This window comes from Rana temporaria, chromosome 9, assembly GCF_905171775.1.
Source record: "Rana temporaria chromosome 9, aRanTem1.1, whole genome shotgun sequence".
Lineage (NCBI taxonomy): Eukaryota > Metazoa > Chordata > Amphibia > Anura > Ranidae > Rana > Rana temporaria.
The window spans coordinates 85,742,544-85,814,632 of NC_053497.1; the positions used below are offsets into that span (position 1 = coordinate 85,742,544).

Here is a 72,089-nt window from a genome sequence, read left to right on the forward strand (position 1 = left end):
GACGATCTCTTTTGGAAGTGGAAGAAAGCAGATCACAACTGTCATTGGTGACAAATATCATTCAGATCAGCATCTTGCTGCCATGCGCTATGGAATATGTTGGCTCTATAGAAAAGTTGTAAAACTTCTAGCGTGCAGCATGTTTGAACGGATCCAAGTCAGTGTGTGATTGTGTTACTCCCACCCTGTGTGTGTGTGATTGTGTTACTCCCACCCTGTGTGTGTGTGATTGTGTTACTCTCAGCCTGTGTGTGTGATTGTGTTACTCTCACCCTGTGTGTGTGATTGTGTTACTCTCACCCTGTGTGTGTGATTGTGTTACTCTCACCCTGTGTGTGTGATTGTGTTACTCTCACCCTGTGTGTGTGATTGTGTTACTCTCACCCTGTGTGTGTGTGATTGTGTTACTCTCACCCTGTGTGTGTGATTGTGTTACTCTCACCCTGTGTGTGTGATTGTGTTACTCTCAGCCTGTGTGTGTGATTGTGTTACTCTCAGCCTGTGTGTGTGATTGTGTTACTCTCAGCCTGTGTGTGATTGTAGAGTGGATGTGATGAGCACAGGCTCATTATGAGTGTAAGATCCCCCCACAGACAGACCGATGCTTACTTACCACTCGCTCTCCTCTCCTTCCTGCCTTCCTCAGCTGACGTGCTTTAACTCCATGCAGAGTTTCCTCTCCAGCCCAATAAAGCCCTCCAGCCCCAGTCACCGCCCATGACTCCATGCAGCCAGGGAAGAGCTCAGCTACACGTCAGATTTTAATCGCTTGTGAGCATAAAATTTTAACCCTTTGTAAGCAACGGCCTTCAAATGCTCTGATTTTAGTGGAGGTTAAAGCTTGCATCTTCCAGAGTCCAAAAAGCCATCCTTCCTGTACATTTATTCAGATTTTTAAAAATGCAAAGATTCAAATGAAGTGAGCTTCTACTACTAGCCGGAAAATAATGGAGGTGTGTAAGAAAGGTCCCCTGTTTCGTCACATTTGGCTACCCATCACATTTGGCTACCCGCTGGAGTGCGCATGCGCGACGCCGCCATATGCGTTTCAACACTTTTACAAATGTGATGGGTAGCCGAATGTGGCGAAGAATATAGCTAGAGAATTTAGCTGAAAGGAATTTGTGAGCGTTTTAGTAATTGCTTTTCGATGAGAATTTAGCATTTGTAAAAGTGTTGGAACGCATATGGCGGCGGCGTGCATGCCCACTCCAGCGGGTAGCCAAATGTGATGGGTCGCCATATGTGACGAAACACCCCTACATATAAAGCCTGAAAGGACACACGACTTCTGAAGAGGATTGTGCTGCATGCTGTCACTGTCATGTGTGGAGGGCAGAGAAGACTATGGGGGGGATGAAAGGACTGCATGGAGGGTGAAGAGGAAACAAAGGTAGAAACTTGTGGAAAAGTGGTGGCAGCCAAAGGAGAAGGGCTCAGAGGCATAAGGTCACTTCCAGGAGTGTCGGATACCATCCTGTGTCTCCATCCTCCGACCCCTTTGTCACTACAGGACTCAATCATTATTATATTTATAAATACAGGTATTTATAAAGCGCCATCATTTTACGCAGCGCTTTACATATATATTGTACATTTACATCTGTACTTGCCATCAAGGAGCTTACAATCTAAGGCCCCTAACTCACATAAATACTAGGCAGTGGCAGCTGGTGCTCAATATTTGGGGGGGGGCAAACAAACTGAAAAAAAAAAAAACCATCAAACGCAGCCACTGTGCCCATCAAACGCAGCCACTGTACCCATACATTGCTGCCACTGTGCCATCACACGCAGCTACTGAACCCATCAATTGTTGCCAGTGTGCCCGTCAATTGTTGCCAGTGTGCCCATCAATTGCCGCTACTGTGCCCCATCAAGTGCTGCCAGTGTGCCCATCAATTGCCGCTCCTGTGCCCCATAAATTGCCGCTATTGTGCCCCATCAATTGCTGCCAGTGTGCCCATGAACTGCCGCTACTGTGCCCCATCAAATGCTGCCAGTGTGCATTGCCCCGGAGTCAGGACTTACCTGTCTCGCAACGGGTCACAGTGGTGTCCTCTGCGTCCATGCTCCTCGATGTCTCCGGTCCTCTCTATCAGGCATCCAATCACAGCTCCTGTTGTTTCAGCCAATCAGGTGACAGGTAACCAGACCCGAGCACTTGATTGGCTGAGAGGCAGGTCAGTGCTAGGGAAGCGATTTATTCGCTCGGTGCTCATTGCGCCCGCTGTTTACCATTTTGGAAGCCTATTAGAGCCTACAACTCGAATCAGGCGCTTCCAAAAAAAACGCTGCTGAATACGGGGCGGCAGCGGCGACCATAGATAGATTCATGCAATGCATGAATCTATCTATGGTGAGAGAGAGGTGACAGGAGAGAGGGGGTGGCGCTCCTGCGCCCTTTATGGATGCACCGCCACTGATACTAGGGCCAATTTAGACAGGAATAGTGGCGACTGGTGCTCACATTTTTATTTATTTTTTTAAACATCAATTGCAGCCTCACTGTGCCCATCAAATGCAGCCTCACTGTGCCACCAAACACAGTCACTGTGCCCATCAAATGCAGCCACTGTGCCACCAAATGCTGCCACTGTGCCACCAAATGCTGCCACTGTGACACCAAATGCTGCCACTGTGCCCATCAAATGCTGCCACTGTAACCATCAAATGCCGCTACTGTGCCTCATCAAATGCCACCATTGTGCCCATCAAATTCCACCACTGTGCCCATCAAATGCCACAACTGTGACCCCCCCGCCCTATCTCGTGGGGGGGTCAGGCAGCGGGTGACGGTGGTGAGCTGTGGGACCTTGCAATGGCAAGCTGTGTCCTCCATGCGTCTCCTCCCGATAGGAGTCCAATCGCAGCGTCTGTCCTTTTAGCCAATCAGGTAATGGGTATCATGGGTATTCATTCGCTTTTCTAACACACCTGGGTGGACTCCGAGCGCAATGCTTTGCGCTTCGGGTTCACCTTTTTTGAAGCCTATTAGAGCCTATGGCTCTAATCAGGTGCTTAAAAAATACAGCCCCACCACTAGAATTCAGCCGCCCGGCATCCGAAAAGGGGCCGGATGCCTGAATAGGGGGTGGCATGCGGGGGTGCTGGTGTATGCAGTACTGTATGTGGCCAGAGGTGCGGGGCGCTGGCGGCTCCCAGCACTTCCTGGAGCACTTGGAGATACTCGGAAACTGTCGGCACTTCCAGGTGCTCTGACGCATGTTACGCCTGCCCCACCCAGCTGGGGCACAAACATTCCTCAGAGATTTTTGTCCATATTGACATGATAGCATCACACAGTTACTGCAGATTTGTGCCAAGAAAATATCCCCCACACCATTTCACCACCACCACCAGTCTGAACAATTGATACAAGGCAGGATGGATCTGTGCTTTCATGTTGTTTACGCCAAATTCTGACCCTACCATCCTATTGTCACAGCTGAAATCGAGGCTCATCAGACCAGGCAACGTTTTTCCATTCTTCTATTGCCCAATTTTGGTGAGCCTGTGCGAATTGTAGCCTCAGTTTCCTGTTCTTAGCTGACAGGCATGGCACTTGGTGTGGTCTTCTGCTTCAAGGTTCAAAGTGTTGTGCATTAAGAGATGGTATTCTGCATACCTTTGTAACAACGAGTGCATATGTGAGTTACCATTGCCTTTCTATCATCTCTGCCCATTCTCCCCCTGACCTCCGACATTAACAAGGCATTTTTGTCCACACAACTGCCGCTTACTGGATAGTTTCTCATAGTTTACCATTCTGTGTAAACCCTAGAGATGATTGTGTGTGAAAATCCCATTAGATCAGCAGCTTATGTAATACTCAGACCACCGCGTCTGGCATCAACAACCATGCCACGTTCAAAGTCACTTAAAGGGGAGGTTCACCCTATAAAAAATTTCTAACACTACATCCAGCCCAGTTCTGCATATAAAATTACACTGACCTTTTTTTTTTTTTGCCGTAGATAGCGTTTAGCCTTAGAATTCACTGCGGCTTCCGGGTAGGGAATCCCGCGGGAGTGGGCGTTCCTATTGACATGCCAATTGATTGACATGCTAAACGACGGAGCACTAAGCGTGTCACGACTTCCCGAAGGAAGCTCGGGTCGGCTCGGCTCTATTCGGCACCTGCGCATCGGCGCCGAATAGAGCCGAGCCGACCCGAGCTTCTTTCGGGAAGTCGTGACGCGATGTGTGCGCTGTCGTTTAGCATGTCAATTAATTGGCATGTCAATAGGAACGCCCACTCCCGCGGGATTCCCTACCCGGAAGCCGCGGTGAATTCTAAGGCTAAACGCTATTTACGGCGAAAAAAAAAAAAGGACAGTGTAATTTTATTTGCAGAACTGGGCTGGATGTAGTGTTAGAAATTTTTTATAGGGTGAACCTCCCCTTTAAATGCCCGTTCTTCCCCATTCTAATGCTCGGTTTCAACTTCAGCAAGAGTTGCTGCCATGTTATTGACTGATTAGCAATTTGTGTTACCAAGCAACAGGTTTACCTATTATAGTGGCCGGTGAGTGTATATATAACTATATACATGTTTATAAATTATTAAAGTTTTAATAATGAAAACATGACTAATCATGCCAAAAAACTGTCTTTTATTTAAGGATATGAGGCCATTATTATAAGTGTTTGGCTCTTTTTTAAATCATGATAACAAATCACCCAAATGGCCTGGAATGTTTTGGTCTTGGTACAGACAGACACACAAGGTGACATACTGTACACAGGATACATGCAAACAGCTGCAGCTCCGGTCAGCCTGTTGTTGATTTGTACTGGCTTCCCAGTCCCAGCTGTTCACATACACCTGTGATCCTAGCTGTAGGAACCTTCTACCTGTACTCATGTGAATGTAGTCTAATGCTGCATACACACGATCGGTCAAACCGATGAGAACGGTCTGATGGACCGTTTTCATTGGACCAAACTGATCGTGTGTGGGCCCCATCGGTTATTTATCCATAGGTTAAAAAAAAGCAATCTTGTTTTAAACTTAAAGCGGTGGTTCACCCTATGAAACAAGTTTCTACCATTAAATCCAGCATACTAGCGTGGGCTACAGTATGCCTTTATTTATTTTTTTGGCGCCGTACTCACAGTTTAATCCCGTAGTGAAGTTTCAGACTCCCCGCGGGGAATGGGCGTTCCTATGCAGAGGGAAGATGATTGATGGCCGGCTATGGCGCGTCACTCTTCCCGAAAATAGCTGGAGTAGGTCTCGGCTCTTCACGGCGCTATTCGGCGCCTGCACACAGACTAGGAGCTGACTGCACAGGCGCCGTGAAGGGTCAAGTCCTATTCCGTCTATTTTCGGGAAGCGTGACGCGCCATAGCCGGCCGTCAATCATCATGGTAGGATGACTATAAAGGGATGGGTTGCTGTGCCGTATAGCCAATCCCATGAATAAACCGTGGTGACGAAACATGTCGGGGCATGGCTCTACGGCAACCATCTGTGATGCTTGACGTTTACCGGATGTGACGTATCGATACTGACAAGCGAGCGAGTGAGGGTGAGACTTAGGTGTTACACTACGAGTCCGCCGTGACCACAATACACTGCTGCAGAGTGCTAACAGGAGTTTGCCTTTTATGCTGATTGTGATTTGGAGCGATGTGAGTTTAATGGTTGAAGATTTTGTTTTACAATAAATTGCTTTAACGTTATCATACTATTGGAAGCACTTATTTTCATTTACATGTGGAGCAATCCTCTTCTGTTGTGCATGGTTGGATATGGAAAGTACTGTTAACTCTGGTGGGTTTAACAAGTGTTAATGCCGAGCATGAGAGTGCAAGGCATTTAAATTTGGTGAGTGTGTTTTCTTAAGTGGAGCAGAATCACTGTCACAAAATGGTGTGGTGACAGAAAATTTCTTTAAGATATTAACCATAGAATAATTATTAAAAAATGTTTCTTTATGTGTTTTCACACATCACTAGTCACATGGTGCTATTGTAACTGTTTGAATACATTGTTCTAGTAGTAGATTCACTATTACATTGTGACATTAGCGCCACTATTTTTTTCATTTAAAACACACATTTGTTGTCAGACAATTTTAAAGCATGTCTGCGGAAAATCCAACAACAATTGTGCGATGAAGCATACAAACAGTCGGATTTTTCAACAACAGCCTGTCATCACACTTTTGCCGTCGGATAATCCGATTGTGTGTACGGGCCTTCAGAGGCAAGCAATCCTGGTAATTTGTCCTGTTATTTGTTGTGGTGTGCCTAAAAAAAAGATAGAGTTCACGTGCAAATCCCACTATCAGGTATAGATAATTGGAATCATCTGTAGGGAAATGCCATTTCCCACTCGGCACTATAGAAAACTTCAAAAGCCTGTGCAGACATCTCAAAAAAAGTATTGCCTCATTCCTTTGCCATACCACATTTGTTAGAAATTGCAGAATTGTTATTTACATGCTGTGTTTTAGAATTATAGTGTATGAGTATACGAGCTTCATGACTCATTTAATGCAGTTTACTGTAGTTTGTTTCCATTATCACACTGGTTATATTACTTAAATTTGTCTGGCACACCTTTCACATTAAATATTTAATTAATCTAAATAAAATAGGTCACATTCAGAACTGTGTGTGTAATTCTGCTGTTCTTCCTACACAATTTGTTTCTACCTACTGAGTGTGTTAAATTGTATGAAATGTACTTGCAATCAATGCAAAAATATTATAAAATGAATAATTCTGTAAAATATTATTTTTATCTTAAAAAATTATATTTTGTAGGTGCTTTGTTTTTTCATTATTAAAATTGTTTATTTTTATTTAACACGTAATCAATAACAGCATATTACTTATGTTCATGATCTCAAAACAAACATCACATTAACATCCATTATCCCCCCCTCCCCTCTCAAACAAAAACAACCAAAAAAATGGGGGGGGCTTCCTCCCCCCTAATATACATTATACCATTTTGTAGGTGCGTTGAAGTGAATTTGGATATGACTTTTAAATTTGTACATGCTTGCTAGGCCATACTTCCTGCTTGTTTTCTGCCTAAAATATACAGTTTTGCAGCTTGACAAGGAATTCTGCATGGTACTGCAACCTATCTGCCTCTAATAGGCAATTGTTGAGGCTGATGCATAGACAGCAAGGCCGGGACAGGGGGGGGGCAAGGGGGAACCTGCCCTGGCGCATTGTTTAGGGGGCGCGTTGGGAGCGTCAGCACTTCCTTTATCTCCGTGACAGGACCAAAGCTGTTGGCTTCTGTCCCCCCCGCTAGCCCACCCACCACTTGCAAGGATTCTGTATTTTTGCATCTGCCTGAGTCTAGTCCTGGCATTTTCTCACGGCTTCTGTTCCCACCCACCCACCACCTATAGCACTTTCGTAGACTTTGTGCTACAGGTCTGATAGAATGTGGGCGGACCGGCAGGCGGGGACAGAAGCTGAAAGAAGATGTACAAAATGTCAGAGCTAGATTTGGGCACATGTAAGAATACCGAATCCTTACAAGTGGTAGGCGTGCTGGACGGCCGGCGGGTCAGGAGCTGACAGGAAATGCTGAGTCTAAACTCAAGCACATCTAAATACTGAGCAGTTCAGGTACAGTGTGATAGTGTGATTATGTTCTGCTGTTTTCCGCTAAGGATATGATCACTGTGGGTTTGATTGTTTCCATGTACTCAGAGGACTTTTCTTAATCGTTCCTAAAGTGACATTTATCTATTAGATGAATGTGGTTGGAGGTATAGTGCTTTATGCATTTTCATCAAGTGGCTGAGGACCTGAGCCAGCTGCTCCGGCACCCTCCACATACCCATGCAAACACAGCCATCGTACGGGTGTGCACTGTAGTATACCCTATATGAATAAGGCCTTTTGGTAATGAAAAAACTCCTACACATGTGCAGGACGGAGTGGCATCATCTCGGCTCAGCCAGTGAAAATGGCTGAAGATCAGTACCTGAGAGCCAACCAGCCAAAAAATTTCAGGAGCCAGCTGGCAGCTCCAGGAAATTGCAGCACTAGAGAGAAGGTGAGTATAGTTAGGTTTTAGGGATTCCTGCACGGTTAGTGGATACAGTTTATATTTTTCTAATCCATATGCTCCACATTACTCATGATGCTTGCACCGTGCATTAGGCTCTCATAATGTCATGATGTAGAGTGGAGTACCTGCAGGTTCTATTTAACCATACACCTTTAAGCCCTTCCCACTGTTGCAGTAATTTGGCCATGCCTACCACACTATGCACATCACATCATTACGTCACTCAATGTGCCCATGGTTGCCAAAGGTCTTTCACACACCTAGCAATGCCCATGCTGAGGGGAGTGACTGCAGAGTCACTCTCATTGGAAGAAGCAGGCACCTTGAAAACTGCTGGAGGAGGGATGTTGCTCTCTTTTCCCTCCAATAGCAGCCTACTGTGGACAGGAGAGAGAGGACTCCCACTGAGAACACACCCCAATCTCAGCATGGTGCCACTGGGGAGTGGCAGCAGACTGTCCATCTTCCTGTCTCTCCTTGTCATGTGACATATCACATGTCCCGAGAGGGAAAGACATAGAAGTGGACAGTGGACAATATATTTATTGAAATATTTTTCCAAAAAGGGACACAAATTTGTAGGCAAAGATGACATCAAGGATAAGGCCCACAACACAGGTGAAGCATATCAAAACATCAAGAACAATATAAAAAAAGGGGAATCCAAATAGTATACCACCAGTCATCTTTGACACAACAGGTTGCCATATAAAGTATAAGTTCGACACACAGATAACATTTCTTATAAATGCATACAACAATCCTACTCGGAAAACCCCACAGTGGGAAATAATAGAACCCATACTACTCCACCACCCACCAGCAGGCCAGTATGGGTCGTGAGTATATGAAGTGCTGTACAAAAAGTGTTAGTAAAATATCTGAATGAAAACGAAGTACAAGTAGAAAAAAGGTGGGATAGGAGACTAGGAATGGAAAAGGAAAAAGAAAGTGGATGAAAAGCTAGAATCAAAGCAAAGGAAGAACAGCCGTCTGAATGCCTGCCTCTGCTGCCCACACGCCTAAATCAGCTGGAAGTCAGAGATACTTAATCCAAGGATCCCAAACATGGTAAAACCTTGTGGTCCTATCTTTCAAGATACTGACCAGCTTCTTGTTGAGCATGATCCATGTCAGCTTACTTTTCATAATAGCCAGATATGGACAGTACTTTTCGATGGGTTAGATGTGTTGTGTCTCTATAACCATAAGACCAATAGCAGACACAATTTAGGTACCCTAAAGCTCTGTGGACTACCATCTACTCAAAAAATGTGAATGTTCAGCTAACTTTATCAGAAGCTACTAGTACAAATATGAACCCGCACACTACTTGCCCAAGTATCTCAAAGCAACCTTATCACCCATGCCTACCACTAGCACCATTTCACCCCCTACTAGGTTTAATCGTCTAGCTTCAATAATTCTTTCACAATTAAGGGAGCGAAATGCTTCAAAGGAAGCATTGGATTGGGTGTTTTCAATTTGGTTGGATCAATAAAGTTGCTTGCACAACTGACATATCCTGGAGGCAGCTGGCACCTGCAGCTGAGGTGGATACACTACCGGACCTGTAAATAGTATTGTGGGTTTGTCAGCTAATCAGAAGGCTTTTATTGCATTACATACTATAATTAAACAAACAAAAAAAAATTAGTAGTAGTTAGATTTTCAAAAACAAGCTTCACAGGAAGATTGGAATTCTGTATAGCTAGGAGTGGCCAAAAGTTACATGAATAAAACCAGCTATAAACTTTGGCTGTTCTAGAACGTATTACCAACACGTACAGCAACAGTGGTTCCTACCTTCCTCTAAAGCTGTTGAAGGGGCTGTCAATATCTTGCCATTTTCGCGCCACTGCCTATAAAATAGATTCTGGGATCATGCCTAACAGGGAGTCTATATGGTTCCTGGCAGCCCCCCATTAAAAAACTTTCTGGGTCAATACTAAATAAGAAGCCAGCTGCCAGCACCATGCATGAAGTCAGACTTTTAATTCACACATTTACCGCAGCCAGAAGAACTATATTGAAGGTCTAGAAAACCCCAATAATTATTTTTCTAGAGTTCAAGCACAATTCAGAGTTAAAGTGGTTGTACAGGCAGAAGATTTTTTTCCCTAATGCATTCTCGATAGCCATACAATGCCTGGCTTGGAATCAAGCCTACACGATTGCCCCCATAAAAAAGAAAAAAAAACTTTTACAATCACTTTAATCAACCCATGGTCTCTGAGAAAAGTATGGCTTTGCAAAATGGCTCCATGCAGAAATACTAGAAGACATAGGAGGCTTGGATGGCAAAATATCTTCCCCAATGTCTGACAGGGCCACCCTTCTAATGCAGCCACCTGGGACAAACCTAGGGATAGGGCTGATCGCCCTCTGTTTTTCTTTTCCTCCCTACACTAAAACACCCCCCTCCTTTTTTCTTTCTCTTCTTTCCCTTACCTTTGTTTTTTTACCTTATCCCCCTTTCTCTTTGCTTTTTCTTGAATCTTTGGGTCCCTGCTGGCCACCAGATTAGTGGGAGGCCATAGTAGAGGGTGGAATCTATAGGGAGCTGCATAGAGTATGGGGAAGTACCCCAGCCAATCCCCAGCAAGTAGAGATAGAGTGCTGAGGAGGCTGCTGATGACCCTCGAGGGGGGGAGGTGACCTCAGGCCTGGGGCTCGGTTGCTGGAGGAATCTACAACACATGGAGGAATCCTTTCCTGGATGCACGGGAGCAGGTGTGAGGACAATGGGAGAGAGTCAGTACGTCCAGGAGATCTCAAGGACAAGTCAGCCTGGTGGACTAGTGAGTGTGCAATCTGGTAAGGACTGTGGTGTCAGTCTGGGTGGACTGAGGAGAAGTAGCCAGGTGGGCTAGTGAAAGGGGCAGCTGCAGCCAGGTGCGCTGGCAGTGCGTGAAGAGATGGGGCTGTGATCAGTAGCCACTGGGATGTAAGCTGGACACTGGATTTTGTTACACAACCAAAGGGGCCTAAGGGTCCCTGCCTGTAAAGTGATTTTGCTTTAAAATCTGACTGTTGCCTTTTTTCCTATCAGTGTGCCAACTGGGATATCTGCAAGAGCGTGTGTTTGAGGAAGCAGAGGAGTGTATATAGACTGTGTATGGGAAAGTTGTCCCTGAAATTGTTCTAAAGTCAAGTGGGCATCCCATAATATCCCTACTCCCCATCCAAGTTTTATCCCCTCAGTAAAAGTACAAAAACAAGCAGTGGACTGTTTTCTGACCCTGGGAGCCCGTGAAAATGTAATGTGCCTGGCTGTACAGGGTGGGGATCCCATTTAATTTGAGGCTCCTACGTGGGGTGCACTACACTTACAGAGCCTTATGTCAAAACAAACTATGTGTGATGCAGGGATCTCTGCCGCTGAGCTATTGTATTCTGACAGGGGGTCTGAAGAGTGCTTGAATTGGCTAAAATCGCTGATCGAATAATGGTGTTCCAGCATGATCATTTGACAGAAACCAGTTCTTAGACTGGCTTCTGCTGAACAGTCAGCGATATGCACAGACCAAAAGTCAGCCAGTTCCTGTTGAAGCAGACAATTTTCATATACCCTGCTTCAAACACAAGGAGGTAAAAAAACTGTCAATGTTTCAACAGTAGAGGCACCTAGTTGGGTGTGTAATAGGATTGTGAATTGTCTAAGGATGGACCAGAGGCATAGTGAATGATGAATGTTGTAAAGCTTTATTTCACCAAAAAGAAGTGTTTTGTGGATCACATTCACCACTTCCTCAGTTTTGGGTGATGTACAAAAGTTTCTTTCTTCCTGGAAAATCAGTAAGAGTGACACAAGCATATTCTGGGGAAATCCAAAGCCAGGAAACAAGAAACTTTTGTATATCACCCTAAACAGTTTAGGGTGATATACAAAAGTTTCTTGTTTCCTGGCTTTGGATTTCCCCAGAATATGCTTGTGTCACTCTTACTGAAAACTGATTAAGTTTGAGGAGCTTATTAGTCTACTATCGCTCGTATTTTCAAGTCACAAGTTGAGGCAAGAATGCGCTTCCAAGATGGAGACTTTCAGTAGCTAGGCTCGCAGGAAACAGGGTGCCTTGGCGGGGCCTGCAGCTTATGCATATACTGTATTTGCAAACGTGTGCATCTAAACCCCTGTTCTTAACGCATATTGTTAGACAGGCCAATTCGGTTGTTCGCTGGCTGGTTGGTAGGTTTGAGCTTGGAAATCCCTTTATATTTGTTTGCTATACATTGCCATTGCAGTGCTCCTTGCTACAAAGACCACCACTTTTTTTGTAGAGGCAAGAACAACACCAGTATTACTTGAAGTGGTTGTAAACCTTAGACATTAGCTCTCAGAGCTCTTCTCACTGAGCTCCACAGAGCGTAACTTCAGGTCTCCACCCCCTTTTTCTGAACACGCAGACACGCTTTAAATATTCAGCACTTTAAACAGATGTAGAGAAGAGGAGACTGCAGATAGATACAACTTATGTAGCAAGATTTGTTTCATCATCACCTGAGGCCAGTCACTCTGGGTATATGTAAGGGTTTTTTACAACCACTTTGACTGCAGTATAGAAAAAAAAACAGGCCATGTAACCAACTGGGCTGTGCTATCTTACAAAACTGTGAAAAACTCATAGACAGCCATACAAATAGTTCACATGTGTATCATGTATTCAGTTGTTTGTCTGGAGTTCAGCGTTTAATAAACATAACAATAAATTGATTTTAAGCACTAAGTTGAAGATTATGGCATCACTAGAGCAGGAAAAAACATGAAGATAGAGCTACATTCCTGAACCCTATCCTCCTGCTAATGTGCATGTGTCTGTGCCCCTCTAGTAGCAGGTAACACTAGCCATTCCACAATGTTTGTTACCCATAGCATGCCTGAAAGAAGTACAGCTACACTCTTTATAGAAGTGCACTGGACGTTACCGAGGCATAGTAGGAGAGGCTATGATGACAGAGAGGGAACCCCTAGTGATATCATACGATGGGTATCTGAGAAGTGCCTCCCCTACTGTGTGTTGGCAGGTACATTTAGTTTGCCTGACACTAGATGCCTTTATGGTATGGTAAGGGAAAAGTTGTAATCAGGTGTTGGCTCCCCTTTTAGAGAATTCTATCCTGTAGTGATGGGTGTGGTTTTTGCCCATATAAATTCCGGTTGTGGGTTGGGTCCAAAGAGTCCAGGGTATGGGAACAAGACATCTCGGAGCTGTTAGAATGTAATTCCACTTAGAGCTGATACCAAGTGCCCTTTTAGGGCTGCATTCCCAGGCAAGGTGGTACATATTAAGTGAAGAAAAGCTGTAGTGGACCTGTCTCCCCTGACCTCATTCTGCAGTTTTGTAGCAGGGTGTGTAAGGCCTTGGGGGCCTGGACAGAGTCCTCATATACAAGTCATGGTGGAGGCCTGGGAATTGAGCCTGTCATCTGGGAATGTGCCCAGCTGGGGAAAGCTATAAAATATAATTGATTCTAGGACATCGTTTTATAAACTATCTTTGCATCCACCCTCCCAATGTAGGAGGTGCTTCAGCGCTCCGCTGACAACTGATAAGGACAGATACCACACCTAGTCCTAGCCAAAAGGCAGAGAAGAGACAGGGAAGACACCATCTCATAACTTGCTTCTGAGCATGCGCGGGTTTAAAACTTCGTTTTAGCCCACACACGATCATTTTTCACAACCCGAAAAACTACATATTTTAAAACAACGTTAAAAAATGCAGCATGTTCGGATTTTATTTTTTTAGTTTTTCAGAAACTGAAAACGATGTGCAGCCCACACACGATCATTTTAAATGACGTTTTTAAAAACGACGTTTTCTTTAATGCCGAAAAATGATCGTGTGTACGTGGCATCATACCTCACCCCAATTATACTCATGCAAACTTCCCACTTTTGCCTCCCAACATGTTTTGAGCTGAAGCAAAGACAGATAGTGCTAGGATCATGGAGTAAAAGATGCAATTAAAAAAAAAAATTGTTAAAGATATGCTGGAGATTATATGTAAAATACATAGAGCATACACATTATCCCAATTTGTCTGCAAAAGTGGAAATACACTTTAAATTTAAAAAGTAATATTTTTTAAGATAGTTTTTGATAGTTGCCCTTTATGTAAGAATGAAGGTACGGCATTTTGTCACATAATCTCAATTGATGTCAAATACTCAGCTCACCTGCTCAGGTATTAATGTCATGACAATGAGCCTGGAGACAGCAGTGGGTGTCAAGAGACCCAGATCTCAGGGATTACGCTAAACTCATCATGAAAACAAGGTTAGAGCTTGTCAAAAATAATCACCTACCTTTTAACATAACCTTTAACTGTTCAAATGAAAGAAGTCATACAACCTTTTTTTTTTATCAGACGGAAATTTATTGAACAAATTCAAGCATGCAGATTCCAGAAATGCTCACATTAAGTCAGACAACATTTATATTTCACAAAACGACGGTACATTTTGTAATGGTATATGGTAACTCAAACCAATTGTATTTAGTTCCTCAAACCCTGTCCAGGTGGCAATGTTGTGAAGGGAATTCTCCAGTGAGCACACAGCAACCAAATCTGATACAATCCCTTCTCCATTCTACTGAAGAAGTGTTTTTATTGTTCTTACGTCCCTGTCTGAGGGATAGGCATCGGCTAGAGGGATGGGCATCGGCTAGAGTGATAGTCTATTCATTAATTTCATATTCAGTTAGGCAGGCACTTGCACTACATAGTTGTTGGTAGGCCTTAAGGAGATTTTATAATCAGATAACATGTAACATACACTACATTGTCAAAGTATTGGGACACCTGTCTCACACATGAACGTTAATGGCATCCCAGTCTGTAGGGTTCAATATTGAGTTGGCCCACCCTTTGCAGCTATATCAGCTTCAACTCTTCTGGGAAGGCTGTCCACAAGGTTTAGGAGTGTGTCTATGGGAATGTTCGACCATTCTTCCAGAAGCTCATTTGTGAGGTCAGGCACTGATGTTGGACGAAATGGCCTGGCCCCCTCCACCCCAAACTCGCTCATCCATGTCTTTATGGACCGGGAGGGGGATTATGGTGTGGGGTTGTTTTTCAGGGGTTGGGCTTGGTCCCTTAGTTCTAGTGAAGGGAACTCTTAAGGCGTCAGCATACCAAGACATTTTGGACAATTTTATGTTCTCAACTTTGTGGGAACAGTTTGGTTATGGCCCCTTCCTGTTACAACATGCCAAAGCAAGGTCCATAAAGACATGGATTAGCAAGTTTGGGGTGGAGGAACAGCAGGGGAAAAAATTCCTTCCTGACCCCCCGAGAGGCATCCCCTCGGATTTTACCTGGATCAACTTTACTTATAAATTTTACATTACTTGTACATTTAGGAAAGTATCCAGACCTTTCTTAAAGCAATCTACTGCGCTGGCCAGAACCACCTCTGGAGGGAGTTTATTCCACATTTTCAAAGCTCTTACTGTGAAGAAACCTTTCCGTATTTGGAGATGAAATCTCTTTTCCTCTAGAACTGACTGGCCAGAGCCACGGGTGCCGCCACCAACGGCATGATCGCCATTAGTAACAGCACGCTCAGTGCGCCTGTGCGCCGTTGTCTACGGCGCATGCATGTCTTTTGGAAATATCTCCTAAACTGTGTAGGTTTAGGAGATATTTCTTGCACCTACAGGTAAGCCTTAATCTAGGCTTACCTGTAGGTCTAAGTGGTCTGTAAGAGGAAATGAAAGGGAGGTGGCTTGTTCTTGTGGCTCAGGGAGATGCAAGGACATTAAGGGAGATAGAGTGTGCATCTGGTTGCTGACATGGCCAGACCCCAGTACACCCTGATAAAAGGAACAACACTGCGCGTGTGGGTCACAGTGAAGGTGCCTTTACCAGTGTTTGGAGAAATTTTATCCTAAGTATTCCAACATCAGACTTGGGCCCCCAACATGCTGACCGGCGGGGACAGGGGTTAATATTGACTGCCAAACTGGTATTATTGTTCTGCTTCCTTTAGGCAGCTTTACCCCTAGCATAGTGTTTAGGGACTACTCTCTATTTCACTTATTTGCCAGCAATCATATTAATTATTTAATTGCCATTGTTTTACCTATTTGTTGAGCTATTATTACTGTTTATTTTCTTTAAAACTGTTGGAGTAGTGTATACATTATCAATAAATATTCCCCCTTCAGTCCAAGTGTGTCAGAGTGCATGATGCTGTACTGAAATTGCAAGACATTGGGGGTTATTTACGAAAGGCAAATTCACTTTGCACTGCAAGTGCACTTGAAAGTGCACTTAAAGTGCAGTCTCTGTAGATCTGAGGGGGACATGCAAGGAAAAAAAAAAACAAAATTTTAGTTTGCACATGATTGGATGATAAAATCAGTAGAGCTTCCCCTCATTTCAGATCTGCCTCTTAAGCCCTGTACACACGCTCGGTTTTCTCGGCGGTAAAAAGTCAGCTGAGAAAACCGAGGGGAAAGCCATGAACCCGGCAGGAAAACTGCCATGGAGCTTTGGCCGGGTATCCCGGCAGTGTGTATGCTCCATCGGCACTGCCTCGCAGTCTTTCCCATAGGTAAGTAGTAGATCTGGCGGGAAAAAACGCCGGGAATCCCGACGGGAAAATAGAGAGCAGGTTCTCCATTTTCCCGATGGGATTCCCGGCTGTTTTCCTGTTAGGAAAACTGCGAGGAAGCATACATACGTCTGGTTTTCCTGGCCAAAAGCTCTCCTGGCAGTTTTCCTGCCGGGAAAACCAGACGTGTGTACGAGGCTTTAGATTTACAGCGACTGCACTTCCAAGTGCACTTGTAGTGCAAAGTGGATTGTCCTTTCGTAAATAACCCCCATTGTGTTACCCCTGCTCAGTTGTTGTTTGCTAAACTACAAAGGGGTAGATTCAGGTAGAATCGTCTATCTTTGTGCCCGGCGTAACATATGTCAGATACGTTACGCCGCCGTAATTTAGGGCGCAAGTTCTGTATTCAGAAAGAATTTACGCCCTTAGTTACGGCGGCGTAACGTATCTGTGTCGGCGTAATCCCGCATAAATCAAATGTGGATGATGTGGGCGTGTTTTATGTATATTAACTGTGACCCCGCGTATTTGAAGTTTTTTACGAACGGCGCATGCGCCGTTCGTGACAAAATCCCAGTGCCCATGCTTGAAATCCTGCCGCAAATCGTCATTGCTTTCGACGTGAACGTAAATTACGTACATCCCTATTCGCGAACGACTTACGCAAACGACGTAAAATTTTCAAAACTCGACGCGGGAACAACGGCCATACTTAACATAGGATACGCCTCATATAGCAGGGGTAACTATACGCCGAAAAAAGCCTGACGTAAAAAAAATCCGCCGGCCGGATGTACGTTTCTGAATCGGCGTACCTAGCTCATTCCTCGCTTAACTATACGGAAGCGCCACCTAGCGGCCAGCGTAAATATGCAGCCTAAGATACGACGGTGTAAAACACTTACGCCGGTCGTATCTTAGGGAAATCTAGGCGTAACTGATTCTATGAATCAGACGCATAGATACGACCGGCCGGACTCAGAGATACGCCGGCGTATCTGGAGATACGCCGGTGTATCTCATCTCTGAATCTAGCCCATATTCTCTCCCCTCACCTCAGCTGCACAACATAGGGGGTTGTTTTGTAGTCCAAGAAAAGAACTGGGAGGACCGATCAGACTCCTTGAGATAACAGGAACAGGACAGCTCTAAATTTTAGGTTTACTCAACAAGTATTTTTTCAAACGTATCAAACAGATAAAACAAAATGCTTTCAATGGTGTATTTACCAGACTAAAATGGAGTGAATAAGAGAAGTTCATTATTTGGGTATACATATGCTTCAACAACTGTGATAGATGTCCTTGTAGCCTGGTTGCTACAATTTTTAAATGTTTCATTACCTATCTTTATATTTCTCAGAGCTAAAGACGATGTGCTTTGACCACGAAACGCGTCGGGAGGACTCCACTGCCGCCCCATTTGTATACAAGCGCTTTTAATTCTCCAGCCAAATGTAAGTTTGATAGCTGCAAATAAATAATTTGTATGTTTTAAAACGGGATCACGCTATAGGCCACTTTTCTTCTCTCATTTCTACATACCATTGACCTACTTTGAGACAACCAGCCTGGGGATCCTATTCTAAGTACAGCTCCCAGTTCCTTTCTATACACCAACCTTACAGAAGATATGATGATATGATGACCGGTTAATGTACGATTGTGCCACGGATCGTGTATGACATCAAGTCATTTTAAGCCTTATGTGACTTTCAGTGCCATATGTCATCTGAAGTGCTCTGGTAAGCCTGCATTGCTTATGGTGGTGGGATTATCACGTATTGGAGAAGTCACTTATTTCATCCATTCACTTATTCACTTGTTTGACTGTTTGGGATACATACAAACTTTTTCATTTTCAACAGTTGATCATATTAGCTTTGCCTTTTGTTATCAGCTAACATGCGCAACAGAATACGTTGCATCGCGTGCTACCAGCACATCACCTGTTCCTTTGGATAAGGGACTCATACATTATTTGATGCACATGTATTTACTATTATTATGTGTTTTATGTTTTCACTTTTATTGGTATTTAATTTTCATAACTGATTGTCATTCAAGCACTACACATTTATTTATTTTCTCAGAGCTAAAGTAGAATATCTTACAAGGGGAAATAAAATGTGAAAAATTGTACTTTGAACAGGTTGTAAAAGAAGTAAACCAGGTAGGCATTTGTTAACGGACCATCATCAGGGAGAGGGTTTGCCGATAGGCAATTAGATGCAGAGAAGGAGCCAGTGAGAGGGCTTCATAAACCCCCTGTGTTTTCATACGCTAATCTTAGCATCACATTCTGCAAAAGCAGGAAGCAGATGACAAATACTCTACCTGACTGTTTGTTCTCACAGATTAGCAGCACGCAGGTCAGACTCTGTATATCCCAGACCAAGAACCGGTAAGAAACACATTTTTATTCTATATCAGACAAGTCTTGCACATCACATAACGAAACCGCTTTTAATGCATTATCTGTTTAATTATACTAAAGGAGAATTATGACTTGGTAAATATAATTCCCTATTTCATCTTCTGAACAAAGGCACGTGAAACTAGTAAAAATTATAACGGGGTATTATGTTACTCATGTCCATCCATATGTTTTCCTTTTGTTGGCTTTAGTCAGTGGTTAGAGGTTCACTTGCTTTGAATTACATTACATTATTTGCTTATTGTTTTATAGGCTCACCTCTCAGCTTGTGACTTGTGTAATACGACATACGATTGTGGATGGCTTTTTTTTTTTTTTCGCACAAGAGGCATATTTATAAAGCAGTGATTTTCACTATTTCACCAAAGATTCACTGGTGGTGAATCAATTACTGTATTTTAATTCTGGAAGGTTCCCCTGCAGTGAATGTTTTGTGAATGTCAAATTGACTGCTTTATAACGTTGCCTGTGGGGCTGGGTTCACATATCTGCGGTGCGTTTTGCAGTCTGGTGTCCTGTGCGATTCAGGTGCAAATTTTTCCCTGAATTTGCACTTGAACCGGACCCAAAAACACACAAGACCCTTTTTAAAACCACACTGCAGCCACCCCAGACATGTGTGAACCGGCTCCATTGAAAGACGGTCACACTCACATGTTATGCGTATATGTATACCCAGCCTGATGCCCCGTACATACGACTGTTATTCATGCCATGAAAAAAAAACGGTGTTTTTCTCGATGTGATTTGCCGTGATTCCTCTAAAGCCTGCCTTGCATACACATGCAAAAAAAAATGCTCGAGCAAAGCGTGGTGACGTACAACACGTACGACGGCACTATAAAGGAAAAGTTCCATTGGAATGGTGCCACCCTTTGGGCTGCTTATGCTAATTTCCCGTCTCATAACTTGCTTCTGAGCATGCGCATCCCCCCATTAAAACGTACACACGACCGTTTTTCACGACGTGAAAAACGATGAGAAAAAATATAGCAGGTTCTAAAAAAATTTAGGCCATTTTTCTCGTCGAGAAAATTGCTCTGGAGCATGCAAACGACCGTTTTTCACGGCCAATTTTAAAAATGGCATTTTTCTCGTCATGAAAAACGGTCGTGTGTATGCGGCATTAGTCTTAAGTGCTGTTGCTTCTTCTATTGTGCTGTTGTATTCTTTCAGTGTACGTGTGTTTCTCTTCTTGTTTCATATGATACTGAGAGAACGATTTTGCATTGTGACAAATAAATAGAGGAGCAGGTGTTGAATTGTAACTTCTGCGATGTAGGATTTTCCATATGCCATGGCAGTGTTCAGCATCAATGGGCTTATTCCATAAAGCAGGCCAAAGACCCACTGTTAAATCTGATTATTTTCTGTGGACTACTACTCATTATAATTGCTCTTTACAGTACGTTACTGGATAAGAGTGGCCATAGATAGACAGGTATCTCCCCAGGCAGATAGGAAGATATTTAAATTTGTCACAAACAGACCAAATATTTTCTTACAATTGGAAGAAATTATCCAGGTCAATAAATACCACCTTAAGCGCATTTAAAGGGGTTGTAAAGGTTTGTTTTTTATTTTCTAAATGGGTTCCTTTAAGCTAGTGCATTGTTGGTTCACTTACCTTTTCCTTCCATTTCCCTTCTAAATGTTTTTTTTCTTTGTCTGAATTTCTCACTTCCTGTTTCTACTCAGTAAGCTTTCCACCATCATCTGAGCCGTTCTGGCTGGGGGTTAGTCAGCGTGCTCGCCCCCTCCCTTGGGACTACATCCCTGTGGGGAGACGCTGTGACTCCCCGCAGCAAAGTAGTCCCAAGGTAGGGGGAGAGCACGCTCACTAACCCCCACCCAGAAAGGCTTGGATGATGGGGGCAAGCTTACTGAGGAGAAACAGGAAGTGAGAAATTCAGACAAAGAAAAAAACATTCAAAAAGGGAAATTGAAGGAAAAGGTAAGTGAACCAACAATGCACTAGCTTAAAGGAACATACCGTATACCGCGCACTTTTTTGCCCTGAAATTCAGGGTAAAATCGTGGGTGCGTGATATACGCCGATACCCGCTTCCCGCGCCGAGTTTGAACTACTGCGCTGGCATATACCGAGCGCAGTACACTCGTGTATAGTCGGGCAGGCTCGGCTCCTCTCGCAGTCACGTCCTGGACGTACAGGACGCACAGGACGTGACCGCGAGAGGAGACGAGCCTGCCCGACTATACACGAGTGTACTGCGCTCGGTATATGCTGGCGCAGTAGTTCAAACTCACCGCGGGAAGCGGAGATCGAGCGGGGAGGACACCGCAGAAGGACGCCGGACCCGACGAGGACACCACCGAAGCCGCAGACGGACGCCGGACCCGACGAGGCCGCCGATGGACGTCGCGCAAGACACCAAAACTGTAAGTACTAAAATCTTTTTTTCACAGGAATGCGGGTCCACTTTAGGGGTGCGCGCTATACGCCGGAGCGCGCAATACCCCGATAAATACGGTATTTAGAAAATAAAAAACGAACCTTTACAACCCCTTTAAGGTTAGAATTTTAGAATGAGACCAAGGACAAAGCATAGTAACCAATGTTTCGCAAGTCAAGATTTATCTTTCACTGAGCTGACTTTAGATAAATTAAGTCTGATTGGTTGTTATGGCTAAGGGCACTTTGCTTACTACCATCACTCTTTGCACTGTTTTAATAAGCCCTTAGAATTAGTAGAAAGGCAATAACAGAAGATCCATAGTAAACGCTTACATCTTTGGTTGCTATATGGGGTATTGTACATCATTGGCATCTACAATATGTTGAAAAAAAGGCCAAAGGAAATGTAATAGACATAAATACTCGCTAATCTGTCAATCAGGTGACCTAAAATAGAATTGATATAATTTTTATTATTATTACTTTTATTAATATTATTATTCTCACTGAAATGCATACATTTTAGTGTAGTATTTTATTCTGTGATTTGGAATTACAATGAGATCAATGGCATTAAAAAGAAAGTGGTGCCAGATGTTGTGGCGAGCTCCTTGGAGACAAATGCAGTATAATTATCCATATTTATCCCCACCTGCACTGTCTCTGTTATTAACTGCTGCGCTTTGAGATATCACTTAATCCCCCATCACAAACTTGTTTACAATGTATTAAATTTATTTGTCGTGTTCTTCTAAAGCCTGGTGCACACAATGAGATTATCGGATGAATGGTCGTCCGTTATTTTTATTTTTTTTGCATGCTAGTCTCCATATTGGAAATGAAGAGGTTGCTAAAGTAAATTCTTGTACGACAGAATAAAAATTCAGAAGTGATGTAATGTGTTGTTTTGTATCTGTATCGTATTTTCAGACAAAAACTGTAATGATTAAACAAAAATCATACAATCTGGTATTGTGCGAGAACATTTTTCGTATTTGTCCCTCCGGATAATTTCGGATGAACTGTCATGATCGGCTCTAGAAAGGTGTGTACTAACGATCAGACTATCATACGATCGATGCGAAAGCGGCATTTTTTGTCAGATTTTTAAATTGTGTGTATGGTCTGATGGACCGTTTTCATCAGTCAAAACCGATCGTGTGTGGGCCCCATAGGTTATTTAACTATCAGTTAAAAAAAAGCCAACTTGCTTTAAATTTAACCAATGGATTAAATTTAACCAATGGATTCCTAACCAATGGGAAAAAAACAATCGTTAGTAGGCACGACCATCGGTTAAAAATCCACGCATGCTCAGAATCAAGTCGACACATGCTTGGAAGCATTGAACTTCGTTTTTTTCAGCACGTCGTTGTGTTTCACGTCACCGCGTTCTGACACGATCGTTTTTTTAACAATGGTGTGTAGGCGCGACTGACCATCAGTCAGCTTCATCGGTTAACCGATGAAAACGGTCCATCAGACCGTTCTCATCGGATGGACTGATCGTGTGTACGCGGCTTTAAAGGGGTTGTAAAGGTAAAAGCTGTTTCACCTTAATGCATTCTATGCATTAAGGTGAAAAAACTTCTGACTATACCGCCCCCCCCCCTGCCACCCGTTATACTTACCTGACCCCTCGAAAGTCCCATGCTCGGCCCCGACATCCTCTTCGCTGCTCAGCCTGGCCGTTGATTGGCTAGAGCGGATAGATTTAAAGCAGCGCAGCCATTGGCTGGTGCTGCTGTCAATCACATCCAATGACGCGGTGCGCCGAGGGGCGGGGTCGAGTGATACAGTGATCGGCTATGGCCACACGCTCTATCACGGGAGCGCGCCCGCAAGGACTCCACACAATGCGAGGGAGCTCGCATGAATGTGTGGAGTTATTGCGGGGAGGACCAGAGACAGCCGCAGAGGGACCCCAGAAGACGTGGATCGGGGCCACTCTGTGCAAAACAAACTGCACAGTGGAGGTAAGTATAACATGTTTTATTTAAAAAAAAATCTTTACAACCCCTTTAAGTCTTGAAATGGGACAGCTTTTCACACCACTGACAGTTGGTTACAAATAAAGGTGAAAAACATTAATTTGCAATTTGTAATGTATCACTTTGTGTATATGTTTGAGTATGTCAAATATAATACAAGAATCTAATGTAGGGATAAGTGAGCTGATCTCAGGTCTTGAACAATCAGTGATGTACTGCATGTGATCCATTATGATTCACTGACTGTTCACTAATTTGGAGACACAAGGTATTGGACAGTATCAGTCCACCTGTAATCTTTCTAGCATTCCACTATGGTTTCCAAAGAATATTGTCATTTAGCTTTGGATCAATATATTTTTAATGTCGTTGGTTACAGGCCTGGCAGCCCAAATGTTGCCTTTTAATAAATCCATAATGGGCCGTACACACGACCGAACATGTCTGCTGAAACTGGTCCGCGGACCAGTTTCAGCAGACATGTTCGGTCGTGTGTAGGCCCAAGCGGACAGGATTCCAGCATACATTTGCCCGCCGGGCCTTTTTCCAGCGGGCAAATATTTCTGGACTTGTTTTAAAACAGCCCGCTGGAATCCTGTCCGCTCGGACATGTTCGGTCGTCTGTACAGACCTACCGTACATGTCCGAGCGCCCGCCATCCCTCGCATGCGTCGAATGACTTCGACGCATGCATGGAAGCATTAAACTGGCAGGGCCGCCCACGTCGCCGCGCCATCGTCGCGGCGACGGCACGGCCACGCCCCGCGTATTGTTTACGCGCGGATTTCTGTATGATGGTGAGTACAGCCACCATACAGAAATCCCCAGGCAGACATGTACGGTGAAAACGGTCCGGCGGACCGGTTTCATCGTACATGTTTGGTCGTCTGTACACGGCCTAAGAGAAGCATAATTTCCCTTGTGAGTTATTACTGACAAAAGTGCCTTGAGCTGTCAGCACTGTAACTTGTTTATTTATGTTGTTTGCATTATTTTTTTTGTGGTTTATTAGGTTCTGTTTTGTTCTGGGGGCTATGTTGAATATAATTATTTTCTTGTAACTAAAACAATGTATCCTGGTTACAAAGGAAGAATCAATAGAGAAAATGTTACGCTGATCTCGTGTGTTTGTTCTTAGGTCATTTTAGAGCATGAGGATCACATAAATGATGGTTCAGGCTAGTTTGAAGTTCGCTTGTTTGTCATTAGGCTGAAGACACTCAAAGCCTTTATGGGGGTCATACTCATTTCAGTATCGTAATCTGATAATTGTGTAAATCAATCAGAACGATTGATTCAGCAAAAATCAAAGAGCCATAGCTTACTTTCCAATCAATTTAGGTTTCACGTAGATTTAGATTTGAGTCGATTGGCCAAGACAGAAAAGTTATGATGGTATCTTAACTATAGATTGGAATCTACTTTGCAACATTTACTTAAGCCATAGTGAAGAACTTAAAGCGGTTGTATAGTCCAATTTTTTTTTTTTCTGCCACCTGTAAGGCTAAAGGCATAATGAGTTAGTATGCACCGCATACTAGCTCATTATGAAATACTTACCTTAGAACAAGGCGTCAGTATCTCTGCCGGTCCACGCCGAGGGAGATGACATTTTCCCTCTGCGTGTCTTCCTGGTATCGCGGCTCCAGCTCTGTGAGGGGCTGGAGCCGCGATGTCGTCGCATACGCGCGGGAGACTTCTTTCTGGCAAGGTCCGCCGTCTGCCGGGCCTTCAGCCGAGAATCTCCCGTGCGCATGCGCCGCTGCAGTCAGCGGCGCATTGCAAGGGGAATATCTGCTAAACGGTAAAGGTATAGAAGATATTTTTTTTTACCTACAGCTAAGCCTTATTATAGGCTTACCTATAGGTAAAAGTAAAAAAAAAGACTATACAACCACTTTAAAGTGATACTAATGTCTCAGTTTTTTTCTTTAAAAAGAACAAACATGTTATACTTACCTGCTCTGTGTAATGGTTTTTCAGAAAGCAGCCCAGATCTTCCTCTTCTCGGGGTCGCTGCGCTGCCGTCTCAACCACGGAGGAGGGAGAGTACCGGACAGCCGAGACACATCGCTGGATGGAGATGGTGCTCAGGTAAATATTAGGGGGCTAAGCAGGACTGCTGCCAACAGAAGGTTTTTTATCCTAATGCATAGAATGCATTAGGATAAAAAAAACTTCTGACTTTACAACCACTTTAAGCTGTATGAATCTATCCTTAAAGAAGATAACTGTAGATATGTACTGTTGTACGCCTGCATCCCATTCTTCCTCAGTGAGGGTAGGGATATCAGCCAGCCAGAAATTGAATAGGAGGATATCTCTGTCTGTTTCACCACCCATGATGCAGAAATAAATTGGAGAATTTGCAGTCATGTTGCACAGATAAGTGGCACACATCATTTTAAGGATATACATGAAAACACTGGTGGTAGAACATTTGTTGGTTAAATGAGTTTGTCTGACAGCTCAGTCTATGGAATGACATACCAGTGATGGACCCAAATGCCCCGTACACACGATCGGATTTTCCGCCAGCAAAAGTCTGATGTGAGCTTTTGAATGGAAATTCCAACTGTGTGTATGCTCCATCAGACTTTTGCTGTTGGAATTTCTGTCAACAAAAGAATGAGAGATCAATTTTTCAGACGGAAAAAATTCCTATCGGAAATTCCAATCGTCTGTGGCAATTCCGACGCGCAAAATTCCGACGCATGCTCGGAAGCATTAAACTTAATTTTCTTGGCTCGTCGTAGTGTTGTATATCAGCGCTTTCTTGACGGTCAAATGTTCAGAGGACTTTTGTGTGACCGTGTGTATGCAAGCCAAGCTTGAGCGGAATTCCATCAGAAAAACCATCCAAAGTTTTTCCGACTGTAAATCCGATTGTGTGTACAGGGCATTAGTGAACAACTCAGGTTGCTACTAGTGCTCTGAATAGGCAGGACCAAGTTTCTAGTATGTGGCGTAGGCCTAGGCTGCTTCTATTGTGCCTTCTCTATGACCACAGTACAGTTTTATATATCTTAAATCATGTCAAATGCTCTAGTTGATGTAGAATGTTCATTTCCTAATATGTTCTCCTCAAATGGTGATATAAATGACAGTTTTCCCCCTGAAACCTTGGCATCCAAAATCCTGGTTTGTGTTGCCTTTCCACAAACACAGACCTTAATTCAGGCAGGTCCAGCTACAGCGAATATGTTGTTCCACATGTCCATGGGTTTGGAGCCTTTACGTGTACTTCTACAAGCTCATCAAGAAAATGTTTCTGGACTTCATTCAGAGGCAGACAACAGAAGTCTTAGTTCAGGTTTTGCCCCCTTTAGAGTTGTACAAGGTAATGTAGACATCTAAATGAGTGACTAAACAGGACAATAATCTACACTGAGTATGCAGAGTATTGATGATGATCGCTCTACAGGGAGATCTATCACCAAGAATGGAAGGTAAGAATTCAGCCTGTGGTAATGTTTCCTTCTAGGAACAACAGTGACTTATATCCTTGGTTTGGCCATAGCTTTATAGAGTAAAACAAATGGTAAACAATCACAGAGCTTTTCAGGTTCAATGGAAAATATCTGTTTGCAACCATACACACTTCCATAATTCAGGTTTATCATACAGTATGCTTTAAATCAGTACTTTGCTTATTTAGAGCAGCATGTAACCTGGGTCCAGTGGCACTATCACACAGGAGTCCGTAGCCCTGTGTAAGCTAGATGTTGGACTTGTATCTAACACAAGGCTTTCCTGGCTGTACAGGGCATGTGGGAGTGAAAGGCAGTGTGTGCTGCTGGGCAGGCAAGCATTACAAAATACACGTATTGCTTTGGCCTGCATGGGCCAATGTCACTTTACAGTGAAGCTTCTGAAGTCTTCAAGCTGTCCTCTGTACTCTTTTAATTTGTACAGTATAGTATGGTAGAGAAAGGGGAGTGACTCACATTCACATTCAAATTTCGACGCGGGAACGACGGCCATACTTAACATGGCAAATCTAACAATACGCCGCAAAATACCAGCTTTAACTATACGCCGGAAAAAGCCGACTACAGACGCCGTAAAAAATGCGCCGGCCGCTCGTACGTTCGTGGATTGACGGAAATAGCTCATTTGCATACCCGACGCGGAAAACAACGTGAAAGCCACCCAGCGGACGCCGAAGTATTGCATCTTAGATCCAAAAGGCGTACGAGGACATATACCTGTCGGATCTAACCCAGATGCCGTCGTATCTTGGTTTGAGGATTCAAACCAAAGATACGACACGGGTAATTTGAAAGTACGCCGGCGTATCAGTAGATACGCCGGCGTACTCTCACTGTGGATCTGGCCCTATATTTCTACATTCACACCACAAAGGTGTGAATGGGCCCCAAAGGTTAGGAATCAAATCTCCAATTTTTAATTATTCCCTTGATTATTGTCAATATAAATGTAAGTTAGATTAGATATATTTTGTTTTATAGGTTGTTTGCACAACACGATATAGCAGTGAGCAAATTACCGACTGCACAATGCAAATTCACAAGGGATTACTTACATTTCATTAGGGAAAGGTAGATGTAGGACTGGTAAGGAGGGAATGGGATTCGAAAAAAGGCTCTGTAGATGTTGTAATACAGGACACAGAAAGACAAATTAAAGACCATGCTGCTAATACTAGTGATACAGACATAGGTACATAAAATAAGGTACCAATAGACATGAGATAACAGTCACCCAATGCAGTATAAATACATTTTAGTGTGAAATGGACGTCAACATTTCTTCAAAGGCATTCTCATTATTCATATGACCGGGTTAAGGCGAATCTGTACTGTCCATATAAAATTTTAATTAAAAAAATAATTAAGTAATTTTATTTTACTGAACATACGATAAGCAGCATGTATTTACTTTCCACTTGTTCCTTGTTACCAACCTGGCCAAAGACGCAGTCTGTCTGGGTATTAGAGAACATGTGACACTGCCTTGCCTCCCCACAATACATCACTTGGTGCCCTAGTGACCAATCACCAGGAGGGGGGTGGCTGAATTTCTGCTTAAAAGTGGACATGTGACCTGGCTATAGATATTCAAATGTTTACATATTCCTAACAAACAATAAATTAACTTTAAAACAATCCCCTTTTGAAAAAAAAATATGATTTGCATAACTTTAGTGAAGATGAATTTCTGCATAGTGCCTGCAATTACAGAGGTCAGTGAGGAATGTTTTAATTATTCACTTCTTTTTAGGAATATGCAAGTATGTTGTCAACAAATTCATTTTGTGTCTGTCTTTTGTGGTCTCTAATAGCTAGATTTCCTCAAAGGCTATATTCAGTATTTTCATTGTGTTTGTTATAGTTGAATTGATAACAGGTAACCTTGAAGTGTTCACTGTAAAGCTAGCTTGTGTAGTCAGATTTAGTATGTCATGTCAGCAAATATTACCAACTACAACAGACATGGGCAAGCTGCGTCCCCAGGACCACATCCGGCCCTTTGGCTGTCCCTATCTGGCTCTTGATACCTCCACTGTTAGCATGCCTCTCTAAACCTGTCGGTTTCCTCACTGAGAAGCTGACAGGCTCAGAGAGGCACACTGACATATGTCTGTGTGGAGATCTGCAGGAACTGGAAGGAGAGAGCCTGAAGAGCTGATGGGAACAGTGGGGAGGCTTGGACATCTTGATGCTCTCCCACCTCTCTGATATCCAGCCATGTTCTTACTGTGTTAGTGCCTGCCAGCTGCAAGCCACAAGAGCAATGCACCTTGTTCTTCATTCCATGTCAGGATCTGCAGAAATACTTGCTGTGCAGATTTAGACTCTATCCTTCCAGTCACAGTGCTTTTCAGAGGGCATGTAACAGGCAGTGAGGAGGTGTTTTGGGCAGTTTTCTTGACGAGAAACCTGAAAGCCTCGTACACACGCTCGGTTTAGTCTGCAAAAAAAGCTCTGCCAGCAGTTTTCTTGCTAGTTCTTGCCGAGAAAACCGTGTGTGCATAGGCGTGCGCACAGGGTGTGCCGGGTGTGCCCGGGCACACCCTAATCACCCCATGTGCATTAGCATTATCCAGGAGCAGCACCAGGTGGGTGGTTGGGGTGCCAGTGACCAGTGTAAATGCCCCCAATATATTAAAGTCTGGGTTCAACTTTAGGAACACGTTACACCCGTATTTAGGGTGTACCGTAATATGCTCCCAATCAACTGTCTCCCACCACCAGAGCCCCCTTCCTGTGACAGCAGGTGGCGTACATGTGTGTTTGAATTTTGGGGTGCACGCTCTAATGCAATAGGCTACGCACACCTATGCGTGTGTGTGTGTACAAGGCTTTAAGCTAGTCTATGCATATGCTGTATACCTGTTATAAAGTTATTTATAAGTTACATATATGGGGCAATGGATCGAGGTGTATATTCCCAGCCTATGCCTGTATACAGGCATATTCATGCCTATTTTTTTAGGTTTTGCTGCAACCTGAAATAACAATGTTACTTGTTAAACTATCTGTTGCAGGGCCACAGAACACCATGACTGTTACTCCAGTCTATGATGACTCAGAAGTTGTTGAGTTATGTGCCACCTATCATCTCTATCTCAAACCAAAAGCAAAATTAATCATCTCAGTCAACCTCCCAGAAGAGACAGGCCAGTGTCGACCAGTATCACACTGGGATATTTTGGAACAGTTGAAAACGATGGTTGCACCAGACCATTTCACTTCTCTCAGGGTTGTCAAAAGCACAAAGGAGGTCATTCGACTGGAAGGTGAAACAGACACTAGACAAATGTGTCAGATTTTCTTAGAGAAAATGAATGGACAAACATTGCAAATAAACAATCTAAGTGACCTTGCAAAACTTGAGGTACACGAGGCTCCTCTAGAACATTCATCCATTGAAGAGACCAACGAACAAATGCTAGAAGAGGGAGAAGATGACGAAGACATCACAGACTATTCTACTGTGTCATCTTGTATACATCTGGAAGGACTACCTTGTAAATGGTTTTCTGAATTGAACACAAATATTGACAAGCCAAGTGAGACGATATTAAGAAGTGCTTTTGAAAGATATGGAAAAATAATCTATATTGATATACCTATGCTTGATCCATACAGAGAAGTGGATGTGGGGAGCCCAGTGAGTCCTGGCAGTCTACAAGCCTTTGATGCTTTTCTCCAATATGAGGACAAATCAAGTGTCATGAATGCTATGAGTTCACTACAAGGCATGAAACTCATGTATGCTGCTGAGGATGGGAAGTCTTTGGCATGTGATTTCAAGGTAAAATATATATACGTTGTATAAAGGTGATATGAATACATATAAAACCATGTTTTTTCAGCTGGAACACGACAGAACTCGGTTCCACCACCTCTGGCACAGGCCCTTTGCTCATCACTATCACTTATAAAAACAAAAGCATGGCTTCTTTGTTTACACGTGACAATGCACTTCTCCAGGAGGCTCCACACAGAGTGGACACGAGGTACTAGAACTAAAAGGACTAAATAGCCTCTTTGAGATAACACAGGAAGTCTGACTTAGGGCAGATCTGAAATTCTGGCAAGATCAATAGGATTTTTGCACTCATCAAACAGAACTAACAAAGTGCTTCCAATTATATTTTAACAGACCAAACAGGAGAAAATACAGTGGAACCTCGGATTGCGAGTAACGCGGTTAACAAGTGTTTTGCAATACAAGCACTGTATTTCTAAAAATCCTAACTCAGTTTGCGAGTGTTGCCCCACAAAACAAGCAGGATTCAGACCAAAGCAGTGTGCAGTACCGCTTTTGGTCTGAGGTGGGGGGGCGCCGGAAAGGCCCGAGGACAGTTTGTCTGACCTCGGCAAACCTTGGAAAGGCTAGTGAACTGAGTCTTGCAGAGGTTTGCCAAGGTCAGCCGAACTGTCCTCGGGCCTTTCCGGCCATTTCCGAGGCTCTCCGGCAGCCCCCCGCCTCTGGCCGCATGTGGTATTGCATGCCATTGAAGTCAATGGGGAACAAATAATTTTCATTTTCATTGACTTCAATGGGGAAACTCGCTTAAATATGTGAGTGCTATGGATTACGAGCATTCTCTTATAACGGATTATGCTCGTAATCCAAGGTTGCACTGTACAAGTAGTTGATTATTAGTGTTTACATAGAGATCATGTTATGGACACTACTGTATAATTCTATATAGAGCAGGATGTCGGTGTTTGTTGTCCTCTTTGTTTACTTTTATCCCCTTTTAATTCTATATAGAGCAGGATGTCTGTGTTTGTTGTCCTCTTTGTTTACTTTTATCCCCTTATAATTCTATATAGAACAGGATGTCTGTGTTTGTTGTCCTCTTTGTTTACTTTCATCCCCTTATAATTCCATATAGAGCAGAATGTCTGTGTCTGTTGTCCTCTTTGTTTACTTTCATCCCCTTATAATTCTATATAGAGCAGGATGTCTGTGTCTGTGGTCCTCTTTGTTTACTTTTATCCCCTTAAAAATTCTATATAGAGCAGGATGTCTGTGTCTGTTGTCCTCTTTGTTTACATGTATCCCTTATAATTCCATATAGAGCAGGACACAAATGCTGGACTCTGGAGCGTGCCCACAAGGTAACCCCCTTGGAAAAGCACTTCCCAGGGGTGTTATCTGATGCGGGGAGGGGCCCGAGACACCCGCCAAGGGACCCCAGAAGACAGCGTTCGGGGGCCACTGTGTGCAAAACGAACCACACAGTGGAGGTAAGTATGACATGTTTGTTATTTTTTATTTTTTTATTCAAACCTTTACAAACACTTTAAGCTGCCAGGTGCACATTGCCCCATGCCAGCACTGATCCCTGGCATTCAGGCAATGACAGCATCTAGTTCATTTTGGAAGCATCTACTGGAAAAGGTAACAGGGGGAAGATACCGTCTCCCTTTTTAGAAGTTTATCAGAGTTTGTAATCAAACCTTTCTTTATCTAGTCTAAAATATGACCATCTCAGTTTCTCCTTTTTTCACTGAATCAGGTATGTTTGGACACCACCAACCACTTTAGTGAGGAGGTAGTAAACAAAAGGGCTGCTGAGCGTCTTAAGCTGCAAGAGCTGGAGCTGGAGAGGAAGCAAGAGAAGGAAGAAGAAGAGAGGTATATACAGATAACATGATGCAAAACTCCCTGTAACAAGTTGATATCATTTTTTTTTTTTAAGGCCTCCTGCATAGGACATGTACAGTTATTCTGCCCCTGCCCCGCTGGCTGCTGCTTACGCACTGTTATTTACATCTCCCCCTGAAGATGCAGCAACAGCGCAGGTGAAGAATGACCTCAGTGTACAGTCATTCTGAAAGACTGATGGTGTGGGAATAACTGATTCAAAAGGAGATGTAAACATCAACAGTTGGTAGGCAGCGTGGGTGGTTGTGGGTGCAGAAATCAATGAGATTCCCCCACCTGCAGCCACACGCATAGGCAGGGGCGGACTGACAACTCATGGGGCCCCCGGGCAATAGAAGATTATGGGGCCCCCGGGCTTACAGATGGCCACCATGCCAGGAGGCAGTGCAGAGGCAGGGCAGTTAAAATATCTGGATTTTCACATCAAAAGCATGTCGGTTTTAGACATATCAGGGACAGATGTAAAAAAAACACAGATTTTTACATACTGTCTCTGGTTTTATTGAGCCTGGCAACCCTGATGGCATGGGGCCCTCGGGCAGTGCCCGAGAGCCCCAATGGTCAGTCCGCCCCTGCGCATAGGTGTGAACCTAGCCGTAGTCATTAAGAATGTTTGAAGGGTGAAATCATTCTGCACCTGCGCTGGGACTGCTACCTACATATTGATTGTGTTTACATCCCCCAGCCCTGAATTCACTGGACAAATGCAGCAGCACATTTGGAAATGTCCATTTATGCTGTACACATGTATACATTCACACAAATGTTGACATGCGTGCAGCATAAAATCCAATCTAAATTGGACTTTGGACATAAATGATGTTCTGTGAATGGGCCCATAGCATACAAAACTGCTCAGTTCAGATCAATATACATTACAGATCTGAACACAGCGTACTCTGTGCCCCTGTGTGCATAAGCCATCAAGTCCAAGCTATGTGTGTGTTTTTATGTCATATCCCTGTATGTTGTGGTTGTTCAGGTGCTTATCTTTTTTTTAAATCAGATCATTTTTATTGAAAAAAAAACACAAAAAACAAAAAACACCAGGTGCTTATCTAATAGTTTTTTTAAATGATCGATGCTCCCCACTGAAACCACTGCCTATGAAGGGAATTCCACATCCTAACCGCTCTTACAGTAAAGAACACAGTTTAAGGTTAAACTGCTTTTCTTCTAATTTTAGTAAACGGCCGCAAGTCTTATTAAATTCCCTTACGCGGAAACGTTTTATCCCTATTATGGGGTCACAGTACGGTATTTGTACATTGAAATCATATCCCCTCTCAAGTGTCTCTTCTCCAGAGAGAATAAGTTCAGTGCTCTTAACCTTTCCTCATAACTAATGTCCTTCAGACCCTTTATTAGTTTTGTTGCCCTTCTCTGGGCTCTCTCCAGTTCCAGCACATCCTTCCTAAAGACTGGTGCCCAGAACTGGACAGCATACTCCAGGTGCGGCCAGACCAGAGTCTTGTAGAGTGGGAAAATTATAGTTTTATCCCTGGAGTTAGCCCCCTTTTTAATGCATGTTTGCTTAAAATTCGGTTTGCTTTGCTTGCAGCAGCTTAGTATTGCATGCCATTGCTGAGCCTATCATCTATTAGGACCCCCAGGTCCTTCTCCATCCTAGATTCTCCCAGAGGTTCTCCCCCCAGTGAGTAGATTGCATTCATATTTTTGCCACCCAAATGCATTATTTTACATTTTTCCACATTAAACCTCATTTGCCATGTAGTTGTCCACCCCATTAATTTGTTCAGCTCTTCTTGCAAGGTTTCCACATCCTGCGGAGAAGTTATTGCCTTGCTTAGCATAGTATCGTCTGCAAATACAGAGATTGAACTGTTTATCCCATTCTCCAGGTCGTTTATGAATAAACTAAATAGGATTGGTCCCAGGACAGAACCCTGGGGGACCCCACTTTCCACCCCTGCCTATTCCGAGTACTCCCCATTTATCATCACCCTCTGAACTCGCCCCTGTAGCCAGTTTTCAATCCATGTACTCACCCTATGGTTCATGCCAACTGACCTTACTTTGTACAGTAAACGTTTATGGGGAACTGTATTAAGCGTATTTGCAAGATCCAGATACACCACATCTACAGGCCATTCTTTATCTAGATGGCAACTCACCTCCTCATAGAAGGTTAATAGATTGGTTTGGCAAGAACTATTCTACATGAATCCATGCTGATTACAGCTAACCCTTTATAGTTATTGTTTAATAACGCTGAATACTGGTATAATAGATATTAGCTATGAGTTTTGTATCTGTATGAAAACCCTAGTTTACACATAAGGAAAACACCCATTTGTATCTGAGGACTATGTAAATGAATTGTTGCTCAAAGCTTTTATGTAGTTTATTATGCGACCTTTAAAGTGGACTCATACTCAAATGCTAAATAGCTTGCTGGGATAAATATAGAATAGAAAAAGAACTAAAATACTTACCTTCCCTGGAGTATATACTATTCCAAGCACCTGTCAACAGGTTAGGCCATTTCTGCTGAAGGGCCAATCAACTACTTTAAACTTTTGATCCCACCCTTTAGCAGAGATCACTTAATTAAGTGGTTAGCCCCTTGATCACATGACCAAATTGGGAAGGTTCCTAAAATAGTACTTTCTTAAAAGAAAAAAAAAAGTGTTTCAGTTCTATATACCTTTCTTTTCTATCCCAACAAGACACATATCTTTATAACAGTTGATCATATATCTGTTTCAATACCTAAGATTAAATGTGCATGATCTTTCTATATAAAACTATTGCAATTATTGCTCCAATAATAGATACAATCTTAATAGTGTAAAATCTTATTGACAAATAACATCTATTCCCGATAATACAATTTTATCCTTGGTAATACACTACATGTGTAAAGGGGTTGTGTTCCTATTAAAACATTGGGCCTGATTTGGTATTTTGATGACACTTCCACTAAGCACTGATTTACTACTGACAAACTTTACATCAATATCTACCAATACAAAAACATCTGCTACAAAATTTGTTAAAGCGGAGGTCCACCCAATTTTTTATTTTTTAAAGTCAGCAGCAACAAATACTGCAGCTGCTGACTTTTAAAAAATGAACACTTACCTGTCCAGCGCGCCCGCGATGTCGGCAGCCCGAGGCCGAGCAATCACTCGTCTCTCGGCTGCCCCCACCGCCATCTTTGTTGAAGGAATCAGCAAGTGAAGCGTTGCGGCTTTACTGCTCGGTTCCATACTGCCCATACGCGAGTAACGCGCCATGTCCTCACTAGTCCTCGCTCTCTCATGGGACCAGTGTGTTTCCCAGGAGACAGCGGGGGGGAGTGGCGTGACTCCCACGGGAGTCTATGCCCAGAAGTGGGTGCAAATACCTGGGTTATACATGTATCTGCACCCCCCTCAACCCTGAAAGGTGCCAAATGTGACACCGGAGGGGGGAGGCTTCAGAAAAGCAGAAGTTCCATTTTTGGAATTCCGCTTTAATCTGGAGGATTTTTTAATTTTTTTTTACTTTTAGGTTGACACAGCTCTGCTTTTTGTACCTTTTGAAACTATAATTAGTGTTGTAAATTTAAATCAAATGAAAGCCATTACCTTAAATCTACAGAAAAAGAAAAATTGAGGAGAAAAAAGCCAGAGCCAGGAAAAGGAGAGCCAGGTTGAAGAGGAAACTTCAGAGACAGAAACGAGAACAGAAGGCTGCCGAGCAGAAAGAAGCTTGTCCTGAAGATGAAATTGAGGAGACACAAGAATGGGAAGATAGGAAACTAACACTTGCTCAGAGACGTCTTGAGTCAATCATGCTTCTCGCTGTTCTCCTGGATAAAGTGAATGTAAGTGTTTTCTAGAAAACTACATCTACAAGTAGTCCACACAGGTGTTTGCAACAGTTTAAACTGGCCATGTTTTTCATATTTTGTGGCTTCCTCCTCTTTCCTAAAATAAGTACACTTTTTGTGCAAGAAAATAGTTGTTTGTAAAGAGAATTGTAAAAATTCCATAATATATAGAAATATTTCGCGTTTACCCAAAGTGTATAATATTAATGGTGCTGCTACTTATTAGGTCTGAAAACACGACTAAATCAATTTGTAAAAAAAAATATACGTGTGCAACCTATTAGATACTCTATGATGTAAACCAATAAAAATGATCATACAGTACATATGAAAAATTCTCAAAAGTGAAAAGTCAACATATCAACATTTAGGGCCAGATTCATGTACCTGCGCTGCAGCGTAACGAAACTCATTTACGTTACACCGCCGCAACTTTTCAGCGCAAGTGCTTGATTCACAGAGCACTTGCCTGTAAACTTGCGGCGGCGTAACGTAAATCCGTCCGGCGCAAGCCCGCCTAATTCAAATGGGGCGTGTACCATTTAAATTAGGCGCGTTCCCGCGCCGAACGTTCTGCGCATGCTCCGTTAGGTAATTTCCCGCCGTGCTTTGCGCGAAATTACGGCGCCCCGACGTGTTTTTTGAACGGCGACGTGCGTTACGTACTTTCATATTCCCGGACGTCTTACGCAAAAAAAAAAAAATTAAATTCGACACGGGAACGACGGCCATACTTTAACATGGATGGTCTAATTTTACACCACCTAAATAGCACTCGTAACTTTACGACGGGAAAATCCGACTAGCGACGACGTAAGTGAATGCGACGAACGCGCGTACCTTCGTGGATCGATGTAAACAGCTAATTTGCATACCCGACGCGGAAAACAACGAGGACTCCACCCAGCGGGCCCAGAAGAATTACACCTACGATCCAAAGGCGTGCGAAGCCGTACGCCTGTCGGATCGAAGCCTAAAGCCGTCGTAACTTGTTTTGAGGATTCAAAACAACGCTACGATGCGGCAAATTTGAAAATACGCCAGAGTATCAGTAGATACGCCGGCGTATTTCGACTGTGAATCTGGCCCTTAGTCCTTAGTGAAAAAAAGGAGTTAAAAAAAGAAATTCCAATTGCTCTTGTAGATGAAAAGTGATTCACAAAAAGGTGCTTTCACCACATAAACAAACGCCTTTTACCAGAAGAGCTGGATCTCAAATTATAGAGAGCTAACTCGCTCACACAGGTTTCAGCCACCAGGGATATCGCACTCGTTAGGCTCCTATAAGGACACTCCCTCCTTTTAAGATAATTGCTCCACTTTATTACAATGTATCTCGTGTGTCCTCGGTGTCTATACAAAGCATACCGCTGTAGATTCTCTCAAGCATGGAGGATTATAGAAGGAAAAGGCTTCATAGTGCAGCTCGTTAAAAGCAACATTTATTTAAAAGTATCTTTGCACTTACATGTAACAAAATCGATCAGAAGCAAGAAAAAAATTGTGGCACACAGAAGGTTACCAGTTACAGGTCATTGATTTAAAGTAATGGGTTGAGTAAGAAAAAAAAAAGCATCCATATGATGCTATAATAAATATGAAGTGCGCCAACCCAAAATCCAATATATCCCACTCAGTGACCTAGTCCTGCTTTGAATTTTTTTCGATTTGCATAGTGTTTGATTTGTACTTAAGTACAAATCAAACACTATGCAAATCTAATTTTTTTTTTTTTATATAAAACGATTCACACTTTAGTCCTACCCTTTAGCAAAGATCACTTAATTGATCTCTACCAGGTGGGTTACTTGTCCCTATTCCTGATAAACTTGGGAGCCAGGGTCTTAAATAGGCTCTGCCTGACCCAACATGGCTGCCAGAGTCACATTCAATTGAATGGAAGCCATAGAGAAACTGAGTTCTTCTAGACTTCTTCTTCAAATGCAGTGCCGCTGCAGAAGAGCTATACCTGCAGTGAAGAAAGTAGACTGTACCTGCCTAAGGAATGGCTCCAGTTCTCATGCAGGAGCTAAAAGGTTGAGCCAGCTGTCAATCAGGCAGCTGGGTGGATCCTGACAATGTTGTCGGGATCCTTCCTGAACTTTTCATGACTCTACCTTGTCAGGTGATAGTGGACAATAGCCCACCAACAGCTGACCGTGGGTCACAGGAGAACATTCGCAAATGTAACCCAAAAGAGAAAGCTAGCCAAAAAATGTAGAGCATAAAAGATAATGGGTTAGCATCCCAGCAAGTCAATTAGTATTTTCAGAAGGCGCTCCTAACCCTTCACCACTCAAACAAAAAAAATGTGGCTATAAAAACGCTTGAAGTGTTATATGCGATAGCTAGGGGAACAGTGTTGGGTAATTGTATTGCTTTACTACTGTATTTAAGAAACGTACAACGTCACCTACTGTTTTATTTACATGAATGCCCTTAGAAAGATCAAGTCACTATGGTGGTTTTATTCTTTTTACCGCATTCATAATTTCATATTTACAAATGTAAATATTGCTTAGGTGTAGATTTTTTTTTTTTTTTTACATGAAATCAGTATCATTAGTTGTTTACATTTGTTTTTGGACCTCTCCAATTTCCATAGACAGCTCATGTAACCTTACAGTTACGGCCAGGTTACAGCTATCCATATCATACAAAAGTGATTTAATATTATGAGGAGCGATAGTGAAAGCAATTACCTGTGTGGATGGACTTTTATAGGCACAGGCCCAGATTCACAAAAGAGATACAACGGCATATCTCCTGATACGCCGTTGTATCTCTGTTTTAGGGTCTTCCTAACTATGCGACTGATTCATAGAATCAGTTACGCATAGTTAGCCCTAAGATCCGACAGGTGTAATTGAATTGCACTGTCGGATCTTAGGATGCAGTACCGCGGCCGCCGCTGGGGGCAGTTCGAGTCGTAAACCAGCGTCGGGTATGCAAATTAGGAGTTACGGCGATCCACGACGGTTTTTCGCGTTCGCTACGTCGCTGCTAGCCTAGTTTCCCGTCGCAAAGTTAGTCGTCGTTTTAGCTGCCCTAACTTTACACAGCACACGTATGTGCTGTATAAAGTATGGCCGTCGTTCCCGCGTCGAAATTTAAAAATGTTTTGTTCTTGCGTAAGACGTCCGGGAATACGAAAGTACGCTACGCACGTCGCCGTTAGAAAAAATGACGTCACTTCGCGCAAAGCACGGCGGGAATTTCAAAACGGAGCATGCGCAGTAGGTCCGGCGCGGGAGCGCGCCTAATTTAAATGGCACACGCCCCTTTGAATTACGCGGGCTTACGCCGGAGGCCGCTGGCGTAAGTTTTCATGCAAGTGCTTGGTGAATCAGGCACTTGCGATGAAAACTTGCGGCGGTGTAACGTATCTACGATACGTTACGCCGCCGCAGTTCTATGTGAATCTGGGCCACAGTACCTCAAAAAGTTAGTGATTTAATACCCAGGTACTAAATATAACACGGTCATTTTAATTGAGCTGTGCAGTAATGTCTTTAGTCAAAAAATTTGGACAAAAGGATAAAAGGTTTACTGATGAAAAAAAAAACATGTTATGCTTATGTGAATGGAACGTTATTTATTCAATGTAATTGTACTCTTACCTATGTCTTATGACATACGTGTCTGTCACCATTGTATTATACCTTAGCTAGGGTTGCCACCTCATCCCTTTAAACCCGAAGACATATTAATTACACAGGTTCTGTGGCTGATTACAGTGGTAATTAACCACTTCCCTACCACCCATTGTCATATGACGTCCTGGGTTTCCTGGCCGTCTGGGGGGCCGCGCACACGTGACCCGTGTGCATGCCCGGAGGCCGCGATGTCCGCCGGGCACCCGCGATTGCCCGCATTCACGGCAGGACTGTGGATCAGTGTGTGTAAACACACAGATTTACGGGCCTGTCAGGTGAGGAGACCGATGTGTGTTCCCAGTACAGAGGAACACAGATCGGTCTCCTCCCCCTACAGTTAGAATCACACATTAGGTAATAGATTTAACCCCTTTCAGCGCCCCCTAGAGTCACATTTATACAGTAATCAGTGCACTTTTATAGCACTAATCGCTGTATAAATGTGAATGGTCCCAAAAATGTGTCAAAATTGTCCGATAGGTCCGTCGCAATGTCACGGTCACAATAGAAATCGCAGAGGGAGCTGCGGTGGCTCAACGCTATTGGCACTGCGCTGACAAGCCATTCACCTCTGCAGCTAGGGGTTCGGATCCTGGTCTCGGCTACATGTGAATTGAGTTTGGTGGTCTCAGCCCGGCTCCGGGTGGGTGTGCTATACAAGGTAAGCCTGCGCTTAGTACGCCCACCCCCCTCCCACAAAAACCACCACACTTACACGCACTCTAAATTGGGTTAACATGCATGCACTTTGACCACACGGTCTCTAAAAAGAGAGGCGAAGGACTAACGGGGCTGGTTGAGCGGGCTAGATCCTCTCACTCCCTTATAGGGAGTCCCTCTGCCCTGTTGGGCTTCAAAGCAGAGCAGGTAGGGCGGGCTGTGTGGGAGGACCCCCTCACACACCCACCATTGCCCCCCGGGCAATAGACAATAGAAATCGCAGATCGCCGCGATTATTAGTAAAAAACTATCCCATATTTTGTAGATGCTATAACTTTTGCGCAAACCAATCAATATACGCTTATTGCGAAAAAAATGTAGAATACGTATGGACCTAAACTGAGGAAAAAAAAAAAAATTTTATAGATTATTTGGGGATATTTATTATAGCAAAAAGTCAAAAATATTGAATTTTTTTCAAAATTGTCGCTCTATTCTTGTTTATAGCGCAAAAAATAAAAACCGCAAGGGTGATCAAATACCATCAAAAGAAAGCTCTATTTGTGGGAAAAAAGGACCTCAATTTTGTTTGGGTGCCATGTCGCACGACGCGCAATTGTCAGTTAAATCGCCGAATTGCAAAAAGTGCTCTGGTAAGGAAGGGGGTAAATTCTTCCGAGGCTGAAGTGGTTTAACTCACTTGTTGCCTTATCTGCATTCAACTTACTGCAGAACCTTTGTTCAGGTTTAATGGGATGAGGTGGCAACTCTAACCTTAGCCCAGGTCCCAAAAGCTTTTTTGTATCTACAGATTTATAGATATGACATCACAACAGATTGTTAGACATGGCATCGCTGTATTAGCAATCAGCTAAGTCTCATCAGGAAAGTACTTGGAGTTGGAGCTTCAGACAGTAGAACCGTTATAATGGCATAAACAAAACTGACCAGCCATTTTAGACCATCAGACAACAGCAGAGAATTAGCATGTTTGAAACGCTGTGTCCTGGAGTGAATCTACTAGCAGTATTTATGTGATCTCTTTATGCAGCAGTTGGCCCCAGCTGCCACCAGAGGGTACTGTTGAGAGCTCTTTGTTAGTCTGAATAAGCAGCCCACTTTGGTCTCCTAACAGTGCCCACTAGTGGGAACTATGAGCAGCTGCTGCACAGGGAGACTAATATACACACTGACATTGATATAGAAGATTTTGCTAAAAGCACATGTATACTTTAATAGGCAGCACTAAAGACACTGTTAGATACTGCTAGCTACAAAAGAGCTTTGTCCTGGTCATACAATATAGTTATGAGGCAAACAAATGAATCAAACACCAACTTAGACAGTTGAAGGGGAACTAAGATAAGAAGCAAAGTATTGATTGAAAGGTATTGTGGAGATGCATAATAAGAAATCACAGGGCCCTAGCAACATTTTATAAGGAATATTGGGACCCCTATCGGTCACAAGTAGCCTATAATCCACTTCTATTACGTTAAAGGAACTATGCAGCTAGAAATGATATTTATTTATTTACAGGTATTCAAATAGTGCCAACAATGTAAGCAGTGCGTTACATACAGTGCCTTGAAAAAGTATTCAAACCCCTTTACATTTTCCACATTTTTGTCATGTGACAACCAAAAACATAAATGTATTTTATTTGGATTTTGTGTGAGACCAACACAAAGTGGCACATAATTGTGAAGTGGAAGGAAAATGATAAATGGTTTTCAACTTTTTTTTACAAATAAATATCTGAAATAGCTGAAGCTCTGTCAGATTGGATGGAGAGCATCTGTAAACGGAAATTTTCAAGTCTTGCCACCGATTTTTAATTGGATTTGGGTCTGGACTTTGACTGCATATGCTTTAACCAGTTGCCGACCAGCCTCTGCAGTTAGAGGAGAACACAGCCACAGTGAGTACACCAAGCACTACACTGGCACCAGTACATGTTGGCACATTGATCACCCCCTGACCAAGTGCAGTTTTCTGATTTTTCACTGATCACTGTACTGGCAAACATCCCAACCTGCAAAAACTAATTTCAGGGAGGTGATGCTTTCCCCCCGCACCGACCCCCCCCCCCCCAATGAAATGCAGCCTTAACAGTGACAATTAAATGCAGCCTATCGGTGTCCATCCACGCCATCTCATCAGTGTCTACCAGTGCAGCCCATCAATGTCCATCAGTGCAGCCTATCAGTGTCAATCAGTGTCCTTCAGTAACACCTCATCAGTGCCCACCAGTGTAGCCTGTCAGTATTAATCAGTGTCCTTCAGTGCCACCTCATCAGTGCCACCTCATCAGTGCCCATCAGTGCCACAGTGCCACCTCATTGGTGCCCACCAGTGCAGCTTATCAGTGTCCATCTTGGCCGCTCTGGTTACTCTGTATTCTGTCTGTGGCTGAGTACAGGCCCAGCCGGGAGATCGTCTGGCGCTCGCGGGTGTCTGTGAGCCTGCAGCCAAATTCTGGAGAGTCCCGTGAGACTTTGGATGTCGGTACTGGTGTCACATGTGACACTAAACAGTGTTAGAGCAGTTAGTGGTAGTTAGTGGTAGGCCCAGGTAGGGTTAGGGTATCCCCACATATAGTCCATAATAAAGGTTTAACCCCTTGATCATCCCCAGTTAACCCTTTCACTCCCTGTCACTGTGTCATTATTATAGTGTACAGATCTCTTTTTTGAACACTGTATTAGTGTCACAGGTAACATCAGTTAGGTGTTAGGGTCACACTAGCTGTACCTGTAAATTTTGTGGCCAAAATGTCCAAACAAAGGTACACCAGTGAAGAGGCCTACACAATACTGAGCATGACAGATTGGAGCCAAGGGGGAGCCTCACTGTCAGAATCGGGCTCAGTATACGAACCTGTAAAGAGAAGCGGCACCATGACAGATGGGGCTCTGACGACGGAGTAGTGGTCCCTGCTAAGGACAGGTTTACCCAACCCAGTTCTACTACTGCAACAACCGCATGGTTCTCGTATGCAGCAGAGAGCCAGTACTAGTGCCACTCAAGCTTCTGGTGAACTGGCAAGCACCAGTGGCCTAGTATGTCCTGGTCATAGACAAACCAGCACTGTAGTAACACTTAGTGATGTGGCGAGTTTCAAAAGTGCAGTTCAAGCTGGTGCAGTGGCTAGCACAATTAGCCACCAAGAATCCAAAGACAGGCTTGTAGAGCCTATAGTGCCCTTCCTAATGCGCTTGCAAATCCTGATTGGAAGCCCACTACTTCTGCAGCTTCAGGTGGAAACAGTGGATTTTACTTTCCTTGACTTTTATGAGCTGTTTTTGTGGACCAAAGCAATTTATATGCTGGTCAATTCATTGCCGCTAACCCAAATGTGACCCTTGCCAGAGAATTTGGCTGGAAACCTATAACGGTTTCCAAATTTAAGACCTTTCTGCGCCTATCCCTTCTCATGGACATTACTAAAAAGATTGAGCTGCGGTCATATTGGTCCACTGAACCAATTCACCATATGCCCGTGTGTTGCTGCCATGACCAGGAATCAATACGAGCAAATCTGCGGTTCATGCGATTCAACGACAATTAACTCTGTCATCCTCGGGGTGACCCTAAATATGATCGGCTCAACAAAATTTGGCCTTTTGTAAACACTTCAATCAAAAATTTGCAACCTTGTATACGCCCCAACAAGTTTTCTGCATTGATGAGTCCCTGATTAAGTTTTCTGTCCTTGCTATTAAATCGTTTCTCCCCAGCAAGCGTGCCAGATATGGGGTCAATATGTATAAGCTCTGTGATAGGGCCACAGGCTATGCATGTAGTTTCCAGATTTATGAGGGAAAAGACAGCAGCCTGGACCCCCGTGACTGCCCAGTCTACATAGGGAGCAGCGGTAAGATTGTTTGGGACTTGGTGTAACCCTTATTCGGAAAGGGGTACCACTTGTACGTGGACAATTATTGTGCAACTTTTTAGTCACCTTTTGATTCTAGAACTGGCACATATGTCACCGTGCAATCTAATTGCTGGGGCTTCCCCCAACGGCTTGTAGATTCCCGACTTAGACAGGGGGAGAGTATCTGCTTGAAGTGTAATAAATTGCTTGCAGTGAAGTGGAGGGACACACGGAATGTTTTTGTTCTGTCTTCCATTCACACAGACATGGCAGTCCAAATTACTAAGGCATTGGTGTTGTTGAGACGCCCCTCTGTGTCCACGAATACAACCTTAACATGGGAGAGGTGGACTTCAATGACCAGATGATAGGTCCTTACTTAACTGCCTGTAAGGCCAGATGCTGGTACAAAAAAAGTGTCTGTATACTTATTTCAAATGGCTCTGCTGAACGCTTATGTGGGATACAAAGCTTCAGGAAGAACTGGATCCCTTCTGTTTCCAGACGGTGCTGTGGCTCAACTTCCCAATCCACATGCAAGTGAGCCGGCTGCATGAGAGGCATTTTCCGGATGCCCTCCGTGGTACCCCAAAAATCACCCCAAATAAGATGTCATGTCTGTAGAAAACGTGTATATAGGCGTGACACTGCTATTATTTTCCCCCCTGTCCTGACCAACCTGGTCTCTGTATCGATGACTGTTTCCATCACTACCACCCACTAGTATTAGAATAGGGCAGAGCACGGCACAGTCCTAGAGCACACTTTCACACAGGGTCTTGAAAGATGTTAGATGACCATCGCATTTTGAGAGACCCGAACCTGGAACCTTTACAGTTACCAATAAAATTGTAAAAGAAAAAAAAAATGACAAATTAAAAAAAAATATATAAAATAAAAAAATCAAAAATAGTTGTTGTTTTATTGTTCTTCTCTCTCTATTGTTCTGCTCTGTTTTACTGTATTTTATGCTTAACTTTAATGTTTTATTGTTACTGTGTTTTATTGTGTTTGCTTTGTATGTCATTCTACTGTTATACAGTGTTACTGTATTTTATTGTTAACCATTATTTGCTTTGCAGGTACGCCATTCAGTTGCAGCAGGTATATTTATTTTGACAGCAACAGGGTTTGCTCTCACAATACATAAATCCATGACCCCAGTGCTGTAGGAGGTGATTTCACCACCACAGTTTAAAAAAGAGCATACCGTATTTGCCGGCGTATGAGACGACTCGGCATATAAGACGACCCCCTAATATTCTGCTGAAAACGGTGGTTTTGTGGTCTACTCACCGTATTAGACGACCCCCTTGTCTAATAATGTAGCCTGCTGGGATTGGCAGAGGTTATTACTCCAATCCGAGCAGGCTTAGCATGCTCTGTCATCAACAGAGTGCATCGGGATTGGCTGAGCTGCATATATACAGAATACATGCAGCCGTACAGAGCACCCGGTGGGCTGATATCGATCGAGCAGCTGCTTCACCCAGCGTATAAGACGACCCGCATTTTTTGGCTGTGTAATTCCGGTGTAAAAGGTTGTCTTATACGCCGGAAAATACGGTATATGCCGAAGCATGGGGGCAATGGTGGACATTAGGGGGTTCAGCATATATTTTTTATTTAATTTTATTGGCAGATATTTCTTCATCCACACCGATCAATGTGAATGGAGAAACCTGTTTTTTTCGCCCAGCCCATGGGCTAAATGGAAAAAAAGAACGGTGCATGTATGACCATCATTAGAAGAGGGTGGATGCAGGGTGGTATTCTAATGGTGGGTATACCACCGATCAATCAATGTGAATGAAGGAATCGGTTCTCTTTTTTCATTTTACCCACAGGCTGCATGAAAAAAAAAGAACATTACAATATATGCCCAACAGGGACCGGCGACGTACTGATATTGTGTCAATTTAATACTGTAAGGTGTCAACTAGTTTCATCCAATATTGAATGGAGATAAGGCTTTAGCAAGGTATGGGGACATGGACTGATGTAGTATGCACGACATGGGAGTTGTTGTCTCAATAGGTATGACATAGGGTTGGATGGCCATAAGCTCATGTTAAACTGTTATTAAGTATATTCCAGTATGAATGACAGTACCTATGACAGTTAAAGGGGGCGTCCAAACAGGGCAGCTCTAAAAACATATTATAACATAGTAATATAATGTCCTAATGTAAAAATTAAAGGAACAGTGTAAAAATATAACAAAAAGCAAAATGACTTTTAAAAAGAAATACATTTAAAAACACCTCTGTCCCCCCTGTGCTTGTGCGCAAAGGTGTACGCAAGTATCGGTCTCATGATGTAGAAAACAGCAATTGCACCATGCATGTGAGTAATCAACGCGAACGTCAGATCGAGGGCAGTAATTCCAGCAGTAGAACTGTATAAAGTGGTAACCTGTAAAGGCTTTTAAAGGCTTTTTAAAATGTATATAGTTTGTTACCGCTGCACGGGTGTGCGTAATTTTAAAGTACGGTTTAGGAGATATTCGCCATATATGCCGGCGCTGATATAATCGGTGCATGCGCACTGAAGAAAGGGCACGATCCGTGCCGTTTCTATAGTGCTTGTGCCGTGACCCTGTCGGCTTTTGCGTGCATGCGTGTGAGTGATGTCACGCCACTCTGGCCAATAGCAGAGCCAGAGTCCTCGACCCCGGAAGGAAGAGGGGTTGAAGATGGACGCAATTAGAGAGAGGGGACAGCGCTGACATTGTGGGATTCTTCTGCAGGTAAGTGGCACATAATGGGCTAGTATGCGATACATACTAGCCCATTATGCTTTTACTTTGCAGGGAACAAAGAGGAAGTAAAAGCCATCAGGGTTTACTTCCTCTTTAAAGCATGTCGAGTTTGCTATCTATGTACTCGGCATTAAGATCATGTTTCACTAAACATTTGGGCAATATAGTGTGTTTTTGTGAATTAAAATTCTAAAAAGAGTTTTCCCTGTTCGTCTTTCAGGACAGGTACTGTAGAGAGACACAGGCTCCTCCCCTCACAGGAAACACCGCCTTCCAATTAGGAATTTAAGCCTCATCCTCCCTCAGCTCCTCAGTTTATGGTGTTTCCTCCGGAGGGGAGACACCGCTTGGGGCCAAGGGCCAGACAGCTGGGGAAGCTGAGGCCAATATTCCTGAGAGGGGGGACCTGTTCTCCCTGGGCTCAGGGCTATTTTTTGGAACATGGCGTCCTGGCTGGCTGGGGAAGCTACTTACCCAGGACATCGCCGTGTAGCGTCCCGCGGACATTCCTGGGGTGGTTTTCAACGGAGGTCTGTTTTACTAAACGCACAGGGGTGGCGCTGCAGGCGGTGTGCACACTCCCTGTGAGAAATCACAGTCGGCCAGGAAGCTGGGCCGGACCGGATGACGAGTGACGTCAGTTCCGGGGGGGCGGGCACTTCCGCCGGATACGCGTCACTGGTCCCAGACGCTGCAGTGTGAAAAGGCCTGACACTGGGCTGGTGCGGCCTCTCTCTCTCTTCTCAGCCGTAGGGTCTGCGTTTTTGGAGGCAGTCGCGACCACATTCCTCAGCGAGATGTCAGAAGCAGAGGCTTCTCGTGCACCTCCGGACGACGACAGCACCAGCCACTCTAAGGTAAGGAGAACCCTGGGGTGGTGTTCCCTTATCATGTTACACAGCTTCACTGGTGATTTTGTTATTTTTTCTTCTCCTGGTGGTCGGGGAGTTTGTTTGTGTAGTGTGTCTAGAACCCTGGTGGTGGTTGGTCCTGGAACACTCCTGGTGGTTACCTGTGTTAAGCGCTGGGCTCTCTCTCTCTCATTTAGCCTCCACTTTTCTTCTGTGTTTTTCAGAAATCCACAGAAAAATCAGCCCACAGCAAGAAGAAATGCCCTTCCTGCAGATCTTCCCTTAGTGAGAATTGGAACAAAGCACTTTGCAGGAGATGTATTGAGGGGCTGGTTAAGGAAAGGGAGGCAGAGCAGGCATCTGAATTAGCAGCTTCTATGAAAGAGCTTTCTGGCACCTTTCAATCCTTTAAAGATATCTTTGCTAATTTTCAGTTGCCCCAAAGCAGCCCTTCTGTAGCGCAACAGTTAATTCCACCCAATCTGGAGGTTCTTCCCTCTGTGAGTAGAGAGAAACCTGCGGACATCAGAGAGGATGCTGAGGAGGAGCAAGATAGTGCCGCTTCTAGCTCCCAAGAGGAGTCAGATGGTGAGGGGATAGAGGCAGGGCCCTCAAAGGTCTCTCGCTACAAGCTTTCCCTTGAAGAGGTGGAAGAATTGTTGGAAACTATCCACACTACTTTAGGGATAGCTGAGGAGAAAAAGACACTGTCACTCCATGACCAGATGTACAGTGGCTTGGGAGAACAAAAAAGAAAGGTTTTCCCAGTCCATGAAGTTCTGGTCAATGCCATCAAAAAAGAGTGGCAGGATGCAGAAAGGAAACCTTTCTTCTCAAACTCTTTGAAGAGAAGATTTCCTTTTTCTGAAGAGGAGGCTTTAGTATGGAACAAATCCCCCAAACTGGATGCTGCCTTCTCGCAGGTATCCCGACATACGGACTTGGCGTTTGAGGACATGGGGGTCCTTTCAGACCCAATGGACAGGCGGATGGACTCACTATTAAAGAAGTCCTGGGATGCTTCCCAAGGGAACCTTAAGCCAGCTATGGCAGCAACGGTGGTGGCCCGTAATCTAGAGCATTGGCTCTCACAGATCAGGGCACATATTGAAGCCGGAACGCTAAAAGAGACTCTTTTCCAACTTTACTGAATGGCGTGCGGTATGTAGCGGACGCCTCAGCAGAGTCAATTCGCATGTCTGCCAGGTCTGCAGCTCTATCTAATTCTGCAAGAAGAGCTCTCTGGCTCAAGACATGGCAGGGGGATAGCGCCTCAAAGGTGAAGTTGTGCGGGATCCCCCTTACAGGAGATTTATTATTTGGGCCAGGCTTGGAGGCTGTCTTATATCGTACAGCCGATAAGAAAAAGGCTTTCCCCTTAAAGAAAAAATTTGGGGGACAAGCAAAGAAAAAATTCTGGACCCAAAAGAAGGTGGAAGTCTCAAAACCTGAGGGAAAGAAAACGTTTTGGGGACAAAAGGGTAAGGGCCGTGCCGGGGCGCTTTTTCGTGCTCCTGAACAGCCCCAAAAACCTCAATGACGGAGTCAAGGTGGGAGGAAGGTTGGGGGCCTTTCTCCCACAATGGGAGCTGATCACCAGCAACCAATTTGTGCTGGGGATCATAAGGAGAGGGTACAGACTAGAGTTCTCAAGTCCCCCCCCCATCCAGACTTTTAGTCACCAATTTACCACAGTGCAAAGAAAAATCTGTGGCCCTGCTCTCCTCTCTTCAGGAGTTGGAGGATCAGGATGTGGTGGTTCGGGTTCCATCGGAGGAAACGGGCAAGGGCTTCTACTCCCACATCTTCGTGGTCCGCAAGCCTTCCGGGAAATTCAGGCTTATACTGAATTTGAAACCTCTAAACACCTCGGTCACATACAAAAGGTTTCGGATGGATTCTATCTATTCCGTGAGGACGCTCCTCCTTCCGAACTGCTTCATGGCATCCATAGATCTAAAGGATGCCTACCTACACATCCCAATAGCAGAAAGCCATCAGAGGTTTCTCAGACTAGCCGTGAGGTCTAGAGAAGGGACGTTTCACCTACAGTTCAAAGCACTCCCCTTCGGGCTCTCCTCTTCCCCCCGCATATTCACCAAAGTGATGGTGGAGGTACTAGCTTTTCTACGTCTCAGGGGCATCCTGGTGGTGGCATACCTGGACGATCTGCTATTTTTTGCAGACTCCCCGATACAGTTGTCCCAGGACCTCCAGGTAGCAAAGGAGATTCTGGAAAACTTAGGTTGGCTACTCAATCTGGAAAAATCCAGCCTGATGCCCTCCCAAAGAGTCACTTTTCTGGGATATGTACTGGACTCAACCAGACAGATGACTTTTCTCCCAACAGAAAAAGTTCAGAAGGTGGACAATGTAATATCACTTCTTCAGAGCAGCGGCCAGCTTCCGATAAGGAAGGTCATGTCAGCTCTGGGGTTATTAACATCTTCTCTTCCTGCAGTGCAGTGGGCAGGTCTGCATTACCGACCCCTGCAACTGTTCATACTGAACATTTGGGATCACAAACCGGACTCATTGGATTCCCTGATATCCATACCGGTTCACATCAAGAGGTCCCTTTGGTGGTGGAGGAAGGGGGCGAACCTTTTACAGGGCCTGGATTGGATCTCCCCTATCTCCAGAACAGTGACAACAGATGCCAGTGGCTCCGGTTGGGGAGCACACCTGGACTCCCTTCTGACACAGGGTCGCTGGGCAAAAGAGGACTCACAAAAATCTTCGAATTGGAGAGAACTAAAGGCGATAGAGTTAGCCCTCAAAGCCTTTCAGAAGGAGCTGCAGGGACAGCATGTTCGAGTCAGGACAGACAATTCCTCCGCAGTAGCTTATGTCAACAAGCAGGGGGGCACCAGGAGCAAGTCCTTATGGGATCTGACAAAGTCTATTCTCATATGGGCAGAGGCCAATGTCTTGTCCCTCTCAGCCATACATCTGAAGGGAGAATTAAATCAGGTCGCAGACTTCCTCAGCAGGAAGAAACTGAGGGAGGGCGATTGGGTTCTGAATCAGGAAGTCTTCAGAGCGATCACTCAAAGATGGGGTCTCCCGGAGGTGGATTTATTCGCCTCAAAAGAAAATGCCAAGACTCGGCTCTTTTTTTCCCTAAACAGGTGGGATGGAGCTCTGGCGGTGGACGCTCTGGCCCAAACCTGGCAGTTCTCCAGGTGTTATGCTTTCCCCCCTCCGGTTCTAATACCAGCAGTCCTGAGGAAACTGCAGGGGGAGAACACAACACTGATTCTCATCGCACCTCATTGGCCCAGAAGACCATGGTTCTCTATCCTGAAAGGTTTATAGATAGAACCTCCTTGGATTCTACCAATCCAGGAGGATCTCCTTTCACATGGTCCAATCTGCTGCCTGCAGGTAGAGAGGTGGAATCTGGCAGCTTGGCTTCTGAGGAAGAGCTGCTGAGGGGCAAAGGGTTCTCAGAACGCCTGGTTGAAACACTCTTAAGCTGTAGAAAGAAGGAGACACAAGCCATTTACCAAAAAGTGTGGAAGCGGTTTAACATCTGGTGCGCAGAAAGCTCCTTCAGTATCAACAGCTCTGTGGCTGTTTTAGAATTTATACAAGCTGGGGCTGATAAAGGGCTGGCAATTAGCACGCTGAAAGGTCAAGTGTCAGCATTAAGTGTATTTTTTGAAAAACAACTAGCGTTTGACCCTTGGGTCTCTAGATTTTTCAAGGCTTTGAGTAGACGGAGACCTGTAAAAACCTCCAACTTCCCAGTTTGGGATCTCTCATTGGTTCTTCAGGCCTTTACAGTAGAACCATTTGAGCCTTTAGACAATTGTAGTTTAAAAGTGATCACTCTCAAAACAGTATTTTTAGTAGCGATCACTACTGCTAGGAGAGTGAGCGAACTCGAGGCCCTATCTATTAGGGCCCCCTTTTTTCAAGTTTTTCCGGATCGCATCATTTTTAAGACAGATCCGGCTTTTCTACCAAAGGTAGCTTCTAATTTTCACAGGAGTCAAGAAATAACATTGCCTTCTTTTTGTTCAAATCCTGTGAGGGAACAGGAACACAAGTTTCACAACCTAGACGTTAGGAGTTGTGTCCTACAATACTTGGATTACACGAGTCAGTTCAGGAAAGCTGATTCACTATTTGTTTTGTTTTCTGGGTCCAGGAAAGGGTCTAGGGCTTCTAGACGCACGATAGCCAGGTGGTTAAGGGCAGCCATTGTTCTAGCTTATTCTTCTAGGGGAGTAGAGCCTCCACAGGGTATCAGGGCTCATTCCACCAGGGCAGTAGCAACTTCCCAAGCAGAGTGTGCTGGTGCTTCCCCGGAGCAGATCTGCAAGGCTGCAACATGGTCTAGTTTTTCAACGTTTGTAAAACATTACAGACTGGACCTACTTTCAACCAAAGACCAAGCTTTTGGAGGCAAAGTACTGCAAGCAGTTGTCCCACCCTAGGGTAAGGTGCTCGCTTATCCTCTCTACAGTACCTGTCCTGAAAGACGAACAGGGAAAAACGGGGTTACTTACCGGTAACATCCCTTTTCCAGGAGTCTTTCAGGACAGCACTGGTACCCACCCTCTTTGTTGTAGGGGATATTATGGAAACTCATCAGACGAGGCCGTCAGGTAAGATGTAATTTTATACTTTTATGACGTGTTCTTGTGTCTCCCCAGCTGGCCGGAGGTACTCTGGAAAAAACTGAGGAGCTGAGGGAGGATGAGGCTTAAATTCCTAATTGGAAGGCGGTGTTTCCTGTGAGGGGAGGAGCCTGTGTCTCTCTACAGTACCTGTCCTGAAAGACTCCTGGAAAAGGGATGTTACCGGTAAGTAACCCCGTTTTTTTTTTTTCCAAAAAAATTACATTTTTGTGGTCAGCATTCACTGGATCAGGTGATTCGCTTAATTGGCAAACAAACATTCTCTGCTTCCCAACCCCTGAGCCAACAGTCAGAATGGGCTTTTGCTGCGAAAGGGAATATTCAGTGTTTTTCTTTTATTTATCATACTTTTATCCAAAACCCAAAAAGGTGCCTTGGAATGAAAATTCTAAATGTAATATATTCTTATTTTTGTGTCTCCAAAGGATTTGGTTCAAGTGAACAGACTTGAAGAGGAGCAAAATAACTGTGAAATAGAAGCAATTTTTAGTGACTTTTCTGTGTCCACATACTCAGAGAACAGCAAAGTGGTTTTTCTGCATGAGACTACAGAAGAAGAGAACAACCATCATGAAATAGAAATGGAAGATGAACAAGAGGTGGTGAAAATCAAAATACACACGGAAGATACAGAGGCGTATGGACAAAGACTACATTCACTCACTGATAGCAGTTGCCAGAAATGGAATTATGAAGAGGACTACCCACAACTAGAAGATGCACATGAATCTTATGATCCACCACAGTGCTTTTATGAACATCGTATTTTTAAACTATCACATTCTCAGCATGTCCATAGTATCAGATCTTCCAAAAAACAAAAGATTTATGAAACTGATGAATTTATTAACTATTTGTTAAATTATTACCGTTACCCTGAATATGCCAGAATGTTTCTAGAAACAAGTGAACGTTTGAATGAACCTATGTGCAAAAGAGTGGTCCTTTGGAAGGGGAACAGCTTTCAGATAAGATTACAGAATGTCAATGGCCATTTTGCAGAGATGAAGTCCATCCCAGAGTTAGATGAGGATACAGAAGATGACAATGGTAGAAGGGAGGAGTCCATGGAAAATTTACTAGAAAGTCCTATTTGTAGAAGAGATGCCAATGAACGTCGGAAGGATTTGATTGAAAATGAACATGAGGTTCTGATAAAAAAAGAAAAACCTCAGCAGGGAAAGAATTGTCGAAAGATGTATCAGAAAATATGGGATGATGATGAGGACAGCCAAAGCTTGGGATCAAATAGTGAACTGAGAAAGGTTTTGGAAGAAATAAGTAGTACTTCAGAGTACTTCAGTGAGGAATTAAGTGCAACCTCGAGTAAGAAATTAAAGCGAGCATCAAGGAAGCAAAGAAAACTTAAGCAAATGAAAAAGTTAAGACAATGCAGTGTTTCTGGGCAAAACCACATCTGCCATCATGAAGACCTGCTAGGTAAGTTATTACATTCTTACTGCCAGCGTTTCAAAAAGCATTCACAATATAAGTTACCAAAGGTCCGTAGAAGAAAACCGATCTTGCATCATCAATGTGACTCTGAAACAACCGAGTCTGATTCAGACACAGTGGTTGAGGTTCAGAGAACATTTAAAAGAAAAAGGCCAAAGAACAAGAATCGGGGTTCTTCTCTAGAAGAAAAGAAACATAAGAAGGAAATACACTCCAGTTCTGATAGCGAAAACAGTTTGGATTCTTATCACCAGCATAAGAAAAACATATGCCGTCATCAACACAATGGGAAACCAAAATGCAAGAAACAAGAGGCACCAGATTTAGATGAAAATTCAAAGAGGAATTGGGATTATTGCTTTATAGAAGATGTTTCTGACTCCTATGAACAAGAAGAGTCCTCATGGATTGGTGAAGAAACCCAAAGCAGTTACAGTCTGAATTCCAGTCTTCAAAAAGGGGAAAATGAGCAACTTGACATTTGTTCAAAGGGTTTACCTGCTAATTACTGGGACTGGGACCACCATTTCTACCCAGCTAGTAAGACTTAATGCATAGAAAATATACTTATAGCTGCATTCACGTAGGGCGGCGTATCTTTCAGCCGGCGTAGCGTATCGTATTTACGCTACGTCGCTGTAAGTCAGAGAGGCAAGTGCTGTATTCACAAAGCACTTGCCTCCTAAGTTACGGCAGCGTATCGTAAATGGGCCGGCGTAAGCGTGCCTAATTCAAATTGTGAAGAGGTGGGCGTGTTTTATGTAAATAAACCATGACCCCACGTCAATGATGTTTTTAACGAACGGCGTATGCGCCGTCCGTGGACATATCCCAGTGTGCATTGCTCCAAAGTACGCCGCAAGGACTTATTGGTTTCGACGTGAACGCAAATTACGTCCAGCCCCATTCACAGACGACTTACGCAAACGACGTAAACATTTCAAAATTCGACGCAGGAACGACGTCCATACTTAACATTGGCTAGGCCAGCTATTTGTTCGACTAACTTTACGCCTGAAAACGCCTTACGTAAATGGCGTATCTTTACTGCGCCGGGCAAGCGTACGTTCGTGAATAGGTGTATATTGCTGATTTACGCATTCTAGACGTAAATCAGAGTTCACGCCCCTAGCGGTCGGCCTAAATAGAAAGCTAAGATACGACGGCGCAAGCCGTCGTATCTTAGCTAGATTTAAGTGTATCTCATTTTGAGAATACACTTAAAGATACGACGGCTTAGATTCAGAGTTACGACGGCGTATCTACTGATACGCCGGCTTAACTCTTTCTGAATCTAGCTATTAAAGTGTATGTATAGGCAGAACTTTTTTTTTTTTAGCTTTTGAGAAAATGAAGGAGGGTTAAACTGGGTATGTATGGACCAAAAATCAACCAGTTCAGCAAGAACCAGCCAACTTTCAGTCCATGCGTACTACTCTCTGTTCAACAGAAGCCTGTCTAATGACTAGCTTCTGTCAAACAGCCATGCTGGAAAACCAGCATTCGATCAGTGATCGCAGCCAATGGTTGCAAGCAGTGATCTGTGTATTCCGGCCAGGGTAGGGGGAAGTCCTGCTGTCACAATACAATAGAGCAGCAGGTGGTATCCCTGCATCACACATTGTTCGTGTTGATGCAGGGACTAGTCAGTTTTTTTTTGTTCAACCTCCTGATTAAATGAAAAAAAAAAAAAACGGAACATGTATACCCTGCTTTAGACCCTCTGCGGAGTTTTGTTGGCCAGTCTGTGTCCAGAGATTCATCTGTCTTGGTGAACATTGTCACTGAAACAGAAAGTAAGTGAAAATACAGAATTTGTTGTTGTCAGTTGTCATAAGAGCAAGAGAGGAGGGTGAAGCTTCCAATGGGGACAAATGTTCTGGTGACAACTGTTTAAGATGGGAATTTCCTGCACTATAGGGAGAGATTTACTCTGATTTCCTGTTGTGTCTTAAGGAAAAGAGTAAAAGTAAATCTCTCCAGCAAGATACAGGCAGCAAAGAATAACCGGAAAGGGAAGGTTTAAACCTTCCCTTCTATATCATAAAAAACAGTTTTGGCTTTGCATACATTTTAATTATGATTGTGCATAGACCTTAAGGATATTTTCATTTAGTGCCTTTATTTGTGTGTTTTTGTACTAAACTATTTCTAACAATGTGAAAATAACAATAGGTTACTTGTGTATTATATTAATTTAGAAATTTGTAAATAATATTTATCTATTTGTATCACAGTACATATAAAAGTACTTTTCATCCATCCAAAGTTTGTTTGTTATATTTTTATGCTTAAAGTGGAGTTCCACCCTGAAAAAATGTTTTCCTCCAAAAAAAAAATGTTTTACTTACCCTAAATAGCTGTTGCTATGCGGAAGTCCCGAATCTGCCTCTTCATCCTCCGCGGTGGATTCTCTTCCTCCCCCTACACTCGGTTTCTTCTTGTGAATGGGGTGTGCTGCATTCTGGGAACTGTGTGTATCCCAGAAAGCAGCCGGCCCATTCACAAGGTGCCGCGCTGCTCGCACATGCGCAGTAGGAAACGGGCAGTGAAGCCGTACGGCTTCACTGCCTGTTTCTCTTACTGTTGATGGCGGCGCCTGGAGCTGCCAGGATCAGGGATCGGCCTCGGCGGGGGCCGACATCGCTGGCGACTAGGACAGGTAAGTGTCCTTATTAAAAGTCAGCAGCTACAGTGTTAGCAGCTGCTGACTTTTAATTATTATTTTTTTTTACCGGACCTCCGCTTTAAAGCATAACTAAACCTAAGAACAAAAATGCAATACATCACAGCTTACTAGTCTTTAAATGTGATGGTTGCATTTTTTTTTTGTTTCTTTCATTTTCACCTGACAATCCTGCTAGTAACACACTGTCCTACATAGGGTACCAATGCTCACTCACTGTACTGTATCTATGAAGGAGCAGCATTTTTACCCTAGGGCAGGACTACAGAACACCTCCTGTCCTCCTCTACTCCATAACATCAAATGGGTATAGAAAAGAATCACCCCTTTAAAATAATCACATATTGTTGCTTTGCAGCCTGAAATGAAGAAAGACACAGTTTTTGTTTTATCCAGCTGTATTTACTCAGTGCACCTTATAACATCCAACTGAAAGATATAACACCAACATGTCAGAAAAAATAAAAAATCAAAAGCAGAATCAAGCAGTTGGAAAAAAGGACCGCCCCCTCCTAAAAATGACTTGTAAACTCAATCAAGTGTAGCTAATCACCTTCTCAATGGCACACAAAGCCATTTGATTTCAACTGTGATTGGCTGTGGTCTTTTTTATTAGCCCAGCATGAAAATAACTTTCCTGGAGCATTTTAGTCTCTGATAGTGCAACTGAAGCAAAAAACACACAGGAGGGCGCGACCATCTCATGCATTACCAATATACATTTTTATTTAATCCACATTAGCAAATGGATACTCACATATGAACAAAAGTTAGTAAGCCAAACAAATCTGCTCCAGCTAGAACGCAATGGCGGTAAGTCCTGGAGACGCATTTTGGGGGTCATGCCCCTTTCCTCAGAGAGACAACTGAAGCAAACTATAAACTATGGGTGGTAAGGCATTGTCAAAAGATCTCCGGGATAAAGTTGTGGACAGGCACAAGTCAGGAGATGGATACAAAAACATTTTTCAAAGGCTTTATCAATGTCTAGAAGCACAGTGAAGTCTATTACTAAGAAGCTAAAGGTATTTGGTACAACACAGACCCTCCCTGGATCAGGATGTCACTCTAAACTGGATAAAATAGCCAGGAGGACACTGGTCAAAGAGGCTACCAAGAGGTCTACAGCAACTCGGAAGCAGTTGCAGGAATGTATGACAAAGAGTGGTCATTGTGTGCATGTGACAACAATATCACAAATTTTCCACAAATGTGACTTGTATGGGAGGGTTGCAAGAAACAAGCCACCCCTCAAGAAAGGCCACATGCAGTCACGACTGAGCTTTGCCAAAACGCACCTTGAAAATTCTGAGGCCACATGGGAAAAGGCCTTATAGCCAGATGAGACTAAAATTTAATTTTTTGGTCTCAACACCAGATGGTATGGCTGGTGGAAATCCAATACAGCTTACTATCCAAATAACACCATTCCTACAGTAAAGCATGGAGGTGGTAATATTATGTTATGGCGGCACAGTGGTGTAGTGGGTAGCACTCTCATCTAGAAGTAAAAAGGGTCGCTGTTTCGAATCCCGATCACGACACTACCTGCCTGGAGTTTGCATGTTCTCCCTGTGCCTGAATGGGTTTCCTCTGGATACTCGGGTTTCCTCCCACACTCCAAAGAAATGCTGGTAGGTTAATTGGCTTCTGTCTAAAATTGGCCCTAGTATATGAATGCGAGTTAGGGACCTTAGATTGTAAGCTCCTTGAGGGTAGGGACCGAAGTGAATGTACAATGTATATGTAAACCGCTGTGTAAATTGACAGCGCTATATAAGTACCTAAATAATAATAATGAGGGTGTTTGTGTGCAGCAGGAACAGGAGCATTTGTGAGGATAGAAGGAAAAATGGATGGGGCAAAATACCACCAAATTCTTGAGAAGAATCTGCTGCTCTCTGCCAGAAAGTTGTCAATGGGAAGAAGGTTCCAACATGAGAATGACCCAAAGCACACAGCAATAATGACCACACATTGGTTGAAGGAGAAAAAGGTGAATATCCTTACATGGCCTAGTTGGAGCCCAGACTTAAAAACCATCGAAGATCTGTGGAATGACTTATAGACTACAGTCCACAAATTGTCACCATGAAATTGAACTGAACTTGAGCAGTTCTGCAAAGAAGATTGGGCAAATGTTGCAAAGTCTTTTTTTTTTTTTTTTTTTCTTTTTTTTTTTTTTTTTTTTCTTTTTTTCACGTCAGACTCTGCTCACATATGGCCGAGAGGCTAGCTCACGGTTCGCCCGCCCTTAGCATCTCTCTTGCGGCTTCGCATCATTCGTGGGTTTTTGTTTATATTTTTTTTTTTTTTTTGTGTTTTTTTTTTTTTGATATTACTGATTTAACATTTTTAAACTGTTAAGTTGGTGTTTTCCCGCTTGACGAATCTAACTACATTAGCATATCGTTATTATTCCCCCCTTTTTTTTTTTTTTTTTCTTCCCCTTTTTTTCCCCCCCCCCCTTTTCCTCCCCCCTTCCCCCCCCCCCCCCCCCGGATCTGTGTGCCATGCAATCTTCTTTTATGGTTTTTCATCTTTCTGCTTCTGTCGTTCCCTGGACGAACTTTTCTGTGGATTTGAACACTTTCCACTTTTCCCAAACCATCCTGTTTCTGTCCTCTTCTCCTAACTCTCTGCAGGCAAGATACTCCATCTCTTCTATATATTCCACCCTTTCTATCCACTCTTTAATTGATGGCCTCTTTGGGTGTAACCAATTTTTGGGGATCAGAGCCTTAGCTGCGTTTAACAACACTGGGACCAGAGTTGTTCCATATTGTTTTTTTGTTTTTTCAGTTCCGTGAAACAAACAGGTCAGCGGGCTACATAGAATCGTCTCTCCTGTTATTTCTGCGATATATTTCAAGATTTCTTTCCAATATTCCTGCATTCTCGGGCAGTCCCACCATATATGTAGTGTTGTTCCTTTTTGTTTACAGTTTCTCCAACATAACTCTGAATTTCTAGGGTGGATCTTATTCATTCTTGATGGGGTCATGTGCCATCGTACCATACATTTATAATTTGCTTCTATAGTGGTGATGTCCGCGGCATGGTTATATACTGCACCTATCATTTGTGTTTTATCAATTTTTTTACCAATGTCGCTTTCCCATTTTTCTAAAAAGGGCAATGCTTCCTGGGTCTCGAGTTCTGTTAGTATCCCGTATACCTTTGATATACCGTGTATCAGGGGCTTGTCCATGCTGCATATTTTTTCTATTGGATATAGTGTCTTGTCTTCCCTAATTGGTTGTGGTAGTGTGCTCACAAAATGTTTTAACTGCATATACTCCCATTCACTCATGCTTTGTTCCCCTTCCCCTATTTTTATCTCTTGTCTAAGTTTAATTTTTCCCCGTGTAACAATATCTTTTAATTTTTTCTCCCCTAAGTGTTTTCCAAAACGTGTTCCGTTACCTGGTGGAAAAAAATTTGTGCCTGCTAATGGGATTAATGGAGAGTTATACTCCCATTTTTCCCGTCTCAATATTGTGTCCCATATCCTAAATACGTTCCTTGTTATGTTGTGTGTGTTCGTGCTAAGTTCCCTCATTTTCGGTGGTATCCATACATTTCTATTTAATAGTGTCCCACTTAATATTTCTTCCATACGTACCCATTTTTTTTGTGTATGTGCGTTTGTCCATTCTACCAACCTAGCTAAGTTTACAGCAAAATAATATCTTTTTATATCGGGGAGCCCCAACCCCCCTCCTTTTTTTTTCAAGCTCAACAATGAATAGCTTAATCTAGCCTTTTTACCTGCCCATAAATATTTCAAAATTACTGTTTTAATTACTTTAAAGAAGCTTTGCGGTATTTTTATTGGGAGCATTTGAAGTTTGTATGTTATCTTTGGTAATATCATCATTTTAAACGCATTAATCTTGCCTATCCAGGAGATATGTTTTTTTGCTAGGTTTTTCAGGTCATGGTTAATGTCATTGATTAAGGGGACAAAGTTGGCCGAATAGAGTTTTTCAACTTTAGATGTAATTTTTATACCCAAGTACGTTATAGCTTCTTTCTCCCATGTAAATGGATACTCTTTCTGTAGTTCTTCTGCTTCTTTTTTTTTCTATCCCCAGATTCAAGATTACCGTTTTTATCGGGTTTATTTTAAAATTTGAAAGTTCTCCATATCTTTTTATTTCCTTTATAACATTAGGGAGAGATACTCTAGGTTTGGTCAAATATAGGAGTATGTCATCCGCATACGCCGCCACCTTGTGTTCTTCATCTCCCACTCTCACCCCTCCTATCCCCGGGTTTTCCCGGATTTTTGCTAACAACGGTTCCAGAGCTATTACATATAGGAGAGGTGAGAGCGGGCACCCCTGTCTGGTTCCGTTTTCCATGTTGAACACAGATGACACACTCCCGTTGACCTTCACCCTTGCCGTCGGGTGGCTGTACAGGTTCTTTACCCATTTCATGAACCTTGGGCCCATGCCTATTTTTTGTAAGGTTTCCATCATAAACCCCCAGTCGACTCTGTCAAATGCTTTTTCGGCATCTAAGGACATGAGTACGACTGGGGGTTTCTTTTTTGGGTCTTGTTGTAACAGTAACAGGGTCCTTATACTATTGTCTCTTCCTTCTCTGCCTGCTACAAAGCCCGCCTGATCTGAGTTTATTAATTGCGGCATTAAACTTTTTATCCTGGTTGCTAATATTTTCGCGTATACTTTCAGGTCTGCGTTTAACAGTGCTATTGGACGATAGGAGGAACACAACGTTCCATCTTTTCCCGTTTTAGGGATAATAGAGATATTTGCCAAAAGAGATTCTTTTCTTATTTCTTCTTCCTCTCCTATTTTGTTAAAATAGTTACATATCTCTGGAACCAGGAGTTCGCTAAATGTTTTATAATATTTGATCGGCAAGCCATCAGGGCCTGGACTTTTCCCGCACGGGGTTTCCCTGAAGGCTCTATGTACCTCTTCTTGAGTTATTGGGGCCTCTAGGGATTCAATGTCATTTTGAGAAATTTGAGGTAATTTCACTTCTTCTAAGTATTCCCTGATTTTCCTTTTTCTCATCTTTTCTTGCTCTTGTGTTTCCTTAGTTCTTATTGAATATAGTGAGCTATAAAAAGTCCGAAAGGATTCCGCTATTTCAGACGTCTTATATTTCATAAGGCCGTCTTGATTCTTTATTTTTTCGATGTAGTTTTTTTTTTTTTTTTCCCTGGATATTTTGGCTAAATGTTTCCCTGGTTTGTTCCCCCATTTATATCTCTCCTTTCTAACATTTTTGAATATGTCTCTTGTTTCAACCTTCATCAGATCTCTAAGCTGGGTCCTCTTTACAATAATTTCATGATATATTTCATTTTCTCCTCGTTCTTTATGCATTTGCTCCAGTTCAAATAGCTCAGTTGTTAATTTTTTCATGTTTAATTTCCTTATCTTTTTTTTCCCTGCTCCTATTGAGATTAATTTCCCTCTGATGTATGCCTTATGGGCCTCCCAAACGGTAGCTACCCTTACTTCAGGTGTGTTGTTAAGGGTGAAATATTGATCCAATTCCGTTCTCACTATGTTGTTTACCTCTATATCCTCTATAAGTTCTTCATTCAGGTTCCATGATCCTTTTCTTTGCTCTATTTCTTTGAATCTAATTTCCGCTATAACAGGAGCGTGATCTGAGATTGTAGATACCCCTATCGAAGTATCTACTACCTCTTCCAATAACTCATGGTCTACCAATATATAGTCCAGTCTTGAGTATGTTCCGTGTACGGAGGAATAGTAAGTGTAGTCTCTTTTATTTGGATATGTAATCCTCCAGGGATCTATTAAACAGTAGCTATGCATTTTTTTTCTTAATATTCTAAGCTGTTTAATATTTCGCCTCTGAGCCCCAGATGTACTGTCCAGTTCATAGTCCATTGAGAGATTGAAATCTCCTGCTAGTATTACATGTCCTAATTTAAAGTCCATTAAGGCATTCAAAATCCCCCTCAGATATTTATGCGGTTGGCTGTTTGGGCAGTAAATATTTGCTAACGTGTATTTTTTCCCTTGGAGTACTCCTTTTAGAAACAAATAACGACCTTCCGGGTCTACTTTCCTATCTTCCACTGTAAAGGAGATATTCTTCCCTATTCCTATGGCGACCCCTTTTGCTCTCTTCTTTGGGGAGTCCCCGTAGTACCAACTAGGAACTGCCCGAGAATACAATCTGACATTAGAGTCCAGCGTTATGTGTGTCTCTTGCAGGAAAACTATTTCAGCGGAATGCCTTTCAACTTCTCTTAGTACCATATGTCTTTTTTCGGGGCAACTGAGACCTCTTACGTTATATGTTAAGAACTTTATGTTTGTCATATTTTTTTTTTTTTTTTTTTCCCTCTGTCTTGGGTATGTATGTTCTTTCCTACTGCATGACACACAGATCTGAATCCCTTTCCCCCCCTCTCTAATCTTCCCCTCTCCCTTCCCACCCGATCTCCTCCCCCCCCTCCCTTCTCCCTCCCCCCCCTCCCTTCCAATTGTACCTTGCCCCCTTGTTCTTCTTTTGGGGCTTTCTCCTCCCCTCCCCCCCCCCATTCGATCCCTGACCTTCTGGTCATTTTTAGAGCTTTTTCTATTTGGCGCTCCTGGCGCTCTTTTGCTCCTCAGGCTGAGGTGGAGTTCTATTTTAGCCCGGTCTCCTGTCCCCCTATACTAGGGAACTGGTGAAGAAGCACTCTCTGGGTCTCCCCTCTCCCCGGTCCGACTCCGATAGCTTACTATGTTGACCCTCCCCATTTCCCCCCCCCCACAGCCCCCCCTCCCACAATTCCCCTCCTCCCCGGCCGATCAACGCTAATAATTTCTTGGTATTGGGATGCCTAAACTATGACAAAATTCTGGTATTTCCTCCAAAAACCTCAGTCTTGCCGAAACACCATTTTTTCTGCCTATTAGGCACGCTGGAAATCCCCAATTATACTGAATATTATGCTCCTGCAGGACACCTAGCAATGGTTTTAAACTTCTTCTTCGTTTTAACGTCTCTTGTGACAAATCTTGATAAATTTGAATATTATGTTGATCGTATCCTAACGGCGACTTCCCTCTCAGTTTTCTCCATAGCTGGTTTTTCTCTTCCCAACTTTCAAAACGCACAATAATGTCCCTTGGGTAATCCTGTGCTCTCTCCCTAGGACGTCTTATTCTGTGTGCTCGATCTATTCTGAGTGGGGAAGTTGTTTCTCTCTCTAAAATTGGATTGCAGATTTTTCTTATTATTTCTGGGAGGTCCTCGGCTTGTGTCGTTTCTGGAACACCGCGTATTCTTATATTCTTTCTTCTATCTCTGTTCTCTTGATCTTCTAATTTGTACGCCTGTTCTCGTTGGTTTATTTTTAATGCTTTTATTTCATCCTCTAGTTTTTTAAATGAGATTACATTATGGTCAACTTTTTTCTCCACTTCCTCCACTCTTTCCAATATATGCCCCATGTTTTTCTCCATTTTTTCCATTTGCGTTTTGAGTGATCTTTCTAACGCAGCGAACATGCCTTCCATCTCCCTTTTTGTTGGCAAAAGTGTCATATCCTGCGTTTCTTCCTTATTACCCTGTTCGAGGTCTGTTTCTTTGTCTGTTTCTCTATCTTGGTCTGTTCTAATCTCTGAGAGTGACTCTGAGAGTATTTCTGAGTCTGCCAAGGTATTCGCAGGCCCTTTTTTCTTATCTTTTTTCTTTTCTTTTTCTGCTTGGCCTCCTCTACCGATTGGTGGTTTTTCTATGTGCTGATTATCTCCGTTTGTCCCATGGATCACAAATTTACACATCGGGCCTGGGCTTTGACTTAAGCGGGGGACCTTTGGGATTGCCCCACCTTTCACTGTTTTTCCCCTTGTGGTCATCCTCACACCTGAGTTGTAACTGCGTCACTTTAGAGAGATTCTATGGGAAGACCGTTTGAACTTGTGGTTGGTGTCTACTGCACAAGACAGTTCCCTTTGATGTTTCTTATATCTTAATTTATAGTTGTTATAGTATTTCTAATCTTTAGCTTGACTTGGAGCTATTAGGAGCACCCAACTCGTATACTGGCCCCCCCTCTTGTCGGTCTCCAGCGCCCGTATACCTCAAGGACCTCCTTCTACGGGTTTTCAGGGCTCTATGGTCTGTTTACTTGCACTGTGTACTACGCTTTTACAGTTATATCTGCAAGGGATTTTTAAACACGTTTTCTGCCGACTCGCCTATGTATTGTGAATACTGAGGTATAACGTGGAAAGAGTACAATATATGTTGCGTATAGCACCAAACAGTGCCTTTTGATGTTTCATTTATCACAGTTTAGGGTTGCTATAATTTTTCCGCTCTTTGTCTTTGGCCTTGGATAAGGGTATTCGGAGCCACAAGCAAGTGTACTGGCCCCCCTCTTCTCTGCGATTTTGGTGCCCGTCTATTGAATATGGTGCGCCCAAAGAGAAAAAAAAAAAAAAAAAAAAAAAAAAAAAAAAAGTTCCGTATGTCTCGTTTTGCAAAAAAAAAAAAAAAAAAAAAAAAAAAAAAAAGTTTTTCACTGTGTTTTTTAATTAACCCCCATGAGAAGAGGGAAAGTATTAAGAGGGAACCACCGGGGAGACTATAAAGTTACCGACATCTTTACAGACACTTCAAATGACAGTGTTGCACGCATGTCCCTTATGAGCATTATTTCATGCTTTCATGTCAGTCCCATCCATTTGTCAATCTCCTCAGAAAGAGGTATCCAATTCGTGTATTTCTTTTTCTTAGTTCATATTTAAAAGGACATTTGTACTCACCACTTTGCTGGATGAAGTGTGCTCATAGAATGTACTCACCAGTCCAATAGTTGTCTGACTAGGAAGTGCTTACAAGCTGCTGCAGTGAGTTTCCAGGTTGTTTCTGTACCTACTTTTATGGCTTTGGCTTTGGCATTTGATGATGGGGCCAGTGCCTCACTTCGCTGGGCTGCAAGCTATGGGGCCACTGGGCCACCTGATACTGCGTGACTGCGTGACGTCCCCTCCCCCCAGGCCCCCTCCCGAAGCCGCACGGCACACCTCCGCAGCTCATCCACCCGCCCGCTCCAGAGAACCAGGCAGACCAGGCAGACCAGGGAGACGCAGCACCGGCCGACACAATGCAGCACCGCCGCACCGCCAGCCAGCCTGCAAGCCAGGGAAACCAGGGGAGCCGCCCAGCCCACACAACAGCTCGCCCGCCAGGTTAGCAGTTCGGGGAGACCCGTGCAAGTCCGTTTCGGCCGACCGGCCGGGAGCTACAATCCGATGAGGGGGAGGAGGAAGGGAGGGGGGGGGGGACTCTTCAGTGGAGGGAGCGGGGGATCCAGCTCACGCTCATATCGACATCAGTTCGGAGCAGGACCGGAGAGCAGGCATCCCGTCTAGCTACTCCTCCACACTGACCGCGCCATCTCTAGACTCCTCCCTCTAGTTGCTCCATGTTGCAAAGTCTTGATGTGCAAAGTTAGTAGAGACATATCCCAATAGACTGAAGGCTGTAAGGGTCGTCCGACAAAATACTGACACGGGGGGGGGGACCCTTTTCCAACTTAGTGATTCTGTTTTTCATTTTTTTTCTGACATGTTGGTGTTATATATTTCACTTGGATGTTATGAATACAGCTGGTTAAAAAAAAAATGGGTCTGCTTTCATTTCAGCCTGCAAAACAACAAAATGTGATTATTTTAAAGGGGGTGATTCTTTTCTATATCCACTGTAGAAGGAAGGGGTTCTGTAGTCAATATTTGCTGCTTCTAATGTGAAGTTTAGGAGATATCATAGGTAACTACAGGTAAGCCCTAATATAGGCTTACCTGTAGCATAATGTTCTAAAGAAGGGTAACTACTTTAAGTACCCATTGTGTGCTGTCCCTCGTATTGGTGAGGGTGAATAAGGGAGAGTATGTGCAAGTTGCTAGGATTCTAATAAAGATTTTTAGGTCCACGTTTAAAAGGAGAATTGGCCTGTTTACAGGTCTCTACCCTTCTTTGGGATAACCATTAACTGTGCTTGTAAGGTGTGGTGGGAGCCTCTGCACTCCAATTGCTACTGGTCTGTCATGGATATGCAATAAAGTCTGGCAACATACCTGTCTCCATGTGTTCATTAGAGGCCTGACCCTCTTTATGGCTGTCTTTTATCACCTTCCTCCCTGTATGGCTCCACCCCAGGAAGCCTATATTAACCACTGCATTGCTAGTCTGCTTTGCTGTTCAACATTTGTAGCTTGTTCCTGTCTGCAGTGTGCTACGTTTACCTTCCTGTGTACCGTCCTTGGCTCGTCTCTGACTTCTCCTGTTTGCCTGTTTCCCTGACCCTTGGCCTGTTCCTTGATTACCCTTGTCTGCCTGTTGCCCCGACCTTGGCTTACCCATCACTATCGCTTGTCCTGGTTGCTGCTTCCCCTCTCTTCCTGCGGAGCGTGACCTTGGGGACCCCAGGGGTCGCGACATGGATCCAGCTGCGGCGAAGGCATCCTCACCACCAGAGGCTCTGGTGAACACATAGCTGGGTCTTAGACTCTGCGGAATCTTGGGCTCACGCTTCCTCTCTGATCGCAGCAGTTGGCCATAGGGTTCACTACCCTGTGGTGCATCCCTGACCCCAACGGGGTGCACTTGTCACCTGGCCACAGGTGACCTGACATGGTCTCTGAGCCTGACCCCTGACAATGACGCCACTCCTTCACCTTGATTCTTGTCTCAGGACAGATATCAAAGAGAGGAAAAATAGCTCCATAGTGCACTAGCACATTAAAACAGAACCCCAAATCCCAGTGGTACTGCACTCACATTTGGTCAGTTGCACAATCACCATAAATAAAAGCTCTTACATAATATTACAGTTAAAGACTCATCAGACAAAAGGACTTGTTATAAAATCCAAGTGAAAGGAGCATTCCCCATAGGACAGTTCACACAATCTGGATTTCAGCAGCTGTTATTCTTTATCTATATGAGGGAACTCCTCGCTCTCTGAACTAGGTTCCCTGTTTTCTATTTATTTTTAATATCTGTCCTGAGCCATGGATCAAGGTGAAGAAGAAGTGGAGTGGGAACTTGATATAAAGTTCTTCCTGGTCATAAGGAAGTGGTGTACTTCCTATCTAAGCCCCGGGGAAAGCACTATTTGACCTACATATATATAACGGATAAATATATTCTGATAAGCCTCCATTGGGTTTTTGAAGATTCACAGACGTCACTATTGAACTCTCACTTTATATATGTTTATTCTAATTTTAAAGGAATAATTCTGTATATCAAGTATTTCACAATATTTTTGCACACAATGGGAGATATACGATTGTATATAGGAGCTAGTGCTAATATACGATTTGTTATTTAAAAAGCACTGGGGTGTGTATTTTATTTGCAGCTGGCAAAGTATTATTCACTGGGAGTTTATTTTTTGTGGGTATATACTGTACAGTGCGGTTTTGGGATAGAGTACTGCAGCAGAGTATTATTGACTGCTAGATCCACAATAGGCATACAGCCAGTAAAGTTTTGCCCTCAAACCTCTAATTGTTTCTGATCAATAATTCATTAAACCAGTCAATGGCAGAATGCAAGCCAGCTAACAAGCATTTTCAGATAGCAGATAAAAAAAAAGGGAAATGCAATTCTTCTTACAATCCAATCTAACAGTATGTATGCATGGTTGCTGTTGTAAGCTCTTTATTAAACCCTCTGTTGGTGTCACAGCTATCTACCAATCTCTACACAGCAGCTGTGAAAACTCAGACTAGAAATCAAGACTTTTGAAGGTAAGTTGGATCTCATACAATCTGCTTTCATACAATGACATTGTCCTTCTTTACCTAATTGTCTGGGACTGTTGTTTTTTTTGGCTGAGGCTAGCCAATGGGAAAAGGGGAAACAAAGGAAGGGAAAAGAAAAGTAAGGTGTATTTTTACACAGAGTTTTCACAGCTGCTATCTACAGACTGATAGGCTATGACAGAAAAAGCTTGCTGCCTAAATCAGCTGGTACCGTTTGATAGAAGAACAAAAGGAATGGCATGGTTTACTTTAAGTTGTGTCTGTAATTCTATTTTTTGGCCATTTTGTTTTGACAGAAGAGTAGGAATCTCTAATCCATCCGTCCATAGCGAATTAAAAAATGAGGAACAAAATTAGTAAGCAGAGACAGCCCGAGAAAAATCTGCTTTAAAAATCCTTTTATATTGAGTCCCAATGTTTATACGTTTATAGCAATATATATTATTATTACAGTATATTAGTAATATATATTATCTGTAAAAAATATTGCAATAGATATTAGGAAATGCCTGTTGTAATTATATATATGTAAATATATATATATATATATATATATATATATCTGACCTTGCTTCCATACCTTGAACAGCGGATTATATGCAAAATTCCATGCCCATAAAATACAAACACACGATTAACAAGTTTATTCAAACATTGGTCCTAAGTACGAGATCTTTTTATGTGGAACAGAACAGGGCTTTATACAAGATCCAAGCTGAGAAAGAAGGCACCTGATAATGAACTCCAACACGTGGTATACATTTGTACAGATCTCGGTTGGTTCACCCCTTTTTAAATCTCTAGGTTTTCTTGGTTTATCGTAGATTTTACAGACTGCCTCATGATAGCTATAGCAGGATTTGTGGAAATGATTAATCAAACAAGGAATGTTGACATTTATGTAATATCAAATCCTCTCAACTAATGTCCAATAGAATAAAAAAAAAACGAATGACTAGAATTAAACAAGCTATGTTCTGAGCGGCTATTGAACCAGCATCTGCCTCTCTAGTGGCCGACTGCACAGATGATACATTATTCAAAAGAAATTACCAATCTTCTCCCATTTGCATTTTAAGAACAAGGGGAGTCTAAGTTCAAGTCTTTTGGAGAACATAAAGGCAAATACACTCTTGAAATACATATATGTGAACGGTTTGAGCTGGCAAAGGATGAGAAATGTTGCTTAGTTACGTTGGCCATACACTTGCAGATTTTCAAATAAATGTTAATTTGAAAATTTGTATGAAAATTCTGAGTATGCCTGATGACTTGACAAACATACTTCAAAATGTGGTTTTCTTTTAATATTTGAATGGCCTTTCTTGAGTGAAAACCATAGTCACACATAGAAATTTGTTTGCTCAAGAAAGGTTTTAGATCCTGCTCTTTCGAAATTTCTCATCACTGCAGAGGAAAATGAACATCAATTTGACCCTCACTAATGTTAGGAAAATGGAACAAAAAATTCTAACAAATTTCTACTAGTGTATGGCCAGCTTAAGTTGTGAATTCACAGACCTCTTCTATGCTTCATCGTCAAGCATGTGACACTTATTTTCCAGTTCAGATTTGCAGCTGTGTCTCCTACCTGCATACTAAACAGACGTCAACTTTAACACCCTGCTGATTTATTTTCCAATGAGCAGGCAGATAAAAAAATAAAATAAAAAAATACATATGTGTTTCTCTGTTAACTGTGCATTTAACCATTTTCTGGGGCACCACTGTAAAGGAAACCTACTCTGGGAGAAATATGTTGACCTCATTCACCCCTTTTAAATGCTATTTGCCTAGCTGTCAGTGTCCCAATAGTAAATCACCCAGTATAAGTATGCATACCTTATGCCGCGTACACACGATCGGTCAAACCAATGAGAACAGTCTGATGGGCCGTTTTCATCAGACCAAACCGATCGTGTGTAGCCCCCATCGGTTATTTATCCATAGGTTAAAAAAAAAGCAATCTTGTTTTAAATTGAACCGATGGATACCTAACCGATAGAAAAAAAAACGATCGTTTGTAGGCACGTCCATCGGGTTAAAAATCCACGCATGCTCAGAGTCAAGTCGACGCATGCTTGGAAGCATTGAACTTTTTTTCAGCACGTCATAGTGTTTTACGTCACTGCGTTCTGACACGATCGTTTTTTTAACCGATGGTGTGTAGGCACGACCGATCGTGTGTACAGGGCTTTAGGAATACTGAGTGCACCTTCCTTGCTGCATTCTTATTCCAGATCAGTGCATCAGAACATACCGATGTTGGGACAATTAACCTCCCTGGCGGTATGATTATTTCAGATTTTAGGTGCTGAAAGCGCTACCATTATTTTGCATGGAAATTTGGCGTTTTACATTGTAGGCCTGCAATTCTTAGGAATAACTCACTTAAATCTGTCCAAACAAGAGTCTAGTAGACATCCCGGGTATAATAAAATTTGAAAAACAAAATCATAAAATATAATAAATAACTATAAATTATTATTACAAATAATATAATAATAAAAATTATTCAATAATGTAATCAAATCAAAAACACTGAAATTTGCTCAGTTGCAGAATCATCGCTGTTGACGAATTTCCCCACAAATCGCTATCGCTCAATTCTGCAAGTGATTATAATTTATTATTGCTGTTTTCTAGCTGGTCTAAAACCACTTTTGACATAAAGGGACACTTTTTGGTTGCTATGGACAATCTACAGTTTCCAGGTAGAAAGAACAGTTTTTATTATATAAAAGTGCATGTTGGACACTGGGCAGACCACTAGGGACAAGGGGGTGTGTGTATTTTTTACATGTATACTGTAATCTTATAGATTACATTATACTGTAAGTAATGTGTTTATTTATTTTTTTGAATTTGGCGCCGATCTCCGCCCCGTGCGTCGTAACGTCGCAGGGAACAGGGCTCGGGGGCACACAAGTAAACCATGCCTGTGGATGCTGCAAGGCGATCCCGAGTCTGGCTCGGGGTTAAGGCCCTTTCAGACGTGCGGACCGTATGTCCGCATTTTCATCCATCCGTTGCGGATGAAAACGGGACATACATTGGTCCCTATGTGATTGCGGGTGTCAGCGGATGACCATCCGCCGACACCCGTAATCGTCCGCCTCTGCAAAGATACGATTTTTCGGACGGAAGAAAATCCTATTTTTCTTCCGTCTGCCGGATGAACACGGACATACCGTCCGTGTTCATCCGATCCCCCATAGGGGAGAGCGGAGGAAAGACAGGGCGGTCCCTGCACAG

General features: G+C 43.2%; 1 protein-coding gene across 1 annotated transcript; it reads left to right on the top strand.

The window, feature by feature from the left end:
* The first annotated feature begins 18,561 nt into the window (after positions 1-18,561).
* On the top strand, positions 18,562-55,008 carry LOC120913689 (A-kinase anchor protein 17B). The gene is made up of 5 exons (XM_040323831.1): positions 18,562-19,019; positions 29,971-30,740; positions 32,461-32,579; positions 36,216-36,441; positions 53,330-55,008. The coding sequence occupies exons 2-5, from the start codon at positions 29,985-29,987 to the stop codon at positions 54,908-54,910; spliced, it is 2,682 nt and encodes an 893-aa protein (XP_040179765.1). The 5' UTR covers positions 18,562-19,019; positions 29,971-29,984; the 3' UTR covers positions 54,911-55,008.
* Positions 55,009-72,089: the final 17,081 nt, after the last annotated feature.

Excerpts from the sequence above, each read along its gene's own strand:
- LOC120913689 (XM_040323831.1), top strand. The coding sequence starts at position 29,985 with ATGACTGTTACTCCAGTCTATGATGACTCAGAAGTTGTTGAGTTATGT. Across the intron at positions 30,741-32,460 it reads CTTTGGCATGTGATTTCAAG|GTATGTTTGGACACCACCAA; the intron begins GTAAAATATATA and ends TCACTGAATCAG. Across the intron at positions 36,442-53,329 it reads TTCTCCTGGATAAAGTGAAT|GATTTGGTTCAAGTGAACAG; the intron begins GTAAGTGTTTTC and ends GTGTCTCCAAAG.